We start from the raw sequence: 72089 nt of genomic DNA on the forward strand, positions 1-72089 counted from the left end.
TCTAGTGTTTGAGGACTCCTCTGATAACGTAACTAGTAATGATAATACATCTCCTGTAAATATAAAAGATGAAGAGGAGATAGGGGAGATAATAGAGGAATCAGAGGAAGGAAAGGAGTCAGAAATTCAAAGCCCTGTAATTCCTTGGCGTTCAATGCGTATCAGACATCCACCTGATCGCTATGAAGCTAGTATAATATGTCAAGTTAGTGTAGTACCTTCTAACTATGATGAGATCAGGATGTATCCTGAAAAGGAACAGGCATCATGGAAAGCTGCAATGAACAGGGAGTTGAAGTCTTAGACAGAAACACATAAGCTTGTCTACAATGGAGGCTGAATTTTCATGTTTATCAGTGTTATGTACAGAACTGCTAGTGTACAAACAATTATTGTTAGATATGGGTTTAAATGTAAATGATCCATTTATTGTGTATGAGGACAATCAAGCTGCGATAAAGATGGCTAATAATGCTGCAGTAAGAACAAGATCTAAACATACTGATCTTCGTTATTTGAATGTCAGACAATGTATCAAAGATAAATTAATACAGCTAGAGTACAGTATTGTTCATCTGATGTAAATATTGCAGACCATTTTACGAAGGTACAAAGTGCTGTGAAACACAATGCTAATTGTGAAAGAATGTGCATAAGATTGTAAGAGTTATATATTATTCTACCCAAAGGGGAGAATGTTAGGCATATGGTGTTAGCCTACAATGTTGGGTTGAAAATATATTAACCATAATGCTATGGCTTTAAGTTGTTAATTGGCCAATGGGTGTGTAAGTGTTCTCATGGCCATAAGAGGAAGCTAGGAAAGTAGCTTCTCTCTCTCTCTGAATTCACTGATCTCTACTATTACTGTTTTTGCTCTGCTGTTGGTTTACTACTGTTGTAAACCTGAACTGTGTATTGACCTCTGGACCGGTAAGAAGACTTTGTAGTTTGGATTGCTACTTGGACTGTTTATTTTTGACTGTGCATTTATGTTTTTACACCACCTCAAAGTAAAATACTTTTTGCTTTTAGAACTCAGTGTATTTCTGTGTGTGACTTTTACTGCTCTCAGTGCCCTTCCTTGTCTGTGCAACTCTTTGGTAGCACAAGGAGACCTCTGCACAACAAATTCCATAACACTGTGAGCCGCCCTGAGTCCTTTGGGAGATAGGGTGGCATATAAGTCCCATAAATAAATAAATAAATAAATAAATAAATAAATAAATAAATAAATAAATAAATAAATAAATAAATAAATAAATAAATAAATCTGTTGTCCATTTTATCTCTGGGACCTCTCTTGGTGGATGGCTAATGCTCTCCTTCCACAACCCTATCCCACTAATTAAGAAAGCTCAATTGTATCAACGTTCTTGTCCACATTCTAATGAGTTATAGACAGCCTTCTCTAGGATCCCGTTGGTATCTTTTGCACAGATAAATGGTGGGAAATGGAGATTAGGCACACAAGGCTGCATTTTTTTATTCTTCACTTCAAACCAAAGAATAGGTAAGTGGTCACCTATTCCTTGTGAAGTTGGATACTTCTGCAGATCAGAAGGTGCCTGATATCTATTGGTATCCAATATCTGCTAAACCTGGGCTGTCCAAACTTGGCAACTTTAAGATTTGTGGGCTTCAACTCCCAGAATTCCTCAGCCAATCAAAGCCCAGGTTTATAAGATATTGCAATTTAGATAATTCCACAAGCTTCATAGGCCCAGATGAGGACGTGACATCTACAAATGCTTTGCCTCAGCAATACTGGTGGCTGTTTCAAACTATTTCCCTATTCCCTGGACACATTACTTTTTCTTTTTAGGCTTGCTATTAATTTTAATGAAAATGATTGGAAATGGTTTTCACTGAATGTTTTGGACAATTTCCAACCTAGGCTAATACTTAATTGGAATGTGCTTCTGGCACTTAACATATATTAGCCTCCTACTCAAGAGTTGTTTAGCTTTGCATAGGATGAAGGGAAATTGTAAATAACTGCATGCCTTTGGGCAATGAGGCCACATGCAGCCATGTGAAAGTTAATGAAAATGACCTTTCGTGTAAAAAATGTGAGCACTAAATGCAAAAAGAAGGCTTGTCATTCTCAATAAATAAATAATAACAAGTATATTTGATCTTCCATTCAACCTCTGCTTTACTGTTTTAACTTTTTTACTGAAAGATAAGGTGCTGTTTCACAAGCAGTGTGCATAGTTTTCTGTTCTCTTTCAGTATATTGTTTCTACAAACTTCTTACAGACAACATTTATGCTATTAAGTTACTTTCTTAAAGGGCTAAGTACTCTCTGGGTAAAGCCAATGAGAATTATTTCAGGATCTGTTCCACTTCTTTGTTCTTTTCTTTCTCCTCCCCCTCCCCCCATCCCCAAGGCATTAGCCTTACAGTATTTTTAAAGATCTCTGTGTACTTCCCAGTTGTTCGGTTTCAGGGACATGCAAAGTCAGAACAAACAGTGGGAAAACTGTTTAGTTTCATTATGCAGACGGTTACCTATGGGTCTGAAGAACAAAGACTTGAACCAACAAACAGGCAAAGAAAATCCAGTGCTGTGGAAGCAGTTCTTTCATACTTCTACCAATATAGTAGAAAATATGAGCCTAATGTTCTGTGAAGAGAGGAATGCCTTCCACTTGTGGGAAGTCAGCCCCCAGCCCCCCACTCCCAGAGAAAGAAATATTTTGGGGAATATTAAAAAGGCAGAATATTATATTTCCCCAAAGGATCTTAAAGGTAGAAACCCCGCCCCCACAAAGTTTCTCTGTCCCAAACAGAAACCAGGTCTGCAGAAATGCAGATGTGATAATCTTGTCAGAAAGATTGGAGCCAGGAAGCTGGGATTAGAAATATAAATATCCCTAGAATCAACAATCCCTTACACCAAAAATTCCAACAGTCATCAGCCACAGCCTCAGGGAAGCAGGATATGATCTTTGGGACATAATAGGATTAACCCACCACCATCAGAATACAAGAAAGACACACTCAGACTCAGGTCAAAGTTCATGCCACAGGAACAACTCCAAACAAAAGCTCAAGAAGGTATAAAAACCCACCACCCTCTACTACATGTGGTCAGTTTTCCCAGAGCCATCTTTGTGTCTGGGTCTCCTCTTCAATAAACTAAAACCTTCTTTCTAAAGCAGTCTCCATTTTGTTTATTCCCGGCTTGGACTGGAACCTGATGAAGCTTTTTCTTTCAACACACTTTTGGGTTCATGACTTGCAGTTGATTCTTTCTCCTGAAACAGGGCCAACACATGTCTGGAGCCCTAATTGGAAAAAAGCATCAGGTGGATTTTTGCAGCTCTTCTCTCCCCCCCACCACCAAAAAAATCCACCAGCTGTTGTTTCCCCCCCCCCCCCACAAATGTAGAATTCCAGACGTGTTTGCTATGTTTCCAAAAGGTCACAACTGCAAGGAATGAGCTAAAACTCAGGTCAGTACATCACATCCTCTCCTGTTCTGTAAATGATGCTCTCTAACAACTCGAGCTATAATTGCGGTTTCCTGCCAAACATCTATATAATATTTTAATATTTATAAATGAATATGTTTAATTAATAATTTAGAATATTATATTTGTAATGTAAAAGAGGAACACTTGTTCCCAATGTCTTTCCTCAATTATAACAAAGTGACTTTGGAGGTTATTGTCTCTCGGCTCTATTTAATCCACAGAGCAGGGATCTCCAAACCAGTCCATGGCCTGTTAGGAACAAGGCCACACAGCTGGAGGTGAGTATTAGACAAGCAAAACCGCACATGCACAGGATCTAGGTTGCATATTCCTCCCCGCCCACTCCTGGCCCATGGAAAAAAGGTCTTCCATGAAAGGTCTAGTGCCAAAAATGTTGGGTGTGCTGTTGTAGAGGGTTCCGGAGGAAAGGAGATTGTTCATAGTCTGTGCCTCACCTTTCAGAAGAAAAACAGCATATTATAATCCATGAACTGGCAACACAATGTATTTCTCTGTCCCCAACAAAGCAGGGTTAGGTCACAGTGTTTTTCGGATTCAAAAGGAACGACCACAGTAGTATGAGTACTTCGGGCTTTATTCCGAAGCAGTGTAAGAAAATAATAACAAGAGACAGTAAGCAGAGAATATTCAAGAATGCAGCAAAGAAAGAAATAACCTTCTGCCACTCAGGGAACTCCAAAGAGATAACTGTATGTGGAGCCTTTCAAGGCCGGCAAATATGCAACACCATCCCAGTTAGGTGTACATCAAAATTACAGCCCTTGTAGGCTGTAGAGCAGAGGTTTTCAACCCTTTTCATCTCAAGACACCACATGCAGGACTTCCAGATCGCAAAACCAAAAATCCAGGTTGCTGGGACTTGGGAGGAGAAATGAAGGGAGCCCACTCGTCGTGATATGACGGAGGTGGCTTTGTGTCTGTTTGGACACCTGCAGACCTTTCACACTTTACCAATGTGCTGCAACACAGCGGTTGAAAACTAACGCTATAGAGGCTCCGAAACAACATTGCTCACACTTGTTTTCAATGGACTTATTTCACTGGATTTAATTAAGACAAGGAAGACGAATGTATCATGCCTTGTAATGCTTCCCCCACTTCTGCCAAGAATAAGACTTTTATGGTTCAAGGTTAAAAACTGAAGTTCAGGATGATTTGTTTATACCAGACAGTATCTGGTAGTTAATGAAGATCTGTTTCTCAATATGATTTTTCTGATTCAGTGTGATAAAGATTACCTTACTCTACAAAGGTGCTTCACTAAGGACAAGGTAAAACCCTTAGTGATTAATTCCGTATTACTTGTATGACCATACATGAATTAAAAGTTCTATATACCATGCAACTAAGGGAAAGAGTTACTATCCAATCCCTCCTTGCCATTCTTCTGGTAAAACCACAATCGGGAAACAACTCAGCCCCCTGCTTTTCCAGAGGGCTATACAAAGGCAATCAATGACATTTTGACATCATTTTAGATTCTGAGATTTTTTTTAGGGTGGCACTGAGAATAAGAGCCCTCTAGATCAGAGGTGTTAAACTCGCAACGTCACATGACGTGTCGCGACTTTTTTTGCCATTGCCGGCAATGGGGTGGGTGTAGTTTTGCTATGATGCATCCGGTCCGTGGGCCAGCAGTTTGACACCCCTGCTCTCGATGATAAGCCACACCCATTTCCATTCTTTAAAACTTCAAATCTATCCAAAAAGTAGGAGTTAACCACAAAATTTGAACATTTTGCTATTAAATTGCAGCATCGCCCTCTAGGCATGGGGGAGGGGAAAATGCATGCATCCAGCATTCAGGCTGGAATATACAATTTATACAAATAATTTATATCAACATTTTTTAAAAAAATCCTGCAACAGCCAGACATATAATGCCTGAAAATAAAGGCTACTACTATTAATCGTAATGCTCAGAAGCATAAAGCAAGGATGTTCTTGCATTCACATGCTACTTGTGAACTCCCCATAAGCATTTCCTGAAGTATGCTGAGAATATAATGGTAAATGACAAGTGGCTTTAGGCTGATCCAGTACAGTCTAATTTTATTCTTACCAATTACAATCCAAAAGGTAAAGCAGCAAAAACAACAATAGAATCCACTTTTGAAATTAATAAGAAAATGTCCTACCGTGTTATTTTTTGTGGTTTTTCAACTCTTCATATCACAATACATAGCATTTTACGAGAAACATTTGATAGTAACTACTTCTTTGTCATCAATGATAGTATCTAGGTGCCATATCTTTTCTTGGCCTCTTTTACACTTCCATTCTTGCAAGCATCATGGTCTTGTCCAATGATTGCTGTCTTCGTGTTATCTAATAATTCACAACTAGCTAAGCTTTAACTTTGTTATTAACACTTCAAGTAAGCAGTTTGATTTTATTTCATCAAATATTGATTTATTCTTCCAGCCCAAGATATTTTCAACTATTTTTTTTTCCAATATCATATTTCAGGATCAAACCTTTTTCTTTCTTCAACCCTTCTGATCATCCAGTTTTCACGATATATTATACATTTGGGAAAATCAAGAACTTGATAATCTATATCTTTGGTTGGTGTGATGTTTCTGCACTTAATATTCTTCTACATTTATCTAGAACTGTTTTAGATCTCAAGTACAAGACATCTCTTTACTTCATGGCTGCAATTACTATTCTCCTCTTTTCTTCCATCCTTCCCAGTTTTAGAGCCTCTTTCAGAGAGCTAAATCTCCATACAATGTATCCAAAGTAAGATTTGTGCCTGGTCATTTATGTCTCTAGGGAAAACTCTGGGATGATTTGTTCAATTTGTTTGCTTTCTTGGCTGTGAATGTAGCCTTGATATAACAGAATGCTCTATTTTCAAAGGCTCTTCTGGCCAATATTTGCCTATCTTTACATCAAAGCTCAGAGAAGTGAGAACCCGAAGTAGGGATAAAAGTGCCCAGTTTTGTTGAGAAATATTATTTACTGTCACACTTTAGTACAAAACAGGCTCAAGACAAATTGCTACACCACAATTTCATCTTTATTCCCATTTTTTTTCAATACTGCATTAGACATTCCACTTTTTAAAAATCTGTCCTGCCCTTTAAATTGCCTGATTCATGATTTTTACACTTATAGCCATTAAATGGGTACATGTTATTATGTGGCAAATGTTGCATTTGTAATCCTTTGTAAGATAATGTTTCTTGTATAAAGCTCCACTAATGGTAATGTTCCATTAAGCTGTAGTTTTTAGCTGAACGTTTAGTCAACAAACTTAAAATTGAAAATTAATGGTCTTGAACATCTCAGTACTATGCAAGCCACTATGGTGGCCAATAGAGGTTCAAAAGGAAATAGCATCTATAGTTTCCAGCACTTAGGACAAAGGTAGCAGCAGATCCTATTATCATTCCCACCTATCCTTTCCCATTTGGATAGGCTTGAGTCAATCTCTTGCCTACTTCCGAAATGATTGGTAACACTTGGGATTTTGAATGTCAGTGCCTGAAATTATCCGGGTCTAGTCCACCCTAACTATGTTTCGTGCTCCAGTTTCTTAAGCAGAGATCTTTCCAAGCCCTATTACCGATGACCTTTCCGCTGGAGAGTCTAGGAGTCATACCCAGTGGTGGGATTCAGCCGGTTTGCATCACTTCGGCAGAACCGGTAGCTAATTTCTTGTTGCCCAGGCCCAGAGTGGACTTCCGGAAGCGGCATCCCACACAGAGAGCCAGTTGTTCACACATTTGAATCCCACCACTGGTTGTACCTGCAACCTTGTCTTTGCAAAGCATGTACACTTTGAAACAGCTAAAGATAGAATGCATGCATGATCAAGGAAGACAAAACGATGGATTCACCTCTGTCTCTCTGTCTCTCTCAAGTGGCATATACTGTAGCAGTGAAAGGTGATTTGAGCGGTGTGTGCTTCTCATTCAGTGACTGAAGTAGTAAATGGCAACTTCACTATGCTGCCTTTTTAACCTCGGGTGAGGTATTTTTAAACTGATCTATCAGACGTACATCTGTTTTTAGAAGAAGAAAAAGGAAGAGAAGGAGAAGGAAGAGAAGAACTTGCTTTCCTGCTAGTTATTATGGTAAAGGCAGCGCTTGAAGAATTAATTTAGATAGATAACACTCAGATTCAAATCTACAGTATGCCAATTTGTGAAATTCAATAGATTCAGATGGATTTGAGCTTACCTCTCTCTGACTTTTTTTGTTGTTGTTAGTTGCGAAGTCGTGTCCGACCCATCGCGACCCTATGGACAACGTTCCTCCATGCCTTCCTGTCCTCTACCATCTTCTGGAGTCCATTTAAGCTCACGCCTACTGCTTCAGTGACTCCATCCAGCCACCACATTCTCTGTCGTCCCCTTCTTCTGCCTTCAACCCTTCCCAGCATTAGGGTCTTCTCCAGTGAGTCCTTCCTTCTCATTAGGTGGCCAAAGTATTTGAGTTTCAACTTCAGGATCTGGCCTTCTAAAGAGCAGTCAGGGTTGATCTCCTCTAGGACTGACCGGTTTGATCGCCTTGCAGTCCAAGGGACTCGCAGGAGTCTTCTCCAGCACCATAGTTCAAAGGCCTCAATTCTTTGGCGCTCAGCCTTTCTTATGGTCCAACTTTCACTGCCATACATTGCAACTGGGAAGACCATAGCCTTGACTATACGCACTTTTGTTGACAGGGTGATGTCTCTGCTTTTTAGTGTACTGTCTACATTTGCCATGGCTTTCCTCCCCAGAAGCAAGGGTCTTTTAATTTCTTGGCTACAGTCCCCATCTGCAGTGATCTTGGAGCCCAGCAAAATAAAATCTGTCACTACCTCCATTTCTTTCCCATCTATTTGCCAGGAATTGAGAGGGCGGATGCCATGATCTTGGTTTTCTTAGTGTTGAGTTTCAGCCCAAGTTTTGCACTCTGACTTTTTTTTAGTCTACCTTAAAAGCCTGTTGTCAGGATATAGTAGTACTAAAAAAACACGATACTAAAAAAAAACACGAAACTATAGGTCGCCACAATAACATTTATGGAGTCTTAGAAATTACTGTTCTATGTGGTATCTTGCTTTTGTTTGGTTTGGTTATTAGTAAATCCTAAACTGCCTTTGAATCCTTTGCAAAGGGTAGTGCTTAAAAACATATGAAGAAATAAATGAAACACTATTATAATGTTAATATTGTATAATATTGTGAACTGAAGTAATTACATTATTATTATGTATTTACATCTTGCTTTCCCCTGGGAACTCGAAACACATAGGACTCTCCCCTCATTTAAGCCCCAGAATAGTTTTGTGAAGGAGCAACTAGTTCAAAAAGATGGATCCCTATTTCCCAACTTACTTTCTTTGGCTTATTGCAAAAGAAATATACATTTTTATATAATATTTTATTAGTTTTCCAACATTTACAATAATATCTTTAAGAAGCAACATGGTATCCGAGTTACAATATTTCCATTTCAAACAAATACATATTATTACAGATCTCCACATTATTATAACCAATACTTCTTTTTCTTCGATATATACTATCTCTTATCTAGATTAACATATTTCTTATTGTTATTCATCAGTTAATAGTTTATTTTATTTTATTTTTGAATATATATCCATCAATCTTTTAGTATATTTCATATTTTAACATTCCATCTCAAAAACATCAAACACCTTATCTATTTTTACTAGCTTAATTTACATTGGTATTAAAATTAAAACGTTTAAGATTTCTCAATTTCATATCACTCAAAAATCTCTTTTTCCTTTATACAAATCTCTTCAATATCTAGTAGTATAATCCAGTTCTCATTTATCTCATTTCCATATCTATAACAATTATAGAATATTTAAAATAGTAATCATTAAAATACATATCACAAGAAGGAGAAAAAAAAGAAAAAAGAGAGAAGAGAAAGAAAAAAAAAACAAAAACAGAAAAAAGGAAAGAAAAAAGAAAAAGAAAAGGGCAATAAGATATTCTTATTTCTCATTTATAGTTTCCACATATTAAAAATTAACCAAAATTTGTTCCATTTTAACATTCAAAACATCCTTCATGTCTCTCCATCCAAATATATTAGTTATATTCTATCATTTTTAACATGTATACATCTTTACCCATATCATTTAGAAAAACTCAATTTTTCAATATTAATATTCATACATTTGTATTTTATTTTTTATTTTTATTATTTTTTTATTAGTTAATCAATATTTTTATCTACTCATCAAAACACTCTCGTAGTCCCAGTACTATCCTGTCTATTTTAATATTATCTATTTGGCCTCCTAAAAATGTCTCTTCCATTTGTAGGTCATAACCAGCACCTTGAATCTATTAACTTGGTAGGTTCTGACCCTGTCTCATTCAGTTATATGCAAGATTCCTCACTTGTCAGGAAATTATGTCCTACCTAAACCAATGTTCCTGAACCTTGACAACTTTAAACTGTGTGGGCTTCAGTTCCCAGAATTCCCCAATCAGTGACACTAGCATAATCTGGTCCAGACCATTTTATGGCCCGCGGGCCACATCTGGTCTGTGGGCTATCCCTCTTTGGCCCACTGCGTCGGCCTCAGGGGGCGGGACATCAGCAACAGAAGCAGGGCATTGGCCATGTCAAGGAGGAGGGGATCAGCAGCAGAGGGAGAGAGAGGTGCTGTGGTGGCATCAGAGGTGGGGCAGCATCAGTGGTGTTGGCCCTCCACAGCAGTCCCACTTTTTCAAGTGCCCCTTGGGGAAATTAATTAATTAATAAATAAATTAATAAGAAAGAAATGTTAACGTCGTTATCTGGAGCAGCCTTCCCCATCCTGGTGCCCTCAAACATGTTAGGTAACCCTCACAACTAGGAAAGTCTGATAAGTTGATGGAAAGTAGTTCAGCATATTTTGAGGCTAAAAATTGTGACTGTAAGCTAATGTTTAGTAATCACAGGTGTCACCCCATCTTCAAAATCAGTGGCATAACTTAGTGTTAAGACACCAGGATAGAAACTAGGAGACTGAGAGTTCTAGTCCCCTGTCCTGTTAGGCATGTAAGCCGCCTTAATCACTTTGGGACTATCAAGCCAACAGACCTCACAGGCTTGTTGATGTGGGGAAAATAGAAGGAAGAAGGAGTGTTAGGTATATTTGCTACCTTGAAATATTTATAAAAATAAAGGCAAAGAAGAATGGAATGGAATGGAATGGAATGGAATGGAATGGAATGGAATGGAATGGAATGGAATGGAATGGAATGGAATGGAATAGAATAGAATAGAATAGAATAGAATAGAATAGAATAGAATAGAATAGAATAGAATAGAATAGAATAGAATAGAATAGAATAGAATCATTTTAACCCTTGATGGGGCTTTGTACCTGATAAGGATGTGCAAAGTACCTCTTGAGCTAACAAGAGCTTGCACAGAAAAAGAGGATACTGAGAGTAAGCAAGTTTACGCAGCAACCACAGAGATACACTGAGGTGTGTAAAAAAGTTTTACTTGTGGAACAATACAATAGCACAGTCCAAGAAAAAATCAGTCCAGGTCATACACGAGTAAAGAGATGATAGCAAATAACAATATTCCAAGGATTATCCAATACAGAGTCTTCTTACCAGTCTGTAAGTCAAAACACAGTTCTTCAGGTTTAGCAAACAGTAGCAAACCCACAAATCACAATAATCAGCAAGTAACAGCAAAACGTAACAGAGAGAATAACAGAGAGAGAGAAGCTATGTCTCTAGCTCCCTCTTATGGCCGTTGGAAAAACAGTGTTGGCCAATCATCACACATTTAAAGTGATATAATACAGCTTCTATTACAACAATACAATCATAGTTTATATATATTGCCAACCCAACCAGTTAGGCCATAGTCATCTACCTAACATTCTCCCCTTTGGGTAGGACAATATATTGCTCTTTACAACCTTAGGCCATAACTCTCACAACAAGCTTTGTGCTTAACTGCACCCTGAGCTTTGGTAAAATGAACTGCAATGTTATCGTCGGTTGTACAGTATTCCAACCGTATTAGTTTCTCTTTTACACACTGTCTAACATTTAAGTATCGTAGGTCAGTATGCTTAGATCGTGTTCTGATGGCTGCGTTCATTGCCATCTTGACTGCAGATTGATTATCTTCATAAATGAGAAATGGACTTTCTACAGTTAGTCCCATGTCCATTAATACTTGTTTATAACATAGTAGTTCAGTACACAAAACAGACAAACAGGAAAATTCATCTTCCATTGTGGACAGACTGATATGTTTCTGCCTAATGGATTTCCATCCTATTAACGAATTACCTAACATTATCACCAAACCTGATGTTGCTTTCCAAGTAGTTACATCAGTAGCAAAACTCGCATCCGTATAAGCAGTTAAAACCAAATCGCGATTAGGTTCCAAATATAATGAGTAATGTATGGTTTGTTTTAGATATCTTAACACCCGCTTCGCTGCCTGCCAGTGCCTAACAATAGGTTCATCATTATATCTAGCTAATTGGTTCACACTATACAAAATATCTGGCCTAGACCAATTACCTAGATATGAGAGACTACCAATCAAAGATTGATACACCAATTTGTCAAATGCAGGACTTGCTACATTAGCATGTTTAAAGTCCTGTGCCATTGGAGTCTTTGCAGGCTTACAGAGCTCCATGTTGTATTGCTTCAGCAGTTGGCTTATCTTTCCAGCCTGTGAAATCTTGTAACCTTTATCGGTCTTCACAATATCCAGACCTAAATAGTGATTAATTTCTCCTAGGTTTCTAATTCTGAACTTCTTTTGCAATTGTGAAACAGTGTTAGTTGCTTCCTGTTCAGTCTTAGTGACAATTGCTATGTCGTCGGTAAATAGCAACAATAAAGAAATTACACCATTATTTTCCTTCTTAAACAAACATGGATCTGCGATGCTGGCAACAAAGCCCATTGCAGCTAGCTCGTTTACAATACACATGTTTGATTCATATCCTGATTGTTTCAAGCAATAAAGACTCTTCTTTAGTTTCCAACAATCAGTTGTTCGATCTGTGTTTACTCCTAGTGCTTTTGTAAGATAGATAGTGTGTTGTAAGGGCGCATGTAGATATGCTGTTTCTACATCTACATGGTTTATTTTGTACCGATTCTTAGCTGCCCAAACTAATGCTGCTCTCAACATAGTAGCCCTCAGACTAGGTGCAAACACTTCATTATAGTCTTTGTCTGACTGAGCAAATCCTTGAGCAACTAAACATGCCTTATGAGTAACAGTCCCATCTACACCCTTCTTCAATTTATAGACCCACTTGCAACCAATTGCACGCTCTCCTGGTGGAAGTCTAACGTTTTCATATATATCTAGATCCTGCAAGGATTTTAATTCCTTATCCATTGCTGCCTTCCATGCACTCTGATCCTTTGCAGGATACAGTTTAATCTCATCAAAGTTAGAAGGCTCTATATTCACCTGACACACAATACTAGCCTTGTATCTATCAGGTGGATGCCTATGGCGAGTCGAGCATCTAGGCAGTACAGGACTTGGTGTTGGACTCTCCTCTTCTACCTCCTCTACCTCTGTTCTGTTCCAGCCTACTACTGGCCCTGCAGAAAAGCCAGTGACAACCCCTTTACAAAAGGCAACAGGCTGGAAGTATGCCCGCCAAATTTATTTACACAAAACAGATCCAAAACAGAGCAAACTGAGCAAAACAAAATACGAACCACTAAAACACAAGCTGCTCAAACGGTTGCCTTCAGCAACCAGCCCTCCCACACATTCCCCTTTTAAACAGTTCAACGCATGGCTTCTCTTTGCCTCCTTCCAAGGTGCCCCATTGCCTTCCTCTGTTTACTCCTGATTGACTGCCTCCTGCATCAGGCGACCTTGAACAGGGCCAGCTGTGGGTCATCTTCATCCATGCTGTCAGGCTCACACAGCTGGGTCTGAGTAGTAACCAGATGGGAGGGGCCTGGCTGAGAGCTCTGCGAAGCCTCAGAACTGTCCTCTGCAGGCTCTCCAAACCCCTCCTCCTCCTCCTCTGAATCGTCCGACCCAACTGCCGAACCTACAGGCTGACCCTGAATCACAACAACCTCCCCTATCAAGTCCTCCTCTTTAAAAGTTACAGAAAGTTCATCATCACGTCTGTTTTCAGTATCAGGGGTGTCACTAAAAATGAGAGGATCAACACCAACACTTTGCTGCTCTAGTTTACTCCAACCAACGTGTTCTACAAACCTAGCACTAGCACTACAGTACACGTTAGTGGTACCTTGTTCCCAAAACCTAAAAGACCTATGGTTGGACTCATAGCCGACAAAAAACAGTCCAGGTCATACACGAGTAAAGAGATGATAGCAAATAACAATAGCCCAAGGATTATCCAATACAGAGTCTTCTTACCAGTCCGTAAGTCAAAACACAGTTCTTCAGGTTTAGCAAACAGTAGCAAACCCACAAACCACAATAATCAGCAAGTAACAGCAAAACGTAACAGAGAGAATAACAGAGAGAGAGAAGCTATGTCTCTAGCTCCCTCTTATGGCCATTGGAAAAACAGCGTTGGCCAATCATCACACATTTAAAGTGATACAATACAGTTTCTATTACAACAATACAATCATAGTTTATTGTATATTGCCAACCCAACCAGTTAGGCCATAGTCATCTACCTAACAGTACCAATGCAAGCTGGGACATTACCAATGTTGCATATTTGTGACAGTTCAGCCATCCTGTCTCAAAAAAAAGACATTTGGAAATAAAGCATTTCTTCCCTGGTGGAACATGCTTGGTTCTATAGATGGATACTTTTGTATCAAAACCCTGCATGAAAGTGATGCAGTGTTAAATGTCAAATTTTCATAATGTCATCATTTTAAAGTTGAGTCGTGCAAGAGACAGCTGATAAAACTTTAGCGCCTAAGGGAGAAAAGCCAAAATGAGCTCTTTTTCCTAATCTTACATTTTCCTTTTCCTACACTGGTTTGGTAACAAAATATAATCAGCTAAATGATTGACCAGTTGCTGTCCTTTAATGTTATCCCCAAATCTTATTCTGCCTTGGGGCAAGGCTGATTCTGTGCTTCAGGGAGCCAATTCATAACTACAGTTATATAATTATATGCCTGTTATTAAAGACTGAGTGGAGGGTTAGACTGAATTTAAGCAAGAGGTGATAGAAAGGCCTTGAAATTGTCTCTGTTTCATGAAAAGTTAATCAAACCAATGGGATCTGCTGTGGTGGAGAGGCAGTTTTGTAGCTTCCATGATCTACAGCTTTCAGACTGGCAATTTATCTTTATATACTAACAGGCCAACTTGTACAGACATTATGAACTGGGTCTTTCCTTCCAGGATGGAAAGAAATCCTTCTTGACTCTGGAAAACTAATGAACTGTTTAAACAACTAAAGCAAGCTATGGAGCATGAACAATACCATGGTGCTCACGAGATCCTTCCAAAATAGCTGAAGGATCTAACCTTGACATCAATGAAAGTGATAACAGAAATAACGGAATAACAGTGTTGGAAGGGATCTTGGAGGTCTTCTAGTCCAGCCCCATGCTCAAGCAGGAGACCATATTCCATTTCAGACAAGTGGCTGTCCAGTCTCTTTTTAAAAGCCTCCAGTGATGGAGCACCCACCTCTGAATTATACTTATAGTTTTTTCACTGATGGTTATTTGGACACTCAGAAACATCCAAACTGACCCACTCCCTGTAAACTATTTCCCATAAACAAATACACTTTTCCAAAAATCATCTTTTTTTTATACCTTAGATGATGCAATCCATGTAGTAAGCTATGATTGCCTTGATCTCCTACCGTGTTAATGATCAATAAAATATATTAATACTCATTAAGGACTAGGGCAGCACTAGTGATGAAGTCTCCCAGGTTAGAGTAGAAACTCTGCCCTTGAAGTAATATTTGGCACTCGTTCTTTATTTGGATTTATTCTGGACTTTAACCTAATCTTTAACCTAACTACTTGCATGCTAGTGATTACACCAATTCCCCTGGATAAAGTAGTAAATTATTTTGATTCATGATTGTTCAGTGTCTTCGTTACATTGCTACATGCTTACCTATAGATAGACATGAGCCTTGCCTGGCCTTGGAAGCTAAGCAGAATAATGCCTGGTTATAGTATTTCGATGGGAGGCCTCCTGGGAATAGTGTAGAATTGAAGACTAGTTTGTGAAGCTGAAAAAAATAAAATCCAGAAGGCGTGAACAGCTAAGTCAATCACCTATTGCTGCTAAGGAAACTAAACGTACATTTCCATGAAGTCATCAGAAGTGAAGTTCAATTTCAAGACACCTTTGCTTTTTAAAAAGAATGGTAAGGCCTCTTACATGCTGCTTATGTATTCAGAATCCCTTAACCCAGGCATGTCAAACTCCCGACGTCACGTGACGTCACGCGACGTGCCACGACTTTTTCCCCATTGCCGGCAATGGGGTAGACGCAGTTTTGGGATGACGTGTCCGGCCCGTGGGCTGGCTGTTTGACATGCCTGCCTTAACCAAATGGAGCCATTGGGGAAAACTTCAGATTCCTATTTATAGAAAAATGGCTGCCCCTTCATTTGTAGGCCTAGCTCTGCAGATGGTTCTATCACCCTCAGGTAATGTCACCTCCCTCTCTTCCTGAAAATTCTCCCCTCAGTACACACACATAAAAGGAGGATATTACCACATAATATGGCATAAACGTCGACAGTGTTTGAATTCCAAAAGCAAGAATAGTCATGAACAGCCAATAATTCCAGGATCACATATGGCCTCATACTCTTTGGGTAGTTCCATTTGTATAGCAGCCAACCCATCATTTCTAACAGATATCAGTATGTTGACCTCCGCCATTTTGAGATATAGTAAGTCCTAAAATGCTTTTGAATACAGCCCTATCTGCAAAAAGCAAAGCAAAAACAAAAAAAAAGTCCCAGAAAATTTCATCAATATCCAAAAGTGTGATGCAGGGTTTCTGGAAGTTGCTGACATTTGAGAAACACTGACGGGGAATTCTGGGAGTTGAAGTCCACACATGTTAAAAGACGTTGAGATGGAGGAAAAACTGTCCCAGGGGTTCTGGGCTAATGCTTTATTCACTGCCTATCTTCCCACTTCAACTGTGAAAATTCAGTTTTCCAGAGAAAAAATCCTTACTAACAGGGGAACTCTTTCTGACACTGGCTGAGACTTCTGAGCATTAGTAAGCAATAGGTTTAACAAAGGATTGTCAAATCCATAGCCAGTGGGATAATTACAGGTAATTTAAGGTAGCTATAAATTTAAACTCTTCATTAAAGCAGAAACCTGAGGATAATCCCAATTAGAGGTAGATGTAGACAAATATGGAGAGGAGGGAAAGAGAGAGATAAATAGAGAGATTGTGCCAATCAGGCAATAAGCCTACATCACATTTAGGTCATGAGAATTGTGTAAAGTGTATTTTCTGCAAGTCAGAGTTTAACAAATAAACACAGCAAAAGTAACAGCCAGAGCAGGAAGGTGGTCAAGCGTATCACTTTTTAAAAACTGGCTACAGGTTAAGCTCAGGAAATCCAATGTCTTAATACTCAGGTAGGAAAGAAAAAAAGAGAGAGACTGGCTGTGACATCTAAATGACTTTCTAGCATTTTATTGTCCTCATTTTGATAGGGGGGGGGGGAAAGTGAAATCTAATCTTGCAGTTACATGACTCTTCTTATCTAGGCTTCTGCCCAGTAGCTCAGCTCCCCCCTTACTTCTCCGCATAGCAAGACTTTTCCACGTCCTTAAAAATTGCAATCTCACTATTGCTCCAGGCTTCTACAGTTCTGCTGCACACATTGATTTCTTCTCCTAATTTTCAGACACCTGCATGTACAGAATTCCCATCAGGGATTATTTTTGAGTGCATATTTTAAGTCTTCCAACAAACGCCTGGGGTGGGACCACAGCACCTGCGCTTGGACCCATGCTGCAGCAAAGCTCCCTGGTGGTTCTGAATGGTGAAAACATCGCTGCCATAAATAAAATAGGCAATAGCACCAACACACGCGTATGTGGGTTCTAATGAAGCAAAACCACAGCCCCTTTACTCTTATAAAGATAAAAAAGGAAAAAGCCAGACCCTTGCTTGCTAGTATTCTACCCTTTAAAGCAGGGGTCTTCAAACTTGGCCCTTTTATGACTTGTGGACTTCAACTCCCAGAATTCCTCAGCCAGCGTGCCTGGCTGAGGAATTCTGGAAGTTGAAGTCCACAAGTCATAAAATAATAATAATAATAATAATAATAATAATAATAATAATAATAATAATAATAATAATAATAATAATAATAATAATAATAATAATAATAATAATAATAATAATAATAATTTAATTTTTATACCGCCCTTCTCCCGAAGGACTCAGGGTGGTGTACAGGGCAATACAATAAAATACAATATATAAAAATTAAAAGAAATATTAAATACAATAGCCCAATTAAATAGATTAATACAAAATGTTAAAATACCCCTAAACCCATCAGACCAGGCCGGCTTGTTCAAATAAATATGTTTTTAGGTCACGTCGGAAGGAGCGAAGGTCGGGAGCCGTCCGGAGCTCCACCGGTAAACGGTTCCAAAGGTCTGGCGCGCCCACAGAGAACGCCCTCCCCCTGGGGGCCGCCAGTCGACACTCTTTCACCGACGGCACCCTAAGGAGGCCCTCTCTGTGGGAGCGCACTGGACGAAGGGAAGTTGATGCCGGCAGCAGATGCTCCCGTAAGTAACCCGGACCCATGCCATTTAGGGCTTTATAGGTCGTAACCAGCACCTTGAATCTTACCCGGAGGACAACCGGAAGCCAATGCAGCTCACGGAGTAGAGGTGTTACATGGGAGTATCGGGAAGCCCCCACCACCACTCGCGCGGCTGCATTCTGCACCAGCTGGAGCCTCCGAGTAGTCCTCAAGGGCAGCCCCATGTAGAGAGCATTGCAGTAGTCCAAACGGGAGGTCACGAGTGCATGAGTGACTGTGCGCAAGGCATCCCGGTCTAGATAGGGCCGCAACTGATGCACCAGGCGAACCTGAGCGAAGGTCCCCCTAGTCACAGCTCCTATATGATCATCCAAGGAGAGCTATGAATCTAGGAGGACACCCAAGTTACGAGCCCTATCTACGGGGGGTAATATCTCACCACCCATAATTAACGATGGAATATTCTGAATTTCCCGAGACGCCGGCATACACAGCCACTCAGTCTTGTCAGGGTTGAGTCAAAGCCTGTTCCTCCCCATCCAGACCCGGACCGCCTCCAGGCAACGGGACATCACGGAGAGGGCATCACTGGGGTGGTTTGGGGTGGAGATAAAAAGCTGGGTATCATCAGCATATTGATGATACCCAACCCCAAAACCACGAATGATCTCACCCAGCGGCTTCATATAGATGTTGAACAGGAGAGGCGAGAGGACCGACCCGTGAGGCACTCCACAAACAAGAGGCCTCGAGGCCGACCTCTGCCCTCCTGCCAACACCGACTGCGAATGTCCCAGGAGGTAGGAGAACCACCGTAAAACGGTGCCTCCCACTCCCAACCCCCGAAGACGCCGCAGTAAGATACCATGGTCGATGGTATCAAAAGCCACTGAGAGGTCTAATAGGACCAGGACAGAGGAACAACCCCTGTCCCGAGCCCGCCAGAGATCATTCACCAGCGCGACCAATGCCGTCTCCGTGCTGTACCCGGGCCTGAAGCCCGATTGGTACGGGTCTAGATAATCAGCTTCCTCCAGGAACAGAGGGAGCTGCTGCGCCACCACACTCTCAACAACCTTCGCAAGAAAGCGAAGGTTGGAGACTGGTCGAAAGTTGTTTAAAACAGCTGGGTCCAGGGCAGTGCCTGGCTGAGGAATTCTGGGAGTTGAAGTCCACAAGTCATAAAAGGGCTAAGTTTGATGACCTCTGGTCTAAAGTAGTGGTAGGCAATTCCTGGTTTATACTCAGAACCTGTTTCTTTTTCTTTCGTTTTTGTAGCCCTTGGAACCTCTGCCAAGAATGCAGTGCCTGAATTGAGAGGAAAACATGTAGAATGCCCAAAGCCCATTCATCTCAATTATCTCCAACTAGGCTCAAAATATTGACCCTGTATCCATGTCTTCTGAAGTCCCTAAGAGACTTTCAAGAGTTATATTGTAGTCCTCCATTACATGCCTCTGTTCGAATGGAATCAAAAGGCCAAGGTGAAACACCACATGGTAGTTTTGAAGATTAAGGCTATATTCTTAAGCAGCAAAGATCCAGACAATCACTAGATGGTAGCAAAGCAATGCAGTAAACTTCACCTCTTTGTTACCATCTACTAGTTGTGGATTAGTAGATCTGGTAGTTCCATCTTTGACCTTTTAAAGAAAAGTCAAAAGAAAGTAGGATAAGGATAAGCCGATTGTCCGTTATCGCAGACAGCCCAAGCCAGGTTCAGCACTTGCTTGCTGATGCTGACTTCTTTCTCTCTCCCTTTTTAGAAAAAGACCCACAATCCACACAACAAATTATTCATGGAATAACACAAATAAGTGTCTTTATTTCTATCTCAAGAATTCATTGGGAGAGAAAATAATAAACAAGTGGTGCTGGTAAAATGGTGCTTACGTATAGAGACCATAATAAAGCATTGCCTCATAAATTGATAATATCTGTGTCTGAACTTGCCAATTTGTGTCCTCCGAATATATGTCTAAGAGAATGAGCAAGAGAACTCTTAGCTATCTACCCATCCCAAAGATAGAACAAGGCACTAGCCTGGCAACTAAGGGCCTTCAGTTAGTCATTAACTTGCACCTTCAACTTTGAATGTTTCTGCCATCAACTGCTTTGCTGGATGATGTAGTTAAGTTACTCGGCTGGTTTACTGAACTCACCAAAGAGAGCTCAACGGGTGAATTTGTGTCAGTCACTCTATCTTAAGCTCAACTACCACACAGAGTTTTTGTGAGGGGAAAAAAACAAAATCTCCATCAACACAGTAAAAAGAAATCTACACTATCGATTTCCACTATTATTATTTGGGTATGATTTACCCCAAATACCAGCATTTATAGCTTATCAGCAAAACACAAGAGCTAATATTCCATTCAAAAGTAGTTTCTTTATAACTAATTTATTTTGAGGAATAGAACAGAACAGGACTCTAAAGGATTAGAGGTGTATTTCCAGATTTCACTCTTATTATCAGGAGAATAAAACTAATAGCAAGACAATATTTATTGTCTTGGATGTGAGACAATATAGCCCTTGTTCCTGGACAGAGAACAACACTCTTAAAGTACTAAATTTGTAGTAGTCCTTCAAACAAAACCACTATACCAAATTGGTTTTCCTTACAGGAAAGGTACGCTGAGTTTGTCAGGTGCAAAACTGACCGTGCATGTTGGAGACCCCAGTGCCACATGACAGGGTGACTTCCTGTTACTTGCCCCAGCTCCTGCCCACCTAGCAGTTTAAAAGCATGGAAATGCGAGTAGATAAATAGGTACCATGAACGAAGGTGGATATACATGTTCCAGAATAATGTTGCAAGATCCAATCTGGGTCTGTCACTTGGACCAAACGTTTTGTCTTCTGAGCTTTCAGACTCATGTTAGAGACCATCTTCAGGGAACTAGCAGAGTGTGCGCTGTTCTCTGTGTGTGGTATTTATAGTGCCAGTTGTATGTGGCTTTTTAGATATTGATTGGAGTGTGTTGATGGCTGGCTTTAAGTCAACAGGAGTGCTAATTTAGCACCAGCCTATCAAGTACTTAGAAGACAAGGGCTGGGCAGCATGAGCAAAGGACAGCCAACGACTTAAAAGCCAGTCATCAACACACCCCAATCAACGTCTAAAAAGCCACATACAACAGGCACTATAAATACTATGCACAGAACAGCGCACACACTGATAGAGAGAAGTTCTCCCAAGATGGGCTCCAGCACAAGTCTGAAAGCTTGGAAGACAAAACCTTTGGTCCCAGTGACCGACCCTGATTAGATCTTGTAAAATAGATACCATTTTGGTGGGAAGGTAATAGCATTCTGTGCTGCTTGGCGTATATAGCCATGCTGGCTACATGACGGCAGAAGTGTCTTCAGACAACGTTGGCTCCCTCAGCTAAGAAACGGAGATAAGTGCTGCCACCTAGAGTCAGACTGGAATGGACTGGGAAAATCACAAAATTAGTTGGGTGACCTTGGGCCTAGCACTCTCTCTCTCTCAACCCTAGGAAGCAGGCAAGAGCAAACCACTTCAAAAACGCTGTCAAGAAATTGCGTGGACTTGTATAGGCAGTCCCTAGGAATCAAGACTGATTTGAAGGCATTCTTTTAAGGCGGCATCTACATGGATACTGAAATGTGTATAAACAAGATTGTTATTTAAGAAAAGATGATCCAGCTGCCAGAGTCACCTTATAGGGAAGATGGGTGGCATAGAAATTTAACAAATAAATAAATAAATTATCCAGAAAATGCTGGTGTTTTGGACAAGTTGAGTTTAATGATGCTGATGTTTTGGGTAAGCCTGTATTTTGGATGAGCGGGTGAGTTTAACGGCTACCTGGATTATTTCATAATCCCCTCAGAAGCATAATCCTATTACTAGATAATGTTAATATTTTGGTCTCCTCAAATCTATCTCAAGATATAAAAGAGGACCAAATTAATATCATAATTGTCTGGCACTTCAGTATTAGAAATACCTATTAAAGCAGAAATAATAAATACTTCAATGCTGCAAAGACAACTGACTAAAAATACATTTAAAGAAATGCTACATCAGTACAGTGATTTAAAACAAGGCAAAATTACTCAGGCCAATAGTGGGACTGTATGAAAGTAGTAATAAGAGGAAGATTCATAAGTGAGCAGATTATATGAGGAAAAGAAAAGGAGAGATGAATAGAGAGATTATGGAGTTAGAACTATAACATTGGAATAAAGGACTGAAAATGTATAACTTGCTCTAGAGTTAAAAAAAATGGAATTTAAACATTAATAGTTTATAACTTGTACAATGAAATGCAATATGCTAATTAAAAGTATTATGAATTTAGCGATGGGATCTAAATTATTGTCTAACTGTATAGTATTACTAAAAACAATAGGTAAGTATTATGGGTTAAGAAAAATAGACAGATTTTGACAACAAATACAGATATAGCACACAATCTGAAGCATTTTCATAGTTTTTATTGAAGGAGACTAAAAAGTGCCAAGAAAGAGAAAAAAAAAACACAAAAAGGGCAATATATAAAAAAGAACTTTCCCCTTTATCACAAGGAGTATAAACAATTTTAGTATCGCCTTTTCTTAAAGTACAGCCAATGATCTCTTCTTGCAATATCCAATTTTTAGTCCATTTCTAACTTTCTGAAACCAACACTCTAATCACCCTTTTGCTGTTTATTCTACAAAAATAATTTTTAAGTTCTTAATCTTGCATTTTAAACTTCTGAAGGTTTAAGGAAACTCACCCAGTGAGTGCTATAAAACTTGCTTCTCTAAAAGTTCCTAATAATTGAAAACAGTTAAGAAGTCATTTCAAAAGTGATTAAAGAAATGAGGTTCAGCAAAACCTTGGGTCCATATGGGCCACATTTTGGCTGTGAACTCAGTTGGAATCTCTCAACTCCTAGCCGCTTAACTCATAAGTTGACCCAAAACACGGGTTCCTACAGCCTACGCATGAGAAGAAGCTGCCTGGAGTACATGTGAGAAATCTCATAATGTCTCCCTTTTTTTAGAGAGAGAGTTCTCTGACCAGCATTTTCCATCTGGCTACTGATCTCTTGACACAGTACCATCCTTGCTATTTAGAAACATCTCATTTTGCTGGGAATCCTCACCAGACGTCCAAGAGGGTTTTACTTCTCTCAGGGTAGATTTTTCAACAAATCCAATTACCACAGAAATGAAATACTGATTGCATAGCAGTGGAATTAAGAAATGAACGTTGGAACAGAGAAAAACTCAGCATGTTTCATTATATAGTTGGAGCTCTAAAAACAACAAAGGACTAGTTTGTGTGCGCAGAGTTGGAGTCGAGTCGAGTACAGCAGGGGTCCTCAGTCCCCAGTCCGTGGACCGGTACCGGACCACACCGTGCCAGCAACTGATCCGCACAAACAAGCAAAGCCCCATCCATGAGATGCAGGCAGCCCACAAAACCACGCCCCCTCCGGTCCACGGAAAAACCTTTCTCCACATAACCGGTCCTTGGTGCCCAAAAGGTTGGGGACCTCTGGAGTAGAGTACAGTAAATTACAGTACAGTATTAGTATAATAGAACATAGTATAATAGAACGTAGTATAATAGAATTTAGATTGGGTTGGATTAGGATTATGAATAAAATCATACTCTTATTCCCCAGATGCAATACTTGGTTTTGAACTGAACAGTCTTCTGCACCAAGAGCCCTGGTGGCGCAGTGGTTAGAATGCAGTACTGCAGGCTACTTCTGCTGACTGCAGGCTGCCTGCAGTTTAGCAGTTCGATTCTCACTGGCTCAAGGTTGACTCATCCTTCTGAGGTTGGTAAAATGAGGAACCCAGATTGTTGGGGAAAATATGCTGACTCTGTAAACCACTTAGAGAGGGCTGTAAAGCATTGTGAAGCGGTATATAAGTCTAAGTTCTATTGTTATAGCAATGTTCAAGCGTGCTATGTACTTTGAAGCAGCAGTCCCCTGAAAGCAGTTTCATACATCCCTATGACAATGTTCAGCTATTCAGAATTTCTGAAATAGTACCTTATAAGAATGTGGAACATTTTTCCCCAAAATATAATCAGTTTGAGACCACATTTAACTGTTCTGTGTCATGTTTGCAAGCATACATGAAAATCTACCAAAGAATTACTTACCTTAATTATTATTGAAGCCAAAAAGGCTGGGACATCTTCTTCAAACAGGAAGAGATGATATTAAGTTGTCTGACAATTGGCAAGAATATATATTGGACTAATAAGAATACAAGCTGTCGTACATAGTTTACATGTAAATAATTTCAACATTAGTCAACATTTATTCCTTATAGAAATAGGAAATGGGACTCATCTGCCAATTTCTCATAGTAGTCCTTGGGCTGATTTGTGGAAATAAACTTAAAGAAATGTTTGTTTTTATACCTTGACTGTATTCATTTCTCTATTTTTTCTTCCTGGCTAGGTCTTTATTGATTCTTTTGCTATGGTTTTCAGGAATCAGGTAATCAATTAATACCATAATCAGAACTATGCAAAGTTTCAAAGGAATGCTTTAATTCAGTAAAGCGGGGATTAAATCATCCCAACAAGGAAGATACAACAATTTAGGAAGGGGTCTATTTTAAAAAAATGAATCTATAAAACACTTTATTGATACCTTTGCTGCTGCTTCTGATGCTGTTACAAACAACATGCAATACAATGTATTATAGCTCCACTTCTGTATATGGCAAACATTTTTGGGGGGACGCAATGGATTCTCAGAAACTCATGTAAGCAGCTAGTGCCTGTAAATTTTATTATCTTGTTACACTCCCTGCCTATTAGAGATCTTTTGGGGTGGCAAATGTGCTCTAAGCTTCATTCACTTTCTCAGTTCTCACCATGTCTATAATGTGGTCAGTATCGTGGTTTAACTTCGCTGTCTCTTGTGCTAATGGAATTTTACACTTCTGGGCTGGCCCTGTCAACACAAAGGAGAGTTCAGTTAAGTTTCCAGCAGATCAATCTAGTACATAAACTTAGATCAAGCCTTACTTTCAAAGTCTGCATGAACAGGGCAGTTTTTAAATCTCTGAACGCTTCCGTTTGTCATGCTCTTCAGCTTTGAAACGGAGATGAGCACCAGCCCCTAGAGTCGGAAACGACTAGCACGCACGTGCGGGGGAACCTTTACCTTTACCTTTTATGAGGCTCAAGAGGGCAACACAGCTGCATCTGATCATTGTCGCATTGGCACAGTGGTTAGAATGCAGTATTGCAGGCTAACTCTGCTCACATTGCCAGTTCAATTCCTTCAATCCTGACTGGCTCAAGGTTGACTCAGTCTACCAGTCTACCAGCCTTCCAAGGTCGATAAAATGAGGACCCAGATTTTGGGGGGCAATATGCTGACTCTGTAAACTGCTTAGAGAGGCTGTAAAGCACGGTGAAGGTGTATACAAGCTATTGCTATTATGTCCTAAAGAGGACCAGGGCTTAGGAGACAGGCTAGTAGAGAAAACATGGCGATGAAAAGATAGAGCTATGGAGTCCTCATACTTATGGGCCCAATTGCCACTTGGGTCGTCGTATGTTTTGCAAATTTTGCTACTGCTATTGTTATTGTCACCCATTTAGCCGTGCCCAGGAAGCACATGTAACTTAGGGAATGCTACGGACCCGAATGAGTATTGCCGTCAGGATAATTCACAGTCCATCACAAGACTGAAATCTCATAATTTAATTTTAATTTTATTTTCCCATACATGTTAACAAAACACTGACATTTGCAATGGCTGCAACCATGCGTGTCTTCCCAAAAGATAGATGATAGGCATGACTGTAATCTAATCAAAGCCCCATTTCTTTTGACATACATGGAGTGCTTTTTTGTAAAAAAATAAAATAAAAAAAGGAGCCGGAACTTACACACGTCATACAACCCGCCTTGCCTACCCTACAAGGTTTACCTTTGTAGTTGAAAAAAAACCTTCAATTTTTAGTGTATCTAAAAGACTAGGATTTTGTTCAAGGTAAGTTAATACTATTAATGTTACCATACACTGTGTGGCTTTAAATTACAAGAAGGCATTTTATCAATCTTTTGGGAATTTTACCACCGGCATGCACATTTAGTTTAATGAGTGGAAATGTCAGCTTTCTATGTGGAATGAAACTGGCCTAATAAAACAAAATTTGGTTGCTTGTAAAAGATTGAATTATTTTTAAGAAGTTGTCAAACAAGGTGGAAAAATGTACATTTGGAGTTCAATATGGATATTGACTTGAAGCAAATTAAAGTTGCAACTTTGTCAGTGAACAGATTACTTTTAATTTACCTTTAAGTTAAACCCAATTTAATAAATAGATCTGATTGAACCTCGTACTGTAGGTCTACCTTTACATCTGACCAATGCATAATTAATATATATTATTATTCATAACAATACCTCCAAACCACAAGACCTTGGCTTTATTCTTATTCTTCCCCTCTGCAGTTTGAATGTAAAGTATAAACGACTAAAAAGAGATTTCCGTAGACATCCCAGCCTTTGAACTACCCAAGGAACCGAAACAGCAAACCTTCGCTGTCGGGCAAGCTTCCACGCCAGCTGCCTTTCTTTCCTCTGGCTTTGCCTCTTTTTAACCTCACACCTCACCTTCTGTAAGGGGAGGCAAAAGGCTCGCTCACCCTCTCGTGAAAGATGGCCTCCATGTTTATGTGTCTCCCACCGCCACCATCGGCTTCCACACCACATGGTCCGACCCAGCCAATCAAGCCACGCTCTGACTATGGTGCTCCAACGCCTCATGGCTCTTCCTAATGCCAGCAGAACATTTTCAAAAGCAAACGAGGATAGGAAGGGCAACAATAGGAAAAGAACGCAACTCTAGAAAATCTGTCGAAAAAAGGTGCCGGAACTCTGTTCCGGTGCGTTCTATGACCAAAAAAAAAAAAAGCTCTGCATACATGCAACATATTGCTCAACGGAGGCTGGGCTTCAGTCATGCAATAGCGCTCGCCATCTTGTCTTTTTGACCCCTCCCTAACAGAGGCTCACTGTAACGATATATAGAGTTGAACTCAAAATGCTATATAAGTATGAAGGTGGGTTGGGGGAATGTAATTTTAAACTCTTAAGACCTGAAATGATAAGTGGGACGATGTAAAAAGGGATCAGTGTCTTCCTTTCTTCCACCCATTATACTACACTGATTTGAACCTAAGTCTAACGCATTAATTTCTCCAGGAAGTACATTTTTCAAAGCTTAAGGCTTTCAAGAACTTGTGTATATCAGAACTAAAATGAGATTTACTTGAGGGGGAAAAAAAAGGGGGGGGATTGGCCTCAAGACATGCTGCCACACTCACCAGCTGCACTGAGCGAACTAACAGCATTAAGTCCTATCCTCTCTCTTTTTCAACAGAAGTTAGGCTAGAATGCCTTCTCCCTCAGCCACAACCTGCTTGGATGCCTTGTCACCACTCCACTCTAGCACTTTGCCCTTCGTCACACCAAGATTCAAAACAATATTCCAGAGAACATTTAAAAGGGCCTCATTTTGTCCGAAACGAGCCCTTTTTGCTTTGAGAATGAAATTCTCACATTTGATCCCTTCTGCAAACTCCTAAGAGAAGCCACATCCTAAAAAAGAAAAGAAAAGGGAGAAAAAAAACACATTTTAAAAGCACTTTGCTGGTATAAGTCCCTGTTCTTTGAACAAGGTTTGCATATGCAGAGCTACGTGAGCAGGGAGTTTTATGTTAGGGTAGCTGAAAGAATACGAATGAGCTGCATGCAAGATGGCTTTTTTTGACAGAAGAGTCGAACTAAACTCTTCTGAATGAACTGCATTAGTTTATCATACCAGGACACTTAATTCATTTCATTAGGCCCCACAGGCTGTTAAAGGCCCCCAAAGCCTTAATAGACACAAGAAGACAAGCAGAGCAGACAATGCAATATTTAATAAAACTTAAATTAGGTCTCAAAAGAGCAATAGAGAGTATATTAAATGTAGCCTCAACACTATGCAGCTCAACTCATCTGCATGTGTTCGGGAGGAATAACTGTTATAATGTACACTATGTTTTAATCTTATTCCACACAGATTATACTGTAACATCCTCAGCGTAGCATAGTGTACAAATTTCATAGGCAAAATGGGATATGGAACCTTTCCCACATCATTTATGATGAAATGGTGTATTACAGTATTTAAATATACCTCTAATTCACTCATCTGAAATCTTTAATTTCACTTACCCCTTTGCAACCGTCACTCTACTTTCTATTTCCTATCTGCTTTCTGTCAAAACTTAAGACTAATCTCCTCAGTCAGGGAGTAATTAGATAAATTACTTAATATTATATCTTTCACAGCCATCCATTTTCAGGAATTACATATACAGTAGATCCTTTATGTGAATGGTGAGCGTGTTGTGTTGCAAGACTCTGATGCACACCACTTGCTTCAAAGAGCTCTTCTCCTCAGCATTCTCACACACAACATCTACAAGCAGGTGGTATACATATGAAAGGAGACTATCTGTAACCTGCGCTTGACCTGGATTCCTGTAAGGTATTCCTGTAAAACTATGCATGTGAATTTTCTTCTCTAGAAGAATTCCAATAGAGCTTATTTTCTTTTTTACTGATTTGTAATGCATAGATAAAAAATAACTAATGGATAACCTTCAGCGTGAACAAGTTCTGTTCCCAGTATCTGTCCTTAAGTTGAATTTGTATGTAAGCTGGAACAATATTATCGTATAATACTGTATTTGAATAACCTTGTGCAATGAACTTGAACCATTGTGTATTTAATTTGTCACTGTACGTTTAACTTGAATCATTACGTATTTAACTGTAATTTTGATACAATAGCCATTCCAAACCCAGGGACTTGCTGTAATACGAACTCATATTTCCCTAATATACAGCTTTTATATCAGCTTTTCCAGGTAGCTGATCATTCATTGCACAAGAATCTTGTATGTAAAATGTAAACTTCTTCAGGTTTTGATAATACCACTGTAAGTCTACATTTAATCTTCGTCTCAAAGCATCCATTTGTCCATCACAGGACAAAACAGAACCTCACGTGAACATGTACAATTTTCTCCCATGAAACATCTTATGACTGTGTTTAAAAGCAGCTCACCCAATTTCAACATCAGTCAGCCTTGTCTCCTTTTTTCTTTTACTTGTGAAGAATTCTGGACAGCTCAAAATCTTGCATAGTATTTTGTGATTGCTGGATTGTTCTACCTGTGTAACTGACCTAAAATGTATTTTTAGTCTAATAATACGTTTATTGCCAGTTTGGAACATTAGGCGGCTAATAAAACCTATCCTTCTCAAATATTGAAGAGGCACTTGCAGCTCTGAGGAACTTGCTAGTTTTGAAGTTTTAGTGCACTGTCATGGTCAAGCAATTATCTCACAGATTGGTACTCAAACTTTAACAGCTTGACCTGAAGCTTATTTACTCAGCCAACTATATCTGTAAGAATTCATTCTCTAGAAAATGTGGACACAATTGCCTATGGCTATAATCCTATGCACTTCTCTAGGAATACGCTCCATTTAACACAGCAGGACTTACTTTCTGAGAATACTTTGGATCACATTATGTCTCTGGGACTATATGGACACATGAACAAGGTGAAAAATCACTGTGTCATATAGGGGCATTAAACATCTAAATTCTCCTGCAGCAATCCTGACCGTAGTTATCAAGTCACACAATGCATACCTATTAAACCAGCAGTGAAACCTACATACATCAGGGAAGACAGGTATAAAAACTTTCTGTAAATTTGAAAAATGTCATCCCAAAACAATAATAACTTATGTGAGGAAACAAAGAGTATAAACCCCCAAAATACATTTTACTGGGTTTTTTTCCCTATCCTGTGAAACAAAACTTGGGAAAACTGGGGGGGGGGGGGAGATTTCAGTTGTCTCACAACTTCTGTGCTAATAATCAGTTCTGAGTTATGTTGTTTGCTACTCTGTAGCTACACACAGTCCTAAAGAATATACTGCAAGCTAGCACTTAGTAGACCACCTACAAAAGCCTTGGAAAAGATATTCAGATGCAGTTAATGTGGCTATACCTATAGAGATCAGAATCGTGCAAATTATATTAGTCTTGAGACATTCTATAAAAGTGAAAACTGGACTTTGGAGGAGGATAGGAAGAATAGTGACTCTTTTGAACTTTGGTATTGGAGAAGACTCTTGAGATATTGTGGATAGCCAAGAAAAGGAATGGATCATCAAACAAATCAACTCAAGAGTTCTCACTTGAGGCAAATGACCAGACTGTAATTATTTTGCTTCAAAATAATCTAAGAGAGATCTAGCTCTCTCTGGAAATGACTCTTAAATGGTAGGAAAGGTGGAAAGGGAGGAAGAGGACAGCAGTAAGGTGGATAGATTATGTTACAGTGACAATGAATACACCATGGGAAAATTTAAAAGAACAGGTAAGGACAGATGGAGAAAATCTAAGAGCCAACTGTGATTTGATGGGACATAATTTTCATCATCTATATAGTCAATCAGTTTAAAGGGCCTTCAAACCATTCAATTTTGAAATTATTAGCAAAGAATAAACGTTGGACTGATTTTTCACAACAGAAGTACAACTAATATAACACACGGTGCAATCTAGCCTACGGTGCCTTCTTATAGTTCGATTTATCATATGTACAATTACAAAACATCTAATAATCCACGGTCATATTTTACCTGCATCCTCACAATATGCTTTACCATATAACAGGGGTTAGGCAACCTCGGCTCTTATATGACTCGTGGACTTCAACTCCCAGAATTCCTGAGCCAACTTGGCTGGCTCAGGAATTCTGGGAATTGAAGTCCACGAGTCATAAAAGAGCCGAGGTTGCCTACTCCTGCCATATAAAGATCAAGCTACTGCATTCTTATGTTGCCCTGTTTTTTGAGATTAGCATGCTGAACAAACCGGAACATTTCAATATGTTGCTGATTATATAGTGCCAAGCCAGAAAAAAGTCAATTCAGTAATCAGGTTCAGTGCAAATACAAGAAAACACGTTAAGCCAGAAAGCAGGAGTGGCTTTCTTCCAGGCACAGAGGCCAGTACTGGAATTTCCGTACCCAGTTTTTTACTCTTTTTCCCCCCTTATATATAAAGTAAAAATCACAGCTAAGAAACAGAAAGCCAAGCCAAGAACTTGAACAACACCACTGCTGTGAACTCGGGCAGCCCGCGGAGAAAACTTGCGCGCACAACTCGGCGCACGGCGGAACGGAATCCAAAGCGGGCGACGCAAAAGCAGCGCTCAAAAAAAAAAAAGAGAGACTCGACTCCTCCCGCTCCATAAGAGCAGGGCCCTCCAGCCTTGGCCACTTTAACGCTTGTAGACTCCAACTTTCAGAATTCCTCGCGCTGGCTGAGGAATTCTGGGAGTTGAAGTCCACAAGCCTTAAAGTTTGCCAGGGTTGGAGACCCCGCCTCCCTGCATAAGAAGACTCCTAAAACCCCGCCCCCTCCCCTTTTCCTCTCCCAAAGCGCCGCCACAAGAGAAGCCGAGAGGTCAACGAGTGAGGCGCGTGCGCAGCACACGAGCAGGCAAGTGGCCTGGCGCCAGCCGAAGCGCGAGCGAGCAAATACCGGCGGCAATCCTTTACTGCACGCGGCGCAGAAGGAGCGCGGTGGGTAAAAGGGGAACGCTGCGTCTTGCGACGGCTGCCCTCAGCCATTGGCTGGGAGATACTCCGGCTTGGCTGGCAATTCACACTGGGGCTTTGGGAAGAGCGCGAGCCGCGCAGCCGGAGTGGGAGAATGGAAGCCTCTTCCGCCAGGAGTTGAAGCTTACAAGAGCAGCTGGTGCCCTAGTGGGAGCTAGACTAGAGACGTTGCTGGCCTCCCCAGAAGAGAGGTGCAGATTGAGTTAATGAAGGGGGACAGAAAAGACGAAACTTCTGTAGTACAGCTAGTCCCCGACTTGCGACCATAACCGAGCGCGTCGAATGCATTTCTGTGGCTAAGTGAAACATCTGTTAAAGTGACTTTTGCCCCATTTTGTGACCTTTCTTGCCAGGGTTGTTAAGTGAATCGCTGCAGTTAAGTTAGTAGCACGATTGTTAAAGGAATCCGGCTTCCTCATTGACTTTGCTTGCCCGAATGTTGCAAAAGGGGAAATCGCACAACCCCAGGACACTGCAACCGTCGTAAGTATGAATCGGTTGCCAAAAGCGTCTGAATTTTAATCATGGGGATGCTGCAACGGTGTTGTAAGTGTGAAAAACGGTCATAAGTCAGTGCTGTTGGTAACTAAAGACTACCTGTAGTCTGGAAATTGCTTTTGCTTGATGGAAGAAAACAGTTCTGTGCCTACTCCGCAGGCTCGTGGGTATTTCCTCTGCTCTTTCCTAGTGGCTGCAAATAGCATCACTAATCACAAAGGGACTCGGTGGCTCAGTGGGTTAGGACGCTGAGCTTGTCGATCAGAAGGTCGGCAGTTTCACGGGTCGAATCCCAAGTGCCGTGTAACAGAGTGAGCGCCTGTTACTTGTCCCAGCTTCTGCCAACCTAGCAGTTCGAAAGCACGTAAAAATGCAAGTAGAAAAATAGGGACCACTACGGTGGGAAGGTAACATTGTTCCGTGCGCCTTTGGCGTCTAGTCATGCCAGCCACATGACCACGGAGACGTCCTCGGACAAGCGCTGGCTCTTTAGCTTTGAAAGGGAGATGAGCACCGCCCCCTAGAGTTGGAAACGACTAGCACGCATGTGCGGGGGAACCTTTACCTAATCACAATAAAATGGTGTCTCTCCCTGAGCAGGAAGCTTCAGTTGCTTCCCCCCCCCCCATTTTAAATCATTCAACCTATGGGAGGGCGGGGGGAGAGAAGATATCTTCATAGTGTATAGGGCATTGCACCATGAGTCAAAAGGGGAGCAGAGCCGTGGCAGGAAGATAAGTTTGCTTGGTTTTCTGAAGTTGGAGGTATCTGTTTTTCAGTTTTATTTATTTATATTTTGTGTTTCTAAAGCGCCCATCTCCCTCAAGGCAGGGCTCTGGGCAGTGTACAGGAAAATATCGGCATATAAAACATACACAATGAACATTAAAATATTAAAATTAAGATTTAAAACGTTAAAAATTAAAACATGTTAAAAAGTCAACTTAGATGTAAGTGCCGATGCAGCTCTTGGAAGTACTTGCTGTCAATAGTTGTGTAATAGTTGTGTTTGAGGAGAGACAAGTAAAAGCTGCCATCTGGTTTTAAACACTGCAGAGTTCCCAATGCAAGATAGATTGAATTTTTTCCAGGATTCATTTGTGAGGACTGGTAGCTTGATGAAAAGACATTTACTTTGAAATACATATTTTGTTGGGGGCAGGGGGTGGGGTTGTCCTTCATTTGTCCCATTGGGAATAAGCCATTAAACAGAGAGGAATTTTTTGTAACTACATTTGTCACAAGCAATGATTTGAGTGAGAAAAGAATAAGATCTCTAGGCCAGGGGTAGGCAACCTCTAGGCCAGGGGTAGGCAACTCATGGTCATAAAAGAGCCGAGGTTGCCTACCCCTGCTCTAGGCCCTTTCAAACCTGCCAACACACTTGCTTCAAAACCAAATTAACTTGAGCAATGAATGCAACATTCAGCAGGCAAAGAAGAATATTCATAATAAACTTAAGATATTGTACATATGAAAGTCTGCTATAACTGATTTTGTCCATATATATATATATATATATATATATATATATATATATATATATATATATATAGGTAAAGGTAAAGGTTCCCCCGCACATGCATGCTAGTCATTTCCGACTCTAGGGGCCGGTGCTCATCTCCGTTTCAAAGCCGAAGAGCCAGCGCTTGTCCGAGGACGTCTCCGTGGTCATGTGGCCGGCATGACTAGACGCCAAAGGCGCACGGAACGCTGTTACCTTCCCACCGCAGTGGTCCCTATTTTTCTACTTGCATTTTTACGTGCTTTCGAACTGCTAGGTTGGCAGAAGCTGGGACGAGTAACAGGCGCTCACTCTGCTACGTGGCACTCGGGATTCGACCCGCCAAACTGCCGACCTTCTGATCGACAAGCTCAGCGTCCCAACCCACTGAGCCACCGCATCCCTTATATATATATATATATATATATATATATATATATATATATATATATATATATATATATATATATATATATGTGTGTATATATATATATATATATATATATGTGTATATATATATATATATATATATATATATATATATATATATATATATATATATATATATATATATATATATATATATATATATATATATATATATATATCCGGCACCTTTTTTTTTTTACAAAAGAAGCACTGTGTATATGTATGTATTCATTCAGTTCCTATAGATGCCCATCTCAATCAATGACTTGGTGGCTTACTCAAATGCATGGTTTACTCAGTAGTTAAATCTTTTTAAGTGCCATGGAACTAGATTGAGTCTGTGTATCATTCTGTAGTACTCAGTGCAAATGAGAATTTCGCTGGTTATAGTTGCTGGATCTGTAAACAAAACACCTCCATTTACTAGACTGCAACTGACTTCAAAACTTCCTGGAAATACTTCTCTACAGTACACTGAATGCTGCAGTAAAATAATTTTATAATTTACCATCATTTTTATAATAAAATTAGTGTGCGCTAAAATAACAGTCTAAATGAAAATATTTTTTTTAGCATTATGGAGTCCATTTTTTAGACAAAGGTTTAATCTAGAACAGAGGTCTCCAACCTTTCTGGGCTCGCAGACCGAAGGGAAGGAGAACAGCTTCAAAATTGGCATTTGCACACAGGGCCACACACCCTGGCGTGGCACTAGTGGCCCCATTCATGCATGTACTGGAACCATGCGCATGCGTGAATGGCCGCATAACCCAGGGTGGCTAGCGGCCCATTCATGCATGTGCAAACAGGCCGTGCAACCCACTTGGGCTAGCAGCCCCCTTCGAGCTTACGCAAATGGGCCGCAGACATTCGTCCCCGTTCACATCCATGCACATGTGTAAATGGGTTCCTGGGCGCTAGCGCAAGTGTGGGGGGGATGCATGCCCATGTATGTGCGCACTGGCCAGCCATTTCCATGGCCCGCTGGCCAAGAGCCCGTGGTCCAGTCTTGGGCCACAGCTCATAGGTTGGGGACCACTGGTCTGGAACGGGCACCTGGCAGGTGGTACGTGGCCCTGCCCAGCCTAGCCCAAATGTAGTGTGGGAGGGAACAAGGCAAAGCGGCACAGCGCAGGACTTGCCACGAGAGAGTCATCGGTAACTGCAGGGCTGCTGGGGTGAGACAAAGGCCCCAGGATCGGCACTTCTGGCACACCCAGAAGAGAAAGGAGGAGGAGAGGGGCAGAGAGAAGAAAGGCAGGTTTGGTAGGAGGCAGGTTTGGTGGCAGAGAGAGAGAAAAAAATGCTGGAGAAAGAGACAGAAGAGAAAAGGCTTTTCTCACCAAAGGGGTGTGTGAGAGAGAGAGAGAGGAAAGGCTTTTGGAGGAACGTGTCTATGAGAATGGGGAGGATATTGAAGGAATGTGTGCGTGAGAAAGAGAAGAGGCTTTTTGTGAGGGAAGCCGTGAGGAGAAAGGGAGAAGAGAAGAAAAGAGAAGGAAGGAGTTGAACCCTAACCCCCTCCACCGGAGACCCCAGATTCCCCCCCACAGGCAACCCCCCCCACCTGAGTGACATAGAGCTGGCCACACAGCCCCACCCACCCCCCAGTAACCACAATGCTGATGCAGCCCTCAATGAAATCAAGTTCAACCCCCCCCCCCGATATAAAAGGATGAGGGGGAGAGAGGAGAGGATAAAAAAGGAGGAGGGGGGAAGAGGAGAAGATATAAAAGGAGAGAGAGAGGAGGATATAAAAAGAGAAGGGGTGAGATTTGTTAAATGGGTTTTGCCCTATTTTACAACTTTTCTTGCCACATCTGTTAAGTGAATCCCTGCAGTTGTTAAATTAGTAACACGGTTGTGAAGTGAATCTGGTTTCCCCATTGACTTTGCCTATCGAAAGGTTGCAAAAGGGGATCACATGACCCCGGGACATTGTGACATCATAAATGTGAATCAGTTGCCAAGCATACAAATGGAAATCACATGACCCTGGGGATGCTGCAATGGTCATAAGTGTGAAAAATGGTCATAAGTCACTTTTTTCAGTGCCACTGTAACTTTGATCAGTCACTAAGCGAACTGTTGCAAGTCGAGGACTACCTGTACTTTATCACTTTTTTCCCTGGTCATCAAGTTTTTGACACCTTGCTAGGCGACTGGTGGTACTCGGATTTTGCCGTATCCTAAAAGTGGTACAATCTGTGAAAAGTTTGAAAAGCCCTGGTCTAAAAGATAACAGCTACAAAATTATTTTAATAACTGCAGTCCAAATATTATTAAACCTTTGTCTATAAGTTTCATATAACTTACTGTATGAAATGGCATTAGCATGCATAAGAATGCTTTTTATCAAATTTTAAGTTCCAGTTGGATTTTTAGAATTTAAGTCTTTGTGTGGAAGATAAGAGGTTTGACTTTATACAAATCCATGTAAATGAACTCACATATTGATTTCACCTCCTTTCCCTTCCGTATATTAAATGTATCTGAATGTGGTTGGATAGGAGATACTCTATAAATACCGTCCTATAATAAGAACAATCATGCCTGTTGTGATATTAAACATTCTATTAAACCTTAATTTCTCTTCTGCACACGCAAGCACATTTTTTTATCTTCCATTTTCAATATAATAATCACATATTAATGAGAACAAATGCAGAAGTAAATCAGCAAGAATAATATAAAAGAACATTATGATCTGGCGACACACTTGCTTTCAGGACCAAATTAATGGAGAAATGAATGCTGCATTCAGCAGGCAAAGAAGAAAATTCATAATAAACTGTTAAATATTGTACATATGAAAATCTGCTGTAGCTGAGTTTGTCCCAAAAGCAGTATGTGAGCTTCTTGACTGAATAGGGATATTGGGCAGAGTCATCATCCAAACTAGCCATGGCAAGTTGTCCCATTCTGAAGGCAAAGGGAGGACTTTCAAGGCACTAACCAGTTCCATGGCTGCATGCTCCTCTGTGTGCTCCAAGCAAGACCAAAGAGCCACGTTTTCACATCTTTCTGAAAAGTTACAACAGTGGTCTGCAACCTTTCTGGGTTGGGGGACCGGAGAGAAGGAAAGCAGCTTCAAAATTGGTGCGCGTGCGTGCATGGGGCCACACACCCTGGCATGGCACTAGCAGCCCTGTTTGCGAATGCAGCATGCACTGGCAGCGTGTGAATGCACAAACCACCACACACACCCCGTGGCAGGTAGCGGCCCATTCACACATGCACAAACAGGCCGTGCAACCCACCCGGGCTAGCGGCCTCCTTCATGCATGCACAGACGGGCTTGGACACTCACCTAGCACTAGCGTCCCCATTCGCACCCACATGCATGTGCCAATGGGGCCATGGGTGCTAGCATGAGAGGGGGGAAATGCGTGCCCATGCGTGTGCGCACCGGCCAGCTGTGTCCGTGGCCCGCTGGCCAAGAGCCCGCGGCCCGATGCCAGGCCGTGGCCCATAAGTTGGGGATCCCTGGACTAGGACCTTGCCAGTTGGAGTTCTTTAACAGATGGGGCCCGTAACATACCTTCCCTGCCTGACTGGGTGGGAGGGACTGATGAAATTCAATGAAGAATGTTCCATAGTTAACATGCCATGCTTTAAAAGTCATAACTAACATCTTGAATTGGACCAGGAAACAAACTGGCATGCAGTGAAGCTTATGCAGCAAACATGTTACACGCACTGTTCTTTGGGCACCCATCCAGATGGCTGCATCCTGTACTAGCTGAAACGTCCTTATACTTTTCAAGGGTACCCCATGTAGAGTGTATTGCAACAGTCCAAATAGGAGATGACCAGGGAATGAGTGACCAAGTGACATATCCAGAAAAGGATTTACATAGAAACATGGAAAAGTGATGCCAGAAAAAGACCTAGTAGTCCATCAAGTCTGTTGTTTGAAATTTTTTTTTGAGTTTTTGTTTTCTTTTATTTATTATTTTTTATATATTTAGGGTTTTACTTTTTAATTTGGAACAACCTGCCTCCAGAAGCTGTGGATGCTCCAACACTGGAAGTTTTTAGGAAGAGACAGGACAGCCATTTGTCTGAAATGGTATAGGGTTTCCTGCCTGAGCAGGGGGTTGGACTAGATGACCTCCAAGACCCTTTCCAACTATTGTTGTTGTTGTTGTTGTCGTCATCATCATCATTATCATCATCATTTAATGTTTAATTTAGTTGTTTTAAATAATATTTGCCAGATCAGAGAAGTCAGTCTTGAAGACATTTCACTTCTCATCCAAGAAGCTTCTTCAGCTGAAGAACAAAGAAAAACAAGAAAGTCCAGTTGCTTCTTGAAAAAGCACCTTTGGGACAAACATGACCTGTATGATTGAGAATCTCCATAGACATTTCCATTTAATAGAATTTATTTCCAGGTAGTGTTTCTCAATATGTGGGATTTCAGTTCCTATTATTCACACCCTAGAACGATGGGAGATATAGTCCAACACATTACACAGATCAAAAGGTTGGGAAGACTTTGTACGCTAAAGCTGAAGTTAAAAACAAATCTTTTGAGGGGGAAAAAGGTTTAGCAAAAGTAAACCTTATTATAAAAGAGGGGGGCTGCTTGATATCCCACTTTAAAATTTCCCCCTCCCCCCTCTTTTTTTTTAAAAAAATCATCAGTTTATTTCCTAGAATCTGCTCTTGAGTAGGAGAGATTAAACTGTTGATTCTTTTAGATGGCTATTGTGCTTTATCAGAATGTATTAATTACATATCCCTTCAAAACAAGGGTAAACATTGCTGCCATTTGGATAGCAAGCCCATGCCAACATGATGGATATGATCCTGGTCACCCTGCACTGTTGACCTTTTTAATTGGCCTCTTTAAATGTTTTATGCAGCCAGAAAGAAATTCAATCAGCACCAGGAACTGCTGATTCCTATGAAAAAAGTGATTGTTTGATAAACCTTATAATGTCACCTACGATATCACTGCACATTAGCCCAAATGCCACAACCCAGTGTATCCCTTCTTTGTGGTTCTGCATACTGAAGAGTAAGACTGTGAATAATGAGGGCCTGATTATACAAAAAAGACTCTTGCCCCATGGGTATGAGTGATGAACTGCTCCATTAAAAATTACGCTATGCCAGTGTCAGCCTGACATCAGCAAAATGAGTAGGTACCCAAAAAAAAATGTAGAGAGATGTTTAGCATTCAGATGGAGCTGTGGTGTTAATGCCAACATTTCTTTGCACCAGGACATACTTTGGATGGGATCATGATCAGCAGCAACACCTCTCTTTGGCATCAGAAATTTTGATGTTCCTCAACGATATCATTGCTGATATTACCATCAAAGGTAATCTAACATTTATACAGGTGTTTTACTCATCTGAATTACTTCTCACAATTCAGAGGGAAATTTAAATATTTTGGGAAAACCTTACTAAACTTCATTTAGCGGGTCTTGAGATCTTGAAGCACCCAGATTTCAGAGGGATTCATTAGAGAAGTTTACATAAAAATAATTATGTTGAGATAGTCATGACTTCTGGGATAACCTTGAAGAATATTGGAATCTGTCTTGCATTTACTGGTTTTTCTTATTTGTTTTTTTTTTGGGGGGGGGGAACTGCATGTTGAATGCATTGTTTTCTTGTGAATATATATTTAGAGCCCAGCGTTTGAACTGATGAAGGGGATAACACATTGGTTGTTTTGTTTTTGTTTTTTTGTAATACCAGGGATGTGACACATTTGAAGAGCTGGAATAATCATCACAAAGTCACCAGGAAACGGATGGTTATGCGTGAACCGAATATTGTGTCATAAAAGCAGTATTCAATTTTCTGTTATTTAGCTACAACTTTTTCCTTTTAAGAAACAAATATTCCAACCTTAGAATCCAAGCGGTATGCAGTTGTGGTACCATACTAGCTTTGGAGATACTTTGTGTAACCCGGCTCACGGAGTTGTTTGGGAATAAAAGACAAGGAAAAGAAGGTCATGTGGACTGAGCAATTTGGAGGAGACGTAGGATACGTATGTAATAAATAAAAATAATAATTTATCGCTATAATTTGTTCAAGGAAAGGGAAATAGTCAATTTTGAATTGATGAGCAAATCAAGGTGCATTGATTGATGGATTTTAAAGATTTATATCCTATTTCACAAATCAGCCATTTGTCTCCAAAGCAGCTTGTATTGCTTTTTAAAATCAAGAGCATTGACTGAGGCAAGGTTAGGGATTCCATGGAAACATATAATCCCCATTCCTAAACTGCTCCCCTAGACATCTGCAGGAAAACAGTCAGGTTGACTGATGCAGTTTTTAGCATTTTCCATATGGCTTTACCATATCCACCTGTGGTTATCACCAAGTCACTGGAAGATATATCCAAAGCCCTGAAAAAGAGCTGAAAGGGATTGCCTAAATCAGAACTATGCAATCAGACAATGTTAAAACAAGATAATGAAAAAATGAGAAAGCCTGTTTGGTGCTGTTTTATATTCGAGGGAAAACCAGGAGGCAGCAGGCACAGTTAACGATTTATTTTGAGATCATGTACCAGGCGAGGCACCGCCGGGATTCACTCTTATTTATACAAAAACTCAGTAACGAAAAACCAATCAGCAGGCGGTGTTCTCCCGCCACGTGGCGGCAGCCAATCAAGCGAGGTCAGCTGTAGCAGCCGCGGCTGTCAACGAGGTGTTGCTGTGGCCAGCTGGCAGCTTTGACAGCTCCGGATGTTCTGCGCATGCTACAGCTGACCTCGCTTGATTGTTATCTGCAGCCACCAGAAGGGGGCATTTCTGCCCTCTGAAATGAACTGGTGTCGCAAAATCTTAATAGTGTCGAAATTGTGCAACAGGCACTGTTATCCGTGTGTTGTCAGGAAGTGCACGGACTGGTGCACTTTTCTCTTGCCTAGAAAACTGTGTGAGCTATTGCAGTTTTCTTGGCAAGTTTTCAGAAGTGGTTTGCCATTTCTTTCTTCTTAGGGCTGAGAGGAAAACACAGATCAAAGGTCGCCCAGCTGACTTTGTGCCTAAGGAAGGACTAGAATTCAAGGCCTCCCGGTTTCTAGCTTGCTGCCTTAGCCACTCCACCTGTTATATATCAGCTGTTTAAACTGTTAGTCACCTCACACATTCGTGAGGGAAACACGGGTTTATTCTCCTCACACGTTCGTGAGGAAGAACACGGCAGCCCGTTGACAGCGGCTGACCTTGACAGTCAGCTGGGCGACCTTTGATCTGTGTTTTCCTCTCAGCCCTAAGAAGAAAGAAATGGCAAACCACTTCTGAAAACTTGCCAAGAAAACTGCAATAGCTCACACAGTTTTCTAGGCAAGAGAAAAGTGCACCAGTCCGTGCACTTCCTGACAACACACGGATAACAGTGCCTGTTGCACAATTTCGACACTATTAAGATTTTGCGACACCAGTTCATTTCAGAGGGCAGAAATGCCCCCTTCTGGTGGCTGCAGATAACACATAATGTGGGATTGAGGTTGGGATGGAGAGTCATTATCAGGTTGATGTGTTCTTAGTGTGATTTAAAAGTGCTATATCAATCCTATTGGCTACAGTTTCAGTGTGTATTTTCCTTTTCTAAGTGTAAACAATTGGAATTCAGAGTTGGAGTCAGAAGGAATTCACAGAGTAGCAAAGAAAAGGATTATGCGATTCCAATTCAGGTAATTACTCCTTGCAATACAAATAAATGGTATTGTTTAAAACATTTAGTCACGTCCGACTCTTGGCTATTTTATAGGCAAGTGTTCTCCATGCTACTCTGTCAAGCAGAAGTTCTTTCAATTGTTGGATGTTCAGCTTTGTATCAGATTTGATGTTATCAAGTCAGCATGTTCTTTGCTTGCCTCTTCTTCTTGTTCCACTAACCATTCCTAACCTCACTGATTTCTCCAATGAATTTGCACGCATGAGGTTCAAGGTGTTAGTTATGACGTACAAAGCCCTTCATGGCATGGGTCCGGATTACCTACGGCAACACCTGCGACCGGCGTCAACTTCCCTCCGTCCAGTGCGCTCCCACAGAGAGGGCCTCCTCAGGGTGCCGCCGATCAAAGAATGCCGATTGGTGACCCCCAGGGGGAGAGCGTTCTCTGTGGGCGCGCCAGACCTTTGGAACAGCTTACCGGTTGAGCTCCGGACGGCCCCCGACCTTCGCTCCTTCCGGCGCGATCTTAAAACATTCTTTTTCGAACAAGCTGGCCTGGTCTGACGGGATGGGGTTGGGTTTTTAAAATTAGTTTTTAACTTAATATGTATTGATTTTATGGGCATGATGTTTAATGGTTTTTAATGGTTTTTTAATTTTTGTATCTGATTTTTATTGTGTATTGCCCTGTTCACCGCCCTGAGTCCTTCGGGAGAAGGGCGGTATAGAAATCAAATTATTAAATTATTAAATTAAATCAGATGTAGTATAATTTTAGCTTCTAGTGATGTGTCTAGTGAAGTGGGCCTTAGAAAAGCTGAGCAACAACAAAGCTAGTGGAGGTGACAGTATTCCAGCTGAGCTATTCAAAATCTTAAAAGACGATGCAGTAAAAGTGCTACACTCAATTTGCCAGCAAATTTGGAAAACTCAACAGTGGCCACAGGATTGGAAAAGATCAGTTTACATCCCAATTCCAAAGAAAGGCAGTGCCAAAGAATGTTCAAACTATCGCACCATTGCACTCATTTCTCATGCTAGCAAAGTTATGCTTAAAATCCTACAAGCTAGACTCCAGCAGTATGTGGATCGAGAACTACCAGAAGTACAGGCAGGATTTCGAAGAGGCAGAGGAACTAGAGATCAAATTGCCAACATACGCTGGATCATGGAAAAAGCTAGAGAGTTCCAGAAAAACATCTACCTCTGCTTCATTGACTATGCTAAAGCCTTTGATTGTGTGGATCATAACAAACTGTGGCAAGTTCTTAAAGAGATGGGAGTACCAGAACATCTTATTTGTCTCTTGAGAAACCTATATGCGGGCCAAGAAGCAACAGTGAGAACTGGACACGGAACCACTGATTGGTTCAAAATTGGGAAAGGAGTCCGGCAAGGCTGTATACTGTCGCCTTGCCTATTTAACTTATATGCAGAGCACATCATGAGAAAGGCAGGGCTAGATGAATCAAAAGTTGGAATTAAGATTGCTGGAAGAAATATCAACAACCTAAGATATGCAGATGATACCACTCTAATGGCAGAAAGTGAAGAGGAACTGAAGAGTCTCTTGTTGCGAGTGAAGAAGGAGAGTGCAAAAGTTGGGTTGAAACTAAACATTAAGAAAACTAAGATCATGGCATCCGGCCCTCTTAATTCCTGGCAAATAGATGGGGAAGAAATGGAGGTAGTGACAGATTTTATTTTCCTGGGCTCCAAGATCACTGCAGATGGGGACTGTAGTCAAGAAATTAAAAGACGCTTGCTCCTAGGGAGGAAAGCCATGGCAAATCTAGACAGCACACTAAAAAGCAGAGACATCACCCTGTCAACAAAAGTGCGTATAGTCAAGGCTATGGTCTTCCCAGTTGCAATGTATGGCAGTGAAAGCTGGACCATAAGAAAGGCTGAGCGCCAAAGAATTGAAGCCTTTGAACTATGGTGCTGGAGAAGACTCCTGCGAGTTCCTTGGACTGCAAGGCGATCAAACCGGTCAGTCCTAGAGGAGATCAACCCTGACTGCTCTTTAGAAGGCCAGATCCTGAAGCTAAAACTCAAATACTTTGGCCACCTAATGAGAAGGAAGGACTCACTGGAAAAGAGCCTAATGCTGGGAAAGATTGAGGGCAATAGAAGAAGGGGACGACAGAGAATGAGGTGGCTGGATGGAGTCACTGAAGCAGTAGGCGTGAGCTTAACTGGACTCCAGAAGATGGTAGAGGACAGGAAGGCCTGGAGGAACATTGTCCATAGGGTCGCAATGGGTCGGACACGACTTCGCAACTAACAACAACAACAGTGATGTGTCTGGTTTTATATCATTTAACACCTCTCTGTTAGTTACTCTGATCATCCATGGTGTACACAGTGCACCACAGTTCAAAGGCATTAATTCTTCTTCGATCAGCCATTCTTAGTGTCCAACTCTCATACCCAAACATCATTATAGGGAAGACCATTGCTCTAACTAGCCTGCTTTTTGAATTTATATCAATATCTCTGCTTTTCCAAATCTTATTCATGTTAACCATTGCAGTGTGGCCTAAGGTTTGATTTCAGAACTGCCATCATGAACAATTTTGGATCCAAGGAAGATAAATTCTCGAACTATTTCAATTAACATCTCATGTCCCTCTGCAGCTGTTGTCATTATCTTTGTTTTCCTGGTGTTAAGACTCTGTCCTACTTTTTTCACTTTCATCCTTGATTTTCCAGGTCATTTTTCCCAGGTCTTCCTTATTTTCAACCAATAGTGTTGTATCATCTGTGTGCCTCAAATTATTTATGGTTCTTCCTCCAATCTTCTCTCCAACATCAGGCAGTTCTGGATCTAATTTCCGCATGATCACTTCAGAATACAGACTGAACAAAAACGGATCCTGAACTGATCTGGTTCGCCATAAAAAGTTCTCACTAATGGGATAAAAACAGATTGTCATGGTTCCGACAGATGAAACTCTTCAAAAGAACTTCGAGGCTTTGTTTACCTTAAAGGATCTTTTATTTGAGTAACATAACATTGGCACTGCATAATCGAAACCAAAAACTGAATTCCCCTCCCCCTGGACACATAGTATCAAAGCACAATTCCCTCCTCCAATTAACAGTCATAAATCACATTCACCAATTAGTTTGAAGCACGGGCTTCATCTCCAGCTCTCCAGCCTGCCAATTCTTTATCAGCTCTGGGCTCAATAACCTTAATTCTCACACTAAGTTTAGTGTTGTTATGTCTAGTTGGACTCTCATTCACATCCCCCCTCCCATCTAACTCTAAAAGCGAAAGGAAGAAAGATGGCTACATTCCCATCTGTTGTCAATGCAAAAACACCCAATGTTAGCAGCGTTGACACAGATCTTTTCAATTCCTGAGACCATTGACATGTAGTCCATATCTCTTGACACAGGGCAGTGATGATGTCAACTGGCAGTAGTCTTAATAATTCCACAGGTATTCAATCAATACCTGGGCCCTTCCGGTTTGACAAATTTCCCCATGGCCCATTCTGCTTCTTCTTTCAAGTTGTTTGGTTCTTTATTAATTGGGCTGTGGTCGTTAATATAAATATAAATAAACAGGTAGGGATATAGAGAAATGTTAGAACAGTGTTTTCACCAGAAGTATGTAAACATTTCTAATTTATTTATGTATGATATTTATATGGTTTCCCCCTTCTCAGCAAGTGATTTTGGGTGGCAAACAGAATTACAATGGAAACAGTCACAAGCATTATAAAAATGAAAATACAAACCAGCCGAGTAATATCAAACATCAAACCCAAGAGCCATGGTGGTGCAGTGGTTAGAATGCAGTATTGCGGGCTAACTCTGCTGACTGCCAGCAGTTCGATTCTGACTGGCTCAAGGTGGACCCAGCCTTCCATCCTTCCGAGGTCAGTAAAACGAGGACCCAGATTATTGGGGCCAATTTGCTGACTCTGTAAACTGCCCAAAGAGAGGGCTGTAAAACACTATGGGGCGATATATAAGGCTAAGTGCTATTGCTAAATCACAAATACAACTAAGAAGTGGGTCCCTGCATATACTCAGGGCCTAAGCCTGGGCCCAAAGTTGGGTCTTTAAAGCCTTATGAAAAGCCAATGCCCAGGTTGCTTGATTGGATCAAACAGATAGAAACAACTGGGTGCAAATGGTCCCTCAGGTAACCCAGTCCTAAGCCATGAAAAGTTTTAAAGGCAACAACCAGTAACTTGAATTATTCTCAGAAGCACCCTGGCAATTGCTGCAAAAACTGCTGGGTGGACAAAGAAAAACAGAAAATGTGTTTAGTTTCTTAAAAGAGAGCCATCCATGTTGATTTTATTTTTTTTTTCTAGGAAGTTATAGAAATACAATGAATGAAATTTGCTGTCTTCGGGTTAAGTTCTCTTTATGCGTATATATTACAGAAAAAGCTATAACTTTGTCTCTATGCAATGTCATTTCGAACCCTTGAAACCCCCTTTGTGGACAAAAGGGCACAAAACAGAGTTAGCTGGTTCCTCCTGAATTACGTTTACCTGTCACGATCGTCTGCAAGACTGCTGCCAGCATTTCCCGTTGACTCTGAAGCGTTGCTTTCTTTTCCTCCACAATTGTATATAGCTGCACATCAAAAAGCAGTTATACTTTACATCCTATTCTTGCAACTGCTATCCTAAGCTTCTTTCTAAGGCCCAATGTGAAGCTGTTTGATTACAAGAAAACAGGAGTTATGAGCTGCTATCAAGTGCCCTTATTGATACTTGACAGCGTGAATTCTCCTTTATTGGAATAATTACCAGCGAGTTAAGAATTGGTAATATCATTTGTGTTCTGTTTACGCCTTCCAGATGAGAAGCAATCACACATTGGCATTGCTATTTGATGACTTCATTTCATTGCAAACGTGTTGCTCTAGAATTGAGAGATAAATAAAGGAGTTATAAGCCAAACTGTAAATTAGGTGCACTGCAAGGAGAAGATGAGACCCTGACTTATAACAAACCAATACAAGATAAAAGCAATGCAATTAGAGAGAGAAAGAGAGAGCAAGAAACACTCAACGATGCATATTATATAAGGAACATAAAATTGTACATCATCTGCCGCTCTTCCAATTTACAGCAAATCAGACAGCTGAAACCTGGAGCTGAAATTATAAGAGATGCACCCAGGGCTCACACCTACACGACACACCAGCTTGGCTGTGTGCAATTTGTCACATAAAATCTCAACAAACATTTTTGCCTTCAATGAGTGGAAACAATAAATGCTTTCCCGTCATTTACCTGCTGAACTTGGATTTCTTTTAATACCTTTAGATAAATACATTGTTTGCCAGGTTAAACTGACTGGCCCTGCCTCCATTTCATTTTGCACACTGTATGGTGAGTTATCAGAGCCGCTAAGGTGGCAGCAAATCAGATAAGAAACGTCTGCCAGTGGTAGTAGATTGACAGGGTCAGTTCTGCCACACAGGAGCACAGCCTGAGATCTTGGGTTGAATATAGGCTCCCTTGAAACAGGTTCCTCCAAAAATAACCCCCCAACTATAATTTTTAGTGTTAACAGAGCAATTCAAAACATATTGAAGCCTGGGGTTCTACCAAAAGAACAATTAACAAGCATATTGTTCCAGATCCAGCATATAAATATGTAAGAAACCAGCCCATTCTAACTACCAGTCAACAAGAGAACCAATCAGCTGCTCAGAATTTAAATATAGCTCCAAACGAACAACCAATCACACGACCAAGTGACCACAGTGGCACACAAGGCATTTATAAGCTAAGGAAACAGGACAAGAAAATCCTGCTGATGGTGTTACCTAGTCTGGTAACGAAACGTTCAGAAACTAAACGGAAACAAGCTTGTAGAGGAAACCACTGCCAAGATCTAAAACCCTATTGTTTTAAATTTTGAACTTCTGTTCAGTTGTGTCTCAGAAACTGTCTGGAGAAATCCTTGTAGTTATCCTTGGCAAAGGTTTTTCAGAAGTGGCTTGCCATTGCCTCCTTCCTTAGGCCAAGAGAAAATGGCTGGCCCAGGTCTGGCAGCTGTCTTTGTATCTAAGCCAGGACTAGAACTCGTGGTCTTCTGATTTCTAGCCTGATACCTTAAACCAGGGGGTCCCCAACCTATGGGCCGTGGCCCGGTAGCGGGCCGTGGGTTTTTGGCCAGTGGGCTGCAGAAATGGCTGGCCAGGGCACACATGCATGGGCGCACATTCCCCCCCCTCGGACTAGCACCCACAGCCCTGTTTGTGCATGTGTATGGGTGCGAAAGGGAATGCTAGTGCAGGGGCATGCATGCCCCGTTTGTGCATGCGAGAACAGGCCTCTAGCATGGTGTGTGTGCGTGGCCCATTTGCACATGCATGAACAGGCCCTAGCCGCCGCAGGGGTGTAAGGCTATTTGCACATGCATGTGGTGCCAGTGCATGCCACATGCATGAACGCAGCCACACACTGGGGTGTGGCCCCGTTTGCGTACGTGCATGCATGTGCACACGCAGTAATTTGGAAGCTGCTCTCCTCTCCAGGCCACGAGCCCAGAAAGGTTGGAGAACTCTGCCTTAACCATTGTACCAAACTGGCTTTCATAATTTGATTTTAACATATATTGAAATTCAGAAAAATAAATTGGCTTCACCAATTCTTTGTTCATGCTCTGGAATCCACCTGTTTGACATGGTACAGAAAGTCAAGTATAGTCCTTAACTCAGACATGTCAAACACAAGGCCCGCGGGCCACAAACGGCCCGCCATACGATTGAATCCGGCCCGCACAACTCTCCTGGAAATTACCAAGGTCCGGCCTCCACCACCTTGGCGCCGGCCCGGCTGAGCACCTGCTCAGTAGGAGGCAAGTGCACGTGGGCTGGTAGAGCCCAGCAACATTTGCAGCTCATTAGCCCCTCGACAGCTCATTGGCCAGAGCCGTCTCCTGCGTCTCCCAGTCCTCCTCCACCATGTGCAGTTCCGGAAAAAATAGTGAGACTCAAAAAGTTCAATCAATCGATTCAAACTGCTCACAAAAAAACCCTTGCAAAATTTGAATTGATTGGTTGAACTTGCTTTTTCAGACTGCACGTGGGGGCAGCGGAGGAAGAGACTGGAGGACTGGAAAGGTGAGTGGGCCCTTTTTCTACCTGCTACGCGGGTGGGGGCGGCCAGTCTTGGGGTGCCCCGGGGGGCCTGCCTCTTCCCTACCCGGCAGGTCTCCCCTTGCCCTGCTGCACCGCCACCTCTGCTAGCCTGGGGTGGGGGTCCACAGGGGTCTTAGAAGCTTCCCCGTCAGCCCCTGCCTTTTGGCGTGCCGCGGCCGGCAGACCTTACAAGAGATTCCCCTGTGGTGCCTGCCAGGCTGGCTGACCTTGGCAACATGTCCAAGCCATTGGTGCACCGCCCCTGTCTCTGTTTGTGCAGGGACCCAGAGGCATTCCCCCCCTGTATGGGGATCCGCTCTGCCGCCCCCTTTTTTCAGCTGCCTGGTCCGAAGAGGAGCCGAAGGGAGCAGCTCTGCAAGCCCCCGCCGCCCCCTTCTCTCAGCTTCCTGGCAGCACATCCCACAGGGGAGGTCTGCTAGGGAGGTGGCAGTCTGGTGTTGTTTCCCCCCTTGTGCGTGTGTGTGTGTGTGTGTGTGTGTGTGTGTCAGACCCACAGGAATGGCTAGTAAAGGTGGTGGCAGTCCGGCATTTGCGTTTCTCTGTGTGTCAAGCCCCGTGGGCCCGACACACAGGAGGGGGGGGACGCCACTTCCTTACCAGCCATTCCCGCGGGTCTGACACACGCACGCATGCATGAGGGGGGGAAACGCTGGACTGCCGCCGCCTCTACCAGCTCTGCAAGCCTTTGCTGCCCCTTCTCTCCGCTGCCTGGCCTGAACAAAGAGGAGCCGAAGGGAGCAGCTCTGCAAGGCTCTGCCGCTCCCTTCTCTCAGCAGCCTGGCCCGAACGAAGGGACGCCCCTTCGTTCGGGCCAGGCAGCGGAGAGAAGGCGGCAGAGGCTTGCAGAGCTGGTAGAGGCGGCGGCAGTCCAGCGTTGTTTCTCCCCCTCGTGCGTGCGTGTGTGTGTCAGACCCACGGGAATGGCTGGTAGGGAAGCGGCATTCCCCCCTTTCTGTGTGTCGGGCCCACGGGGCTCGACACACAAAAAAACGCAAACGCCGGACTGCCGCCACCTCTACCAGCCGTTCCCGCAGGTCTCACACACACACACACACACACACACACACACACACACACACAAACACGAGGAGGGAAACAACGCTTGACTGCCGCCTCCCTAGCAGACCTCCCCTGCGGGATGTGCTGCCAGGAAGCATGGCAGCCTGATGAGCGGACCCTACGAACCGCGGTCCATCAGCTGAGGCCGAGCCAGCTCCGGGATGCTGCCAGAGTCAACGAGTGGCTCGGCGTGGCACAGAATATAGATATGTTGCTAAGAAGGGGCCAAGCTGTAAGATCAAATCTCCTGAGCAGACTGAAAGAAAGAGCTCCCTACTCTGCTATCAGGAAATTAAATATTTTATTAAAAAATATTCAAAGTACAGGGTAGCAAAAAAAAAAGAGGAGCCCGTGTCATTTTAATAAGGCACCCCTCAAAATAAAATCTTAAATAATAACTTAGAAGCTAAGCACCATTCTCAGATCCCCGTGGAGCACAGCTTTCCCAGGGGGAGGGGAGAGGGGCGGCCCAAAGGAACACCTTCCTCGGCTCTTAGGGGCTAAGCAGGCATTGTGTGCCACCAGCTAAGCTCCTGAAGGAAGACTGCATTCCGAGGCCCAGCAGAGATTTTTACTGCTGTGTTGTCTTTGGGGCTTTTCAAAAGCAAGCTACAGTCTACTCTAGTCTGTTCTAGCGACCTGAAGGTCTTTAGGATAAACACAGTTCTGCACAGCAACAGCCCCAACTCTACCTTTGGCTTTGCAGCCAGGGAGGCCCAACCGTATCAGTTTACTTAGGCTTTCTTTTTGGCAAATTCCAACACCTGATCTTTCAAACTTATATGGGACAGGTTATTAGCGAGTCTTGGCCTACCATCCAACGGAATACCCAATTAATTCCAAGCAGAGCTTTACCTTTGGGATTCAGATGAGCCCCCCCCCCCAATTCTCCAGCCAAAGGCAGCTGCAGACCTTTCCCAAGGGTGCTCAAAGGGCCTTTTCTCGCTCTTCAAGGTATCTAATCGATGATATCTGATTCATGGGCTTCCTCTTCTGTGTTCTGAATGTCTAAATTGCTGCAGTGAAATAGGAGCATTTCTCAACACTATGTACCTGATGGGACCTCAGGAACTACAAAGCAGCCATTTGTTCCCCCTACTTGCTAAGGGAGAGGGCATTATATTTGTGCAAGCAAGATGTAAATGTAGTTAAAAAATAAAAAGGCAGCCGGATACCATTGTGCCCAACCACATAACTAAAGCATGCATCAGCATAAATGAACCCAGAACACTGACCCTTCTCACAACAGGCAGTGGTAAGCACCATTTGGCATCTGGCAGGCAAAGCTTTAAAATGCCATTCACTTGAACCTTGGCCCGCAAGCAAGAGATCTCCAGATTTATTTGAAATAAATAACTTATTTGTTATATTTGAAATTTTACTCCTTTTTGCCCCACTCTTAGACATAATACACTTCTGAACTAATACAACACAATAGTCTTACATGCAACTGGCCCTTTGAAGGCAACCATGATGCTGATGTGGCAAAAGTTTCCAGGAAGCAGTTTCCTCCAACTTCTTCTGCCTTGAAAGATCTCTGGAGAGGAGCAGAAGGTGGCAGGGAAGCTGCATGAGGGAAGGCTGCTCCAACAAGCCAGCATCATGACCACGCATGATTGGAAATGGGGATTCCCTTTCAAGAAGGGCCAGCCCCCCTCATGCAGGACTGGGAAGTGCTGCTCCCTGCTTCCTCTTGCTCTCCAGAGATCTGTCAAGGCAGAAGAAGGAACTCTCTCTCTCTCTCTCTCTCTCTCTCTCTCTCTCTCTCTCTCTCTCTCTCTCTCTCTCTCTCTCTCTCCCTCCCTCCCTCCCTCCCTCCCTCCCTCTCCCTCTCCCTCTCCCTCTCCCTCTCCCTCTCCCTCTCCCCCCCTCTCTCTCTCTCTCCCTCTCCCCCCCCCCTCTCTCTCTCTCCAAGCTTGGAGACTAGGAGAATATCTACATCTGAGCTAACAAACTACCAATCATGCCTGGGCTTGGGAAGAAGGCCCTTTCCATCCTCTGTGGATAAAAGTTCCTAAACTTGGAATGCAGTCTGTGTGCGTGTGCGTGTGCACATGCTTGGCTGCAGAAGTTTGCGGAGGTGAAGAGCTTGTGGGGCAACGAGTTGTCCCCACATCAAATTAGCCGGTGCAACTTGTTCTTTCCTGACCAGGTATCTTGAGTCAGCTGCGCTGAGTGAGCAGCATTGAGCTGACCACGCCCACTCAGCCACACCTACTTGGTCACGCCCACTTGGTCACGCCCACCCGGCCCTTTGAGGGCAACCATAATACTGATGCGGCCCTCAATGAAATTGAGTTTGACACCCCTGCCTTAACTGAAAAAAATAGGGCACCATTGGTTCATAGCAGCTGGAAATTTCTGCAAGCAATATTCCTCACCCTCTGAGGTAAAAAAAAATGAAGCTTGCCTTGTATATGTATGTTTTCCAGCAAATGCTTCTTTTCTCAAATTCAATAATAAAAGAACTAGGCACCCATGTTAATCAGACTTTATTTTACTCTGTGTGTTTTCTTCTGAAGTTAGTATTCCCCTAATAAAATTAACAGCAAAGAAAGTTTGTTCTCTGTGGTAACCAAAGCAAAAGTGGCCATAGAGTCTTAGAGTCCTGTAACTGGATGAGTGGAGAGATGCTAGAAGAGAACAACTGAAACTCAGTTGGTTGCCAACCCTCCAAAAAGGGGGGGGAAGGGGAGGGGGAAATACATTTCCATGCAACAAGGAGAGGTTCTCAAGAAGTTCTTACCCCACTTTCCAGTGGAAAACACCTTTATCCTTTGATCTGATTTCAGCCTGTTTCAGCAGCAGGCTATACCCGCCCGCTGTTCTGTTCCAGCCTACTACCGGCCCTGCAGAAAAGGCAGGGACAACCCCTTTACAAAAAGGCAAGAGGCTGGAACTTAGCCTGCCAAATTTATTGACACAAAACAGAGCAAACAGAGCAAAACAAAAACACGAACCATGAAACAGGAGCTATTCAAATGGTTGCCTTCAGCAAACCAGCCCTCCCACACATTCCCCTTTTAAACAGTTCAAGGCATGGCTTCTCAATGTCTCCTTCCGAGGTGCCCCATTGCCTTCCTCTGTTTACTCCTGATTGACTGCCTCCTGCGTCGGGCGTCCTTGAACAGGGCCAGCTGTGGGTCATCTTCATCTACGCTGTCAGGCTCACACAGCTGGGTCTGCATAGTAACCAGATGAGAGGGGCCTGGCTGAGGGCTCTGTGAAGCCTCAGGACTGTCCTCTGCAGGCTCTCCAAAACCCCCCTCCTCCTCCTCCTCTGAATCATCCGACCCAACTGCCGAACCCACAGGCTGACCCTGAATCACAACACCCGCTAGTAGTATTCTGAGATTGCAAAAAAGGTACATATTGGAATCAAATGCTTGACTGTGGAGTTCATGTGTTGAATGTGGATTGCCCATTTCCACTCTAGAAGGGCCAGAGAAAGTTGGGTAGTTGATGAATCAATTCAGATGATTCCCACATTATGGGTTACCAATCCTTAAGTTTAGAATTTAATAATGCACTTTCCCTTTGCCTTAAAGCAGACATGTCAAACACAAGGCCCGGGGGCCAGATCCGGCCCGCGAAGTGGTTTCATGCGGCCTGTGAAGCCATCCTGGAAACAGTGAGGGAACGGCCCCCACTGCCTTGGCCCTGGCCCAGAGACCCTCCTTTTGCCAGAGACCCTCAGATCTGTCCCACTCCTGCCCAGGCCCCCATAGGCACCCTTGAGGTGAACGATGTAGAGCTGACCATGCCCACCCAGTAGGCCATATGCACTCTAGCCACGCCCACCCAGTAGGCCACGCCCACTCAGGCCACACCCACCCGGCCCCCTGAGGGCAACCGCAATGCTGATGCGGCCCTCAATGAAATTGAGTTTGACACCCCTGCCTTAAAGAGTCCATGTTGAATTCTTAAAGGCAACGATGTACACATTTCAAAATCAAGAAAATTGTCACCATAAAACATGACATATTTCTGCATAAAATTTACATACATTCATACAGTACATACAGGTGCAACTTTAGAAATTCCTAGAGTAATTTCAATAGGAATAAAGACATAATAAGCAACCTGAAGTTCAGGTTCTAACTAGCTATTTACAGTTTTTCTAGTTTAAACATGGAATTGATATCTGTCTGAAAAACAGGACACATGGTCACGATAAACACTCTCCCTCGGCAGATTAATGCACATTCAAGGCTTGGGGATTTCCGGGATGGTTATTATCATCTGATGATATCCATGATCATTGCCAGGTTGTTTGTGCCACAATAAAAACTAATGATGGAGCCCTTAAGTGAAGTGTGAAATTTAAATGTTTTACTTTATTCTGTACTAGCTGAGACATTTCTTCTGCAACAGATTTTAAATGCAGCTGTACCTGTTTATGCTTGTAATACGGTACTTTTGTATCAATGAAAAAAGCAGAGATGTCTTTTGCATACCAGCTAGAACAGGGATGTCAAACTGCCGGCCCGCACGTCATCCGGAAGCTGCGCCCACCCCATTGCCGGCAATGGCAAAACTGTCCCGATACGTTACGCGACGTCACGTGACGTCACGAGTTTGACATGTCTGAGCTAAAAGATCTTCCATTGATCCAAAGCAGGGGAGCAAATTTGAACAAAAGATTTAAAGAAACAAAGCAGTAATGTATATCTGGTTGGTAAAATAATGGAGTCATTAGACAGAGTTCTGATCCAATTTTCTCAAAATGTTTCTAAGACATAGTTTTGGCCATGGTAATTGAGAATCCTGGGAGCTATGGAGCACAATACATTGAGGTGGGCAAATTTTATTTTCAACAATCTTATACCATGTTTTCCCGAAAATAAGACCCGGTCTTATACTTTTTTTGCCCCCCAAAGAGGTGGATGTCTTTTTTTTGCCTCACCTCACGGCAGCGGCACCAAGAGCCCCATCCAGCAGGAGGCTGTGTGGCCTGCCAAGCTATGCCCCTGCCATGAGGCAAGGCAGGTGGGGGAGGGGGTGGAGCGCCCCCAAATTAAAATCTGATGGAGACTAGAGGCTCTTTCTGTTTGTGAATGGGGCGCTTTGAAACGGAGAGATGAGGTCCGTCTCCAAGCGCCCCATTCTCAAGCAGATGGAGCTTCTAGTCTTCGTCAGATCTCCGTTCGGGAGAAAAGCATTCCGATAGGAACGAAGTGACTCACTTCCCCGCCCCGCCTCTATCTCCACTCGCAGACTTACCTGCTGTGTGCCAAGGGGCCAGCAGGCTATGGCTGCTGCCGGCCACTGTCAACCTCTGTGCGCTTGTCGCCACTTGTGCTGGCCATGTCCATCCCCACCCCCCACCCCTGGCTTATTTTTGGGGTAGTACTTATATTAGGCCCACCCAAAAAAATCAGGCTAGGGCTTATTTTCAGGGTGGGTCTTATTTCGGGGGAAACATGGTAGTAAATATATCTGTCAAGCCCATCGGGCTCGACAACACAAAGGGACACGGGGGAGCACCACAAGTGGCGTCCGCGCGAGACGGGCGGCCGCGCAGGACCCACGCCCGCGCCATCAGCTGCGAGGTGGCCGGAAGCAACCACGGGCGGCCACGCAAGACACACGGCCGCACCATCAGCTGTGCAGTGGCCGGAAACAGCCACGGGCGGCCGCGCAAGACACACGGCCACAGTTTCACGAGGCGGGCGGTCACACGGCGGCCGTGCCTACGGAGCTGCCGGAGGCGCGCGTGGGCATGCGTATGGGCGGCTGCCTCATCCCCTCAAACGTTTCAGCGGCTTGCACGTCGGCGGCAGCACCAGGCGCTTTACAGCCGCGCTTGGACAAGGGGGGCTGCCAGGGGGCTGCGGTTGTGGCGCGGGGTGTTAGGATGGTGGAGGGGAGCACGTCTAGGTCCTTGGGGCATGGGGATAGGGGGAGCTGGGCGTACACCTACCTCCACGCTGTCTGGACCTCAGTGACAGGGGAAGAAGCAGGGTGTGGGAAGACGGGTAAGGGGGGTGGGGTTTTACGTGGCTCGGGCAGATGCTGGTCTGCGCAGGGCAAGGGTGGGGCTAATGGGTGGGGCTGATGCCCAATTTCAGGTAAAGTTTAAAAGGCGGGTTGGGGGTGAGTAACTCCCAACGCTGACTTTGTATTTGCATGGAACTTTCTCAGTAAAGAATTTCTTGCAGTCAACCGTGCCACGTCGTCATTCTTCTGGCTGCGTTTCCCGGCGTGGATGTTTGTTGACAATATCTTTATGAATGTGATGAAAATGGAGCTGCTTTTGAAAGCTTTGGGAAATAATTGCATTGCCGCTAATGAAGTACTAATGCATTTCAAGAAGGGCAGTAGAGTTAAGCAAAAGAATTATTTCAAGAAAATGGCAGATAGCATAACAAGTTGGAAGACTAGTAAAATCTGGGCAGCAATGTGATGACCTGAAAGCTGATTACTATATGTAGGGACAGCATAGGAAATGGGCATCAGGAAGATGAAATACAGTATTGGAAGGTCTGGGGGGAAAAAACAATAAATAGAACCATTATAGTGGATAAATCAACGTGCTTTGACAGAGATAGATGTTTGTTTTTAAAATGGAGTAAAAAGAAATTTGAGATCATTTTGGGATTTATTAAAAGCATTGCTGGTTGGAAAAGGCACTGGATGCACAAAGCATCTCGGTGTTTATTTTTCTTTTCCCAGTTGTGCCACAATTTCCCAAACTAACATGTAACAATTGAAAAATAGCTTTAAAGAAAATGTTTAATTTTGACACTGTAGGGCAAACGTATACTGATCAGTTTTTAAATGATCTGATCCTGGACATTCTTACTTATAACTATCCACAAAACTATGGTTCTTCTCTGGAATTCATTGTTATTTAATGTTTGACTTGACTGTTATTAAGTATCTTCTGACTTTAAAACAAATGTAATTTGAAAGGAAATAAAGTATTCAGAGAAACAAAACCCAATGTTTATGTGCAACCATATCTCACCTTTCTAGTATATTCACACCCTATAGGATAATTAAAATGAATAAAAATGTAAAATGATTTGCAATAAAGCAAAACAAAGCAAAACAATTGCAAAAATCGTCTAACAACAGTAAGTAGGCACTGTGGATTACATATTATTTATTTGTGTATTATTTTTATATCCTATCATAATCCCGCAGGATTCTGAGTAGTTCATACGCGTATAAAAATTAAAATGTCTACAATCAGAACTAAAAATGGGCCATTCCTAAAACAGGAAGAATAAGCATAAAATTAATGCTGCCCTTAATACGAAGGTTTTATCGTTTCATGAAAAATTACCAGAGAACATGCCAACCTGGCTTCAAGAGGTAGGGCAGTCTCAGTTTATGCAAAATCACTGAGAAGACTAACTGTTTTTTTGGTTTGTTTCCCAATGTTTCCCATCACATCATTTCTGGTGTGATGGTACGAGCTTGTGAGAAAGACCTTGAGAGATGGAGCAAGGATAGGATTCCTAGCAATAGTCAGATAAGAGAGGCTGCTCTGACGCATGATGGGTGGAGAAAGAAACTCGGAAGACATCCTCCCGAACTTCTCAGGCTGTTAAGGACACGACAGGAAATTTGTACTTTCAGACTTGCAAGTTTCTTTTAAAGTAGCCTTACAACATATGCATAATTTGTTGCCGTTATTTCGATCTCTTTTTGTAAGGGGTGCAAGAATATATCAGAAGCGTTCTAGGGGTGCGGGGTACAGAAGCGGTTGGGAGCCGCTGCCTTATAATAAAGTAGGGATAGTTCATCTGGTCATGTTTCCTTTTGGTCCACCTGGGAAGGCTGATGTTTGGACACAGAGAAGCGTCACTTCATCAGTTTTTGGGGTATACACAGATTGGTATGAGAGAAGGTGGTCCCTATGTTATCCTTTAGTATTGCTCTATCGTTTTACTGTCTGAATTGGTTTTATGTGCATTAAGGAATTCTGAGGGATGCTCAGGCAAAGGCAGAGAAAAGCAGAGAGACATGAACAACAGGTAAGAGATAAAAGGGCAAAGGACTTGGTAACAATAATGTACAGTTTATGTATGTTTGTGCCTGTTTGTCTGTCTGTCTCTATCCTATCTATCTATCTATCTATCTATCTATCTATCTATCTATCTATCTATCTATCTATCTATCTATCTATCTATCTATCTATCTATGTCTATTTATCAGAAGTTAAGAAATTTGTTACCAAGCCAGGCAACAAATAAGCAGCAGGTGACACTTATGGTGCATCAAGAAATTGTTTATTGCTGTTGAGTTCAAATCAGCAAGCGGGCAGAGATGGACAGTGGTCACGCCTTGACATTCCTCACTACCCCTCTTACAGATCTCTAATTCATAAATCTTAGTCAATTATGAATAGAAGTGAATGGTAACTTTTAGGACAGTAATATTATGCAGTCCTCTTCCCCTCATCCTATTTTGAGAAGATCCTGTCAGTCAGTACAATTACTGTCTGTACAATTCTCCAAATTCTCAAAATTAGCTACAACATAAACTGAAACGGACTTACTACTAGCCACAATCCACAAGTCATTGATTATGTTTCCTACACTTGCTTTCTGTCTTCTGCTCATTTATCTACAATACCGGAACTAGTTCAGATAAAATGACATTACTAATGCTCAATCTGTTTAGCTTCAAACCTGACTGCAAGCCTATGCAGAAAATATTCCAGAAGTATCCAGCACCCTGAATTTGCTGGATAGGAAAATGTATCCCACAGAAATAGCATTCCGAACTGAATTCCACTCTTCCTTCTAAATAGCTGTGTTCAAGGTAGTGATATACCGCTTTGATCAAAACAGGTTCTGTAGAGGCCTATCTCCAGCAAAACAAAGCCGCTGACCAGATTTTGAAGCACTTAAGAGCAGCTTGATTTTTTTTCAGGTGAGGACAACTTTGAAGGAAATTGCTTCAATGGGCCCAATGGGAGTGGGATAGAGAGTGGTTAGAATAGTTCAGGGGTGTCAAACTCAATTTCATTGAGGGCCGCATCAGCATTGCGGTTGCCCTCAGGGGGCCGGGTGGGTATGGCCAGGGTGGGTGTGGCCTACTGGGTGGGCGTGGCTAGAGTGTGTATGGCCTACTGGGTGGGCGTGGCCAGCTCTACATTGTTCACATCAAGGGTGCCAATGGGGGCCTGGGCAGGAATGGGACAGATCTGAGGGTCTCTGGCAGAAGGAAGGTCTCTGGGCCAGGGCCAAGGCAGTGGGGGCCGTTCTCTCACTGTTTCCGGGATGGCTTCGTGGGCCGCATGAAACCACTTCGCGGGCTGGATCCGGCCCCCGGGCCTTGTGTTTGACATGTCTGGAATAGTTGCTCCAACAGGAAAAACAGCCCTCAATTAGCAGAATTAAGCAGAATTCCAGTTGAAATACTACATCTTGTGGAAAAGAAAAGAAGTGCTCTCCATTGATTCTTTTTCGTGTGACTTCCAAACAGACCATAAACTCTGGGGCCAGTTGTAGGGAATGCAGTGGGATAGGTGGGGAAACAACCAACGTCCTTTACTCACTTGCAGCCAAGTATTGGGCCTGGTTGATACTGTATAAATGTATTTTTTTTAAAAAAAAATAAGTAACAGCATAATCATATAACTTCTGCATGTATTTGTAATGGGTCAGGTGCACTTATCCTTCTCTACAAATTTGTTTGAATAATTACTAGTGACAAAAATAAAATCTGCTATAATGTTTCCAATTGCTCCCAATGATCATTTTGAAACCATATTCCTGAGCGTTTTCAAGTGTGTTCTTCAAATCTGCGGCTGCTTGGCAAATTCTCATTCATTTGGTTCTTTTTATTGTTACTTCTAGGATGTGGCCTATTTACTTTCATTTAAATTTACTAATCTTTCCATCCAGAAAAGTATATTTGCAATCTCTTGTCTGGTATTCAAGCTTATTCATATTGGATTCCAGTCGTCCGAAACTTGAATTGAACTTCAGAGATTTGTATATGAACTGTGAAAGACTTTATAGTCCAGTAAGATACATTTTTGTTTAGTAGATAAGCTTCATTTATTTTAATTAAGAAAAGTCATTGTAAAGTTTTAGATGCTTTTCATGATTGCTGTATTTGTTTATGATTTTCATTTTCTATTTGTTTAGAAGTAGAAATAACAGAGGGGCTGTCTAACCTAATTCTCTGGCCCCCATTTTTTCTAATTTGTGCAATATTGATATCTCATCTGGTTAATTTTTTGCCAATGAAGTACTTCAAAGTGACCTTTTCTTTCTAGTCAATAATGGATTTTAAAATGACCTTGGCCCAAATTTAGAACAGTCTTGTCAATGTCCAAACCTACTGTACCTGTGTTTTAATTAATTTACTGTCAGTGGTTACAAATTGCCAGATAATCAGAATATATTTTCATGATTTCTTGAATAAATTAGTCCATCAGAGAGCAGGCAAAGGAAGGCAAGAAAGTCATTTTACAGCTCAAGCTCTGCCATCATTAACTGGTTCTCTTTGACTTTAACCTTCTTATACTTCTTTCTTTTCTTTCTTTCAGGAGAATAAGTGTGAACATTCAGAATCATATTGTTATATTCTTTCCCAGAGTAGGGGAAACAGGTGTTTATATATATATATATATATATATATATATATATATATATATATATATATATATATATATATATATATATATATATATATATATATATATATATATATATATATATATATATATATATATATATATATATATATATATATATATATATATATATATATATATATATATATATATATATATATATAAAAAAGCTAGATGTGGAAATATGCAAAAGACCTAGATTGATAATAAAAAGCAAGCGTAAAGGTGATTTGTCTTGAAAGCTCAGCAACTAATTTTTGAAATGGTGTATTTGAATAACAGCTCTCATTTTTTATTTATTTATGAAGATTATATTTCTTTTGCATTTCATTAACATTGCTTTCATTCTGGACACGATGGCATATGCATTCATCAATGCCGTTAGTTCTGATAGATCTCATTCTTGGTTTTTCTGTTTCTGGATTCTATCTCTACCTGTTTTGCAGTGGTGGTTTTTTTTTTTTTGGTATTGGAAGAATAAAAAGTCCAGTATTATAAAAGAACAAAAAATCATTTTAGCCTCAGCATACATCTTTGTTTTCGTAACATGAATCATTTAATATTAGTTTTATTATGAAACTTTCTTATAACCATACTTAGTGTGTCTGATAAAATGAAATCTGCCATTAGTCTTTGAGCCTTGGTGGAGCAGTGGGCTAATGCCTCCTTAAGTAACACCAGCTGCCTGCAATTAGTGCAGGTTCGCATCCCACCAGGCTCAAGGTTGACTCAGCCTTCCATCCTTCCGAGGTAGGTAAAATGAGGACCCAGATTGTTGGGGGCAATTAAGCTGACTTTGTAATAATGCCGCTTGGGGGGTGTATGAAAACCCTAATAAGCAGGCATATACATAGAATGAAGGCTACTGCTAAGCTTGTAAGCCGCCCTGAGTCTTCGGAGAAGGGCGGGATATAAATGGAATTAAAATAAAATAAAAAATAAAAAGATTTGCCCTAAGGCAGTTTTGTGTTGTTTTTGCAAGCACACTACTACTATCAAACTAACTTCCACTGTAACTAAGTCCTTCCATGTTGCTGCCAGTTGTCCTCTTCTCCTCATTCCTTTTAACTTTCACAACATTAGAGCCTTTTTGAGAGTGTTACTGTGTTAACCCGAAAATAAGACCGGGTATTATTATTATTATTATTATTATTATTATTATTATTATTATTATTATTATTATTATTATTATTATTATTATTATTATTATTCTCAAAAAGAAGCACCAGATCTTATTTTGGGGGGATGTCTTTTGTACTCACCTCCAGCACCGACAGCCCCACCCAGCAGGTCCACTTTTTCTGTGGCCGAAGGAGCAGCTGCATTCCGGCCTGCATTTTGCAGTCTGGCCTTTCCAGAAGGCATATGCAGCCAAGTACCGAGCTATGGATTCACTCTGCAGAGGTCTTGCAGAATCGAGCTATGGAAAGGCCTGTGACTGAGAAATGCAGGCCTGGCTGCAGAAGATGCCGCAGAAGAAGAGCTGGGCCGGTGAGGAGAAGCCTGGCTGCAAGGTGCATGGTGCGTGGGGCAGTTCCCCTCCCCCCACCCCAGCTTGATTTTTAGGGTAGGGCTTATATTAGGGTAGGGCTTATATTAGGCTCGCACCCAAAAATCAAGCTAGGGCTTATTTTCGGGATAGGCCTTACTTTCGGGGAAACACGGTAGGTCTTCCCTTAATGTATAGTATAGCCTAGTCATTTGTGCCATGAGTAAGAACTTTAGATTGATTTATTTGCTGATCCATTTGTCTGTTTTCTTGTCTATTCATGGAATTTTCGTGAATCTTCTCCAACACCAAGTACTCCTTCTATCCAGGGTTCTGGAACAAAGGGAAATTGTTTAGTCTACCTGTTGCTTTCTTGCTTTTTGCAATCAGCTTCTGCAGCAGAGAAATCTCATGCAAGCATGGGAAACATGTACATGGATGGGATGTACCGAAGGAGGGAATAAGGTAATGTGCCGGAATGATTGATGTCTTCCTTATGATGTAATGGTTCTGTTGTCTGATTTTCATTGGCTGACAAAGTTTATAAAGCAATGCTAACTTTCTAAGGTGCAGCACTTCTGGACGTAACTCTGCCGACATTCCAGATTGTTTGCCACCCAGCTGCTTAATTTGATCAAATAAAGTGCTGCTTGATCAAGAAGTCTCCGGTTGGCTTATCTGATTAGATAGATATGATATCTCAAGTTCAACTAAGGGACTTGGACCTTACAGACACATCATAGCATTTGAATATTTTTTTCCCAAGCATTCATGGCTATTTCACCAAACGATAGTCTGTTGTACATTTCTTGACTACTTTTTTCGTTTACTGTCGATAGCTGACCCTAAAAGGCAGAAACTATGTGCAACTTTGACTCTTCATTGTCAGTTCTAAGGCTGGTTGATTTATTTGTTATTATTAGTTTAATTTTCTTTATATTTAATTTTAGTCCCATTTTTTATTCTGCTCCTTGACTTTCATTACTTTATTACGAAATCCTTTGCATTTTATGGGTTTTCATCAGCATAGTTCATGTTATTGATATTTCTCCCTTCAGTTTTAAAAACATGCTTTTCTTCTTTGAACCCAACTTCCTTTAATGTATATTTTGCATCTTACTTGAAATGATTGGGGAAAGTATATGGCTTCGAAGTCATTTTGTTTCACCAGGTTCTGGCTGTATCATGACTTCCTGACCAGTGTATAGTTTTCTTCTGAGATTTTCTGGGATTCCCATTTTTTTTTAATAACCAAATGTAAATGACTTCCAGAGTGATCAGCACAAGCTTTATTAATGGTAATATTTATAGGAGTAAATACACAATGTTCCTTGTGATATATTGGTATGTATGCTGTGTTCTGCCATGGCACATACGGATTACTGTTTGAAATTCTTTGGCTTCCTCTATTATCCAGTCTGCATCAGCAATAGGATCTTATGTTCCTCATCCTTTCCCAAAGGCAGCTTGAACATCTGGCTTTTTTTTTCATGTAGAGCTTGAATCTGCACTGGATGAACCTAAAAATTATTTTGGTAGCATGTGAAAATATGGACACTGTGCAATATTTTGCATGCTCTATCTAGTCTCTTTTTTTTAGAGTTGGAATGTAGACTGATCTTTTTCAGTCTGTTGGCCACTGTGTCATTTTCCAAATTTGCTGTCCTACCTTGATTGTAACCTTTACTGACTCTTCTTCTGTTGCTTGCCATATTTCAATGGGTATTGCATCAGTTCCTTCAATGATCAGAATGCTGGTGTAACTCCATCTTCAAGCGACAGAATCTATTAGTTAAAAACCAAATTTCCAAGAATTCCTGATCAAAAAATAAAGCTCTAGTAATAAGAGATTGGTTGCATTCAAGTGGTTTTCTTTTGCCCTAAGTCTCTAACAAAACCCCATTCTGTTCACATGTAGCCTATATCAAATCTTTTCAGAATACTTTTATTATTTGTTCTTTTTAGGAAGCATTATTATTATTAGCCTTGTTGACCTGACCTGGAAATAAGAATATCATTATCCTCTGCACATGGAGTTATGGACAAGCATCAATATATTTCCCCTAACCTTCCATCATTTAAAACTATTTGTTCAGTTTATATTTCCAAGGAAGGAAGGAAGGAAGGAAGGAAGGAAGGAAGGAAGGAAGGAAGGAAGGAAGGAAGGAAGGAAGGAAGGAAGGAAGGAAGGAAGGAATCAATTTACATGATCCAATATCTTTTGTTTTGTGTAGCCGGTTCTTGCAGGCATTGAGCGAGACAGGAGGTTCAAACAGCAACAGGCTTTATTGAAGGTCAAGCAGAACAGAAGCCACAAGGGAGCTGCTGCACAGTTATTTGTACGGTTGGCCGATAGGCAGCAACCAATAGGTCTGAAGCAGAAGTTTCCTGCCCAAAGACCTACTTAGCTGGCTGGAGACAACCAGTCTGGGCCAGCTAGCAACCGTTACAAGCATACACGTGAACTAGCACTTAGCAATTAAATTCAACCAATTAGCAAGCAGTGCAACATAAGCAAACACTTACACATATATGAAAAGGCCAAGACATTACGTTTTGTATGTGTATTTATTTATTTAAAACATTGATATAACTATCACTTTTATATTTCATTGACTTGTCTCTTTTGATTACTGGTGGAATAAGAAGAGTAGAATATTTTATTATACTGCACTACACTAGACTTTTTATCAAAATTATATTTAGTTAGTACATAAGAAATTAATCTCTTACAAGTTTCTAAATAAACTTCTATTTATAATTTCTAAGGGAGGAGTCATTTTGACATTTTGGCTTATGTTTTGGATTTAAGATGCTAACTGAATTTGAAGTTGCAAATGATATTTAAAATATTACACTGACATTTTACTATAAGCAAAGATCACCAAAAAATTATTCTTATCTTGCAAGGGCAATGTCTCAGATTTTCCACCAGTGATTATGCATGCCCCAGTTCAAATTTAGCTGTTGGCTATTCCATTCCATCTTGAGTAAACTTGACCTTCTTAATTCAGGAAATATTGTAGTTCAGTGATAGAGAGGGAGAGGTTGCAAGTAAAGGTCCCCACTTCAATCCCTTATATATTTAGATAAATGGAAGGAAAAGCGTTCACCCCAACATTTCAGAGTTGGCAACATTTGAGCTTGATGAAGATATAATTTGCTTTACTCTCTATACATTAACTTCCTGATTTCTTTCCCTAAAGCTCCAGATATAATTGTGTTTTTTTTAAAATCTGCCATGCGGCTTATCTGTCTAGCAAATAATCATAGATGGTTACAATGCCAACAAAAAACCAATAAACAATAAATAAAAAGTTAAGCCAGGAAAATATCTACATAGACAGCTCCTTCGCATTCCAAGGTGGCTAGTTAACTCCCCCCCCCAAAAAAACATATATGATCCTAATGGCACATGGACCTTTAGTATCTGTGCCAACTCTTGCCAATGCTGGTCTTGTGTCTGTGTATTGGGGATTGTTATCTGTGTTGCTAGATTCTGTCAGGGAGTTCTGGAACTCACAAAGCAGTTGATGTGAGATTCTTGCAGTAGGAAGCCTACTTTGCTAGTAGGTGCATGAGAATAATACACATGGTACATCTATATGTAAATCATTCAACATTGCCTTAATTACTGTGGCTTTACTTTGAGGTGGTATCAGCACAACGAGCTGCTCTCATTATTGTGGATAGCTGCTAACCCGATCTCTGTGTATAATTTATATTGCTGGCTATAATACTATCAAGCCCCAATATGAACACAGAATGTAATTTACGTTCCCATTTAGCTGCACTGTGTATTCTGCTTAAATTATTTCAGTAGCATCCTCATCTCAGCTCTGTAATGTAACAGCTATACATTAGTAATGCCGCGCTAGACACACTGCCACGTCCCTTCTGTGTGCATTTTTACACTGAAATGCTGTAAATAAAGTCAGTTTTGCAGGCTTAGCAAATAAAAGTTTCAATGTATTCAGCGACAAAAGAAAATGAAATCAGGTATTAAAAAATGTCATTACGCCCATCTTGCAGAACAACAATATGATTCACGAGGTGTTTTTTTTAAAAAAAACAAAAGCAAAAGAGAGAGAGAGAGAGAAGTAGGATAAAGAGGAAGATGAGGAAGAGGAGCAGGTGGGAGGAAAGATACCAATATGCAAAAAAATGTTACATCATTTCTCCACCCTTGCAATTATCTCTTCCTTAAAACTTGAAATAAGGCACAATAAATTAAAATTAATGTAAATTTCAAACATCATTTTCTTAGGCTTTCCATACTGAGAATATGGAAAAGATATAAACCCAGGTGACACCTAAAAACACTGTTTGTCTTTGGCTGCATTTTCTCTTCTATGACATGCTTCTGCAAAGACAAACAGTTAACGCACCAAGAACTATTAGAAAAAAATCAAGGGGAATTTAAAATTAAATCAAGACATTAATTTAAAAGCAGAAGGATATAGTTGTCATTTGTTCCCACATTGTTCAAGCTAGACAAAAAGACATATGGTATGGAGGAAAGTAAGACAAGTGTGTAGTGCTAATGAACTTGTAATTGCTAAAATGTAAAAAAAAATTCTGTTGAAATATGAAGCAGAGGAAGAACAGGTTAAGGTGTGTATGATAAACTGGGCTAACTATTTTGGTTATAATATATAGACAGATCAAGGGGAAAGTAGGTGGTTAAAGGTTTGAAATTTGCATTGTGTTATGATCTCAAAGAAAACCTTTATAAAACAATGTATTGTAAGTGTATGACTACAGAGAAATGATCTGGAACACATAAATGCATTTCAAATGTATGTTGACAATGTGAACAACATGAAAGGGCATTTTATCTTGCTTAATGGCCATGTAAAAAAGCTAAAACATTTTGGATTCAAATGCATACTTAGATATAGAGGATTTTAAAGATTAATATTCGGTTCAAGCCAGACACTTTCCTTTTAGAACTAATGGATAAACAGTTAGAAGTCCTTCCAATAACCATGCTAGTGATAGTGCACATAACCAATTCAACAATTTGTGGCTGTATGTTTTCTCTTTATATTTTCCTTTGAGTTGGAGAGCCTTCTTTGATGGAGAGTTGTAAGAAATTTAGAACTGACCTTGGGGAAAGTAGAAGCAAGCCACTATGAAATGACTTAAGTAAGAGATTACACAGTCCAGAGATTACAGAACGCATGATAAAGAAACTCAAAATAACGCTGACCTGATTTTGTTCAGTATATAATATGTGACCGAGAAACTTGTTCAGTCTTCCAATATTCTGCTTAATACCCTACAACAATAAAGTAGCATTCCTGAAACGCCTGATTTTTGTTTCTTGATGTGGCCTACGTTAAAGTTGCATTTTATCTACAGTACTTGAATTTTTTAAAGAGATTGCAGTTTTTTCATCTCTCACAGAGAAAAAGACTGATCATTCACTGGTGGTATAATATTTAACTTTCAGTTCCCAAATTTGATTTTAGTTTTCTTTCTGAAGTTTGAAGAAAAATAAAAAAAACCCTGTTGTCAGATCATGAAAAGCTACAGCAATCTTCCTCAGCTAATGCCCTTCTAATATATTGAACTACGACTATTATTGTGTAGTGGGTTTTGGACCGCGTGGACCGCATGGAAAGACGCCAGGCAGATGAGTGCAGCATATCAGCTCTTTATTGTGGTCAGACTGAACTAGAAACAAAGGGCTGCCTGATCCCTTATATACCTGGCCAGGTACAACCCAGGCCAATCCCTTTAACTGAATTTCCTGCCGTCCGCAGGCCAGCCAATCCTGTCGCAGTATAGCGCCACCTGGTAGTGTCAGTGGCCACTGCTAATATGATCACCCAACTATATACATCTACTGTATATACACAACACCTATGATCAGGGCAAACCAGCACAACCATTGTTAAAACATTCTACATTCCAAAAGTCCTGGGCTGGAGACTGAGCAAAAAAGTCCAATAGCATTAGATGGGATGCATTGGGATTCTAAATGGTCAAAATAGATCAACCTTCCTCACCTTCATCTTTTCCAGATGTCTTGCCCTTCCGACAACTGTGATTTTCAAGACCCGACAATGAATCCACAGGAAGAAATGGGATTTCAGTTCAAGTGTACCCAATTCTAAGTCATACTGATTGTTATGTATTGGGCTTGTGGTTTCACACCACGTGTGTTGCTGGAGAGCTAACGGCTCCCCAGCAACCCAGACAGGCCGTCTCCGGTCCTGCAATTGGTCGGCCCAGGTAGCAAGCGCGGATTCAATTCTATTGGCTGCTTCCGTAGGGCTAGGCTATATATATATTGTGGCCGGGTGCGGCTCAAGCTCAAGTACAGTTCCAGCGAGAATAAAGAATGAGTTTCTCTATACTCAGCCTTGTGCCTTCGTTCCTGCTCACCAGAGCCCATGACTTAACACTGACCTAGCGGGTCCACTCCAAATTTTCCTTTTCACAAGGGCCCACTTTCATGAGGTCACCAGAGAGAGAAGCTGGATTCAAGGAGATCTGACATGATAGGCTTTCCCCCCCCCCCCATGGCTGATTTAAAAGTGGCAGAAAACAATATCACATGGGATTTGCTGTCCCTGTTGCCAGTCATATCCTAGTTCTATTATCTCTATTTCAAATCACTGCAGTTACCTTCATGCTTTCAAGCTGAGAAAGGCTTGGAGATTTTACACATCGAGAGGCTGTGCTCAACGGTGTTTAAATAAAAGAGACAATAGCACCTAACTATGGTATCGGTACAGTTAAGGACAATACAGGACACTAAAGGACGGTTGTATATAGCAGGGGTCTGCAACCTTGACAACTTTAACACTTGTGGACTTCAGCTCCCAAAATTCCTCAGCCAGCATAGCTGGCTGAGGAATTCTGGGAGCTGAAGTCCACAAGTCTTAAAGCTGTCAAGGTTGCAGACCCCTGCTATATAGCACAATCCAGCTAAGGACAACAAGGCTATCTCACTGGGAGACAGAGGACGTGTTTATGACAATATTATAAAAACATGGTAGGAAAATTATGTTTTTGGAGTATCTGTGCTGTGGTGAAGTGCAAGTGGGGAAAAATGCTGATGTTAATAAACACATAGAGAACAAATGATAGATATGGCGGATCTCTGCAGCCATCAGTAACCTTTTCAAAATTCCTCTGCTTCCACCGATTCACGTCTAAATTAAGAGTGAAGCTCCTGTCCCACTTACTTAAAGTAACTTCTGCAAATAATAATAAAAATAATATAAAAATAGACAGAGGGGCTAATTCTGACTGCACAAGGCCAAGAACAAATGCATACAAAGACAGAGTTGAGAAGGCAGCAACAGACAGTAAATGCTGCCGCTGTAAAGAAGCTGAAGAAATAACAGATGCGGCTTCAAGAAGATTGCACAAACGGACTACAAACGAAGTAGCAACAACGGTGCTTTGGACTATCTGCAAGAAATACTATTTGCCTGCAGGCAAGAACTGGTGGAAACACAAAACAGACAAAAGTAATAGAAAATGGAGAAGCTAAAAGTGCCCCGGGACTTGCCCAATGACACCCAAGACTTAATAATTGTTTTTTTTTATTGAAAAGTTTTAACATACAGTTTATCTTTAACAGTCCCCCCTCCCCCTCCCCTCTCCCTCCCTCCCTACCCCTCCCCCCTCCCCCCCCCGACTTCCCAGAGCTAAATACAAGGTATAGGAAAAAAAACAATCATAAACAACCATATACTAACAACCATAAACTCTAAAATCCATCACTCTCTAGCTTATACAGGATAATACAAACCTTAATGATATTAAATATATATAGAAAAGAAAAAAGAAAAAAAAAGGAAATAAAGAAAGAAAAAGCGAAGGAAGACTTATTCAAATGCTACATGAAACTTCTTAACCCTATATTTGTTCTGGATGTACTCAACCCATTTTCTCCATTCCATAATATAACGTTCTTGCGAGTGATCTTTCAAGTAAGCCGAAATCTTTGCCATCTCTGCCAGGTCGGAAACCTTTAAAGTCCATTCTTCTATAGTCGGCAATTCCTCTTTCTTCCAATACTGACCTATTAAAAGTCTTGCTGCCGTGATTAAATTCAACATCAGCTTAGTGTCCACAACCGTAGCCTCTGTAATTATTCCCAACAAGAAGAGTTGCGGACAAAACTTTATCCTTTGCTTGAAAATCTTCTGCATATTCCACCAAATTTTTATCCAGAAGGCCTTAACCTTTTTACAAGTCCACCATACATGAAAATATGTTGCATCTTCATCACCACACCTCCAACATTTTGGTTGATAATTCGGATACATGCTTGCAAGCTTTTTAGGATCTAAATGCCATCTATAAAACATTTTATAAAAGTTCTCTCTTAGATTTTGAGCTTGTGTAAATTTTACATTCCTCACCCAAATCTTTTCCCACGTGTCCATTGTAATAACTTCTTGAATATTTTGGGCCCATTTTATCATACAATCCTTAACAAGTTCTGTTTCTGAGTCAATCTCTATCAATGCAAGATATATCCGTTTAATATGTGCTGGACCCTGATTTCTGATTTGCTTTATCAGATTTTCATCAGTCATTGTAAAACCATTTTTCTGATCTTCTTTCCACCTGGCCCGTAGCTGAGTATATTGAAACCAATTCTGAACAATCTTCTCATCTCGCAAGAGACTATATGGTTTCAAACACCAGACATTTCTTTCCAAGTTTAGAATCTCCTTGTACGTAGTCACATCATGTTTGAAACCAGCATGTATATTTTCTATTGCGTGTTTTGGAATTGCCCACAATGGTATCTTGCAGTCTAGCTTATGTCTGTACTTCTTCCAAACTCTCAGCAATGCCTGTCTTAAAATATGCACTAAGACTTAATAATTGTTGATAAGAAAGACAAAGTCAGGATGGTGGATGTGACAGTACCCGGAGACAGCAGAAGTGAAGAGAAAGTACTGGGGGGAAAAAAATCAAAATACAAAGATCTGCAAATAGAAATAGAGCAACTGTGGTAAAAGAAAGCAAAGATAGTACCAAAGTAATTGGCACCTTTGGTGCAATCCTAAAACAACTGGAGCCCCACTTGAACACCATTGAGTATTGATAATTTCAGTTGCAATTTCAGTCAGTTGCACGAGGCTGCCTTGCTTGGAACAATCCTACAACACTACCTTTAACACCATGAAACAACAACATCTGCTTATCTCAGGTCCTTTAGAAGGCTTCAGTGGGCATATAAAAATGCCTAATCCAGTCTAAGCATCTGGCTGACTGTGTGACCAAGCATAATATATTAAATTTATATGCTGCCCAATTCACAGCAACTCTGGGCAGCATACAGATATCTGGCTGCTGTGCCCTGCACTCTTACAAAGCTAGCCAGTCAAAATCTGACATTGAAGACTTTTTGAATATCTTTCTGAATCAACACTCTTTTTTTCCCCCTCTTGCCTTTTTATAGCTTATATTTGGGGGATACCGCCATTTCCCTATGCTTAGTATCTGTGCTTCTTTATTACTGTATTATATTATTGTTCTTTTAATTTTTTAAAAAAACAAACCCTTAAAAATGTTTTTAGTGTTCAGTTTTGGACTACAAGTGACCTGATTTTTTTTTAGGATAAAGGAAGGAAGGAAGGAAGGAAGGAAGGAAGGAAGGAAGGAAGGAAGGAAGGAAGGAAGGAAGGAAGGAAGGAAGATTGGTTCAATGTACTTATCATTACATCTATAATAGAGAATGGTGAAATAAACGTATCTGCATCAGATCTGACTCGTGCAGAGCAAGCTCGCTGTGG

At 41.4% G+C, this 72089-nt stretch overlaps 1 long non-coding RNA gene across 3 annotated transcripts; it reads left to right on the top strand.

Moving 5' to 3' along the window:
* The first annotated feature begins 31815 nt into the window (after positions 1-31815).
* Positions 31816-40442, top strand: LOC308660862. 3 transcript variants are annotated; one of them, XR_014024830.1, is made up of 3 exons: positions 31816-31892; positions 39592-39692; positions 40078-40442. It is a non-coding gene; the product is annotated as an uncharacterized lncRNA (long non-coding RNA). The 3 variants fall into 3 exon arrangements; XR_014024831.1 differs by having other exon boundaries at positions 31822-32411; XR_014024832.1 differs by lacking the exon at positions 31816-31892 and adding an exon at positions 37935-38756.
* Positions 40443-72089: the final 31647 nt, after the last annotated feature.

This window comes from Vipera berus (genome assembly GCF_964194415.1).
Source record: "Vipera berus genome assembly, chromosome: 2".
Classification (NCBI taxonomy): Eukaryota; Metazoa; Chordata; class Lepidosauria; order Squamata; family Viperidae; genus Vipera; species Vipera berus.